General features: G+C 35.6%; 2 protein-coding genes and 1 pseudogene across 3 annotated transcripts; 2 read left to right on the top strand and 1 right to left on the bottom strand.

The window, feature by feature from the left end:
- The first annotated feature begins 26,539 nt into the window (after positions 1 to 26,539).
- Positions 26,540 to 50,823, top strand: LOC142533563 (DNA mismatch repair protein MSH3-like). Its single transcript, XM_075640379.1, is given in 15 exon segments — positions 26,540 to 27,597; positions 27,923 to 27,941; positions 29,352 to 29,546; positions 29,723 to 29,887; positions 29,973 to 30,071; positions 30,180 to 30,410; positions 30,920 to 31,174; positions 31,276 to 31,407; positions 31,869 to 31,931; positions 31,933 to 31,941; positions 32,188 to 32,337; positions 44,516 to 44,928; positions 49,660 to 49,700; positions 49,703 to 49,743; positions 50,261 to 50,823. Coding segments are annotated over 15 exon segments (3,048 nt in total). The 5' UTR covers positions 26,540 to 26,686; the 3' UTR covers positions 50,585 to 50,823.
- On the bottom strand, positions 33,335 to 37,902 carry LOC142533359 (uncharacterized). 2 transcript variants are annotated; one of them, XM_075640104.1, is made up of 5 exons: positions 37,486 to 37,561; positions 35,943 to 37,369; positions 35,016 to 35,842; positions 34,816 to 34,934; positions 33,335 to 34,732 (listed from the first exon to the last, which is right to left on the bottom strand). In XM_075640104.1, exons 3-5 carry the CDS (start codon positions 35,557 to 35,559, stop codon positions 34,217 to 34,219), a joined length of 1,179 nt encoding a protein of 392 aa, XP_075496219.1. In that variant the 5' UTR covers positions 35,560 to 35,842; positions 35,943 to 37,369; positions 37,486 to 37,561; the 3' UTR covers positions 33,335 to 34,216. The 2 variants fall into 2 exon arrangements, with proteins under 2 accessions (XP_075496219.1, XP_075496218.1); XM_075640103.1 differs by having other exon boundaries at positions 35,943 to 37,902.
- Positions 50,824 to 55,394: 4,571 nt separating the features above from the next.
- LOC142533562 (BTB/POZ and MATH domain-containing protein 3-like) lies at positions 55,395 to 60,670 on the top strand (annotated as a pseudogene).
- Positions 60,671 to 72,089: the final 11,419 nt, after the last annotated feature.

Below are 72,089 nucleotides of genomic sequence, written 5' to 3'. Positions count from 1 at the left end.
CCTAAACATAAATAAAAGTCATAAAATATCTTAAACATAACTTAAAATCATGAATCATAAACTAGTGCGGAAAACTAGTGTAGGTACTCGGGTTATGTGCACTTTCAGTCCAGCAAAGTCAACCATCAAGACCTCCATTAACATTATTATCACACTCACCTGCATCAATCACACCTAGTGAGTCTAAAGACTCAACACATCATATTCTTGATACCAAATAATACGTATAAAAAATCATATACAACAGTGAAAATACTTGTACTTAAAATATCATTTTCGTGAAGATGCATAAACTTATAACATAACATTTTCGTAAACATTTTCATGATGCATAAACTTTAAATAAAAACATTTTCATAATCTTATGCATAAATATTTTCATACACATTTTCATATAAACATATTCATATTCATATCCATATTCATATCAACATATTCATGTCATCATATTCATATTCATCTTAACATATTCATATTCATATTATCATATTAATATTCATGTTCATGTTTGTTGAATTCAGATCGTGATTGTGACTCGCATTCTTAATCGTATTGGGCTATGGATCCATCTAAAGAAAACCACAGTACTGGGCGGCGGGAGACACCAGCAACACTCTCACCGGTCAACTGGGCCCTGGCCAACGTATTAACATATTCGTGCTCGTATCACGTATTTGTATCCGTATTCCTATCAGTGAAAACACGATCGTCGGGCACCAACTGGGACCATAACCCTCACGATAATTCCAATATATTTAGTCACAATCTCTTCACGTCCTTCAACATTTTGTATTTCCATCACTTAATAAAAACATGCATATAATATCATTTTTATTTTAAACCAAGCATGCAACATATCTTTTAAATGTCCAAATCAAATAATAAAATTCATAAACATTTAAAAATCATAATTTAACATATTAAAATCATAAAACATTTAAACATATTAACATCTTAAAAATCCATAAACATTTAAAATTGACATATTAACATATAAAAATTCCATAAACATCCATAACAATTGAAAATAATCATATTAGCACAAAAAACAGCATTCAGGACACTGCCATGATGTTTACTGATTTCTAGGTGTAAAAAGATCGTTTTACCCCTAGACGTAAAATTTCACGTTTTTGACTTTTTCTTAATTCCATTGACTCTAACATGTCCCAAATAATTATTTAAGCCAACATGAATTTCCTCATATTTTTATTTAGCTTAAATCGAGAACTTTTAATTTAATCTTTAAACGTGACATATTAATGCGTTTTAATCACAAATTAAACCAAACCTTAATATAAAATTCTCAAATTCAAAACTTAGAATTTTAATAATTATTTGAGCTTAAACATAATTTTCCATATTTTATAAAGCTTAAATGAGGCGTTTCAATTAATTCGTTAATTAGTGCGGCGATTAAATCACGGATAAATCCAAAACTCGTTATTTTGTTCCCAAACTTTAAACATAGCATTTTTAAGATTTATTCTACCCTTCCAAGTCATGAGCCACCACCGTGGACTCATGGATTCAATTTTAGCCTTTTAATTTTTGTTTTTGACACCTTATCGAACACACCGAGCCATCTACTAAAATAATCGAGCCACGCCCAAGCCACCTTAAGCCAAAACCTATCCAACCCACCTAGGGACCCTACTGACCAAGCCCAGCCCAAAGAACCAGCCCTGGCCCGCTCAAAACCCTCCTGGAACTTGCCTCAAAATCCTGCACGTGAGTGTGTGAGTCTCCCATGAACAATAGGACTCCTACCTAGTCTAGGACTCTTCCAGCCCTTAACCATTTGACCCCTCATGAACCTAACCACCCTGGACCATGATCCGACCAAGCCCAGATCAACCACAAGCTCCAAAACCGAAGCCACATCTCAACAACTTGTCATGGTCGAGAAACCCATCTAAACATGCACTCTTGTTTCTGTTGCTAGGACCTAGCCAACCCAACCAGGCCTTGAACCAACCCCTCTAGCACCCTTTTAGGACCCTAAGAACCTAACCTAGCCTAGCCCTAAGCCCCAAGCTAGGACTCCTCCCAAGCCCTGGTCTCGAGTCCTAGCATGGCTAGGACTCTCTCCCTGACTCACCCATGACCTTAGCTAGCCCTGGACCCAGCCGAGCTGGGCCACACCCCAAGTTCACCTTGACATAAAATTGATTCCAGCTTGATCGTTTCTGATTGTATACAGTGTTTTGATTGATTTTTATGGACCTAAAGCCTTGTGTAAACGCCCTGAATTATACTCCTAACATGGCAGCCCTCTTAACCACATAATAACATGAATTTGGAATCAAAAAACACAAGTTTAGAACATGTATGCATATAGTTACAAAAATAACAACTTATGTGCCATGTTTTTCTTCAAAATATGCTTAGATAATTAATATGGTGTGATAGATAAGTAAAAGAAGAATATGGCGTGCATTTGCGTATTAAACGCACGAATATACAACGACGAAGAACGATGAAGAGGAGGGCCTATGCTTGAAATTCCTTGAAGCTTTCCCAATTTTTCTTCAAATTCACCTAAGTTGTCGTGTGTTTGGAAGAGTTTTTGGGGAGAGAAAATTCAGAAAGAGGCGTGGGAATTTTTGGGGATAATGGGGAGGGTTTTAAGTATTATATACTAATTTATTTACTAATCAAGGCTTAGGCCTATTAAGCACCAAATTTAGGCCCATTAGTCTTTAATTAGAATTTAATTAAAATCTTAAAATATTTTTGTTAAAATAAGTTGTTGAATTTATTAGCCGGGTTGCAAAAAAGTTCGTATTTTTGTTGAAAAACCAACATCGATAAAATTCACGTCCCGACGTATAAAATCACCTCAAAATCCCTCATTTTCACAAATAGGAAAAAGCATCACTCATATTTTAAATAATTAAAAACAATTATTTAATAAAAATATTTTCTATTTTTCAGTCATCGGTCTCCGTTCCTCCATCGCAACTCTAATATCCTTTAAAAATACATTTTAATGCAACCATGTAGAAAAGTATGTTTTAAACATGTCAAAAATGCACAATATAATTAATTTATGCAATTAAAATAATTAATTGAAATACACAAGGAATTTAATAAATCGTATGCATGTGGTTCGCGTGTACTTTTAAATTTTCGGGGCGTTACACTATGTACCCATCCTAGGACCTAGAGTTAACTCTTAGAACTCTATTGGACCTACCTCTATAGCCCTATCACTTGAAACCTTAAACCCGCTCCCCTACAAGCCTTAAGCGACCCAAAGCGATGTGCACCATTTATCCTCCTCTTCCAGCCCTTGCACAGCCCATCTAGGACCATAACTAGACCCTATTAAGACTCATGAACATGTCCCTACAGCAACTAGCATCATGGTTCTTCCTAGGACCAAAAACACAAAACCCTAGTTCCTAAAAACCCAATTTTCGGTCAGCTTTGCATCCCTATTGTCCAGCCCTTAAACAAACATCTATGGACCCTTAAACATGTTGAAAATTTTACCTTCCCATAGTCCTATCATGACAGCCCCTTTGTGCATCATAAAAATGAGTTTCGATGCATGAAAATCAAAGTTTTAAGATGTACAAGCCATAAAAAAGAACATAAGAGGGTTTCATATTTTTCATTCAAACATGATTAAACACACATAATATGATTTGAATGGTACAAAAAGAAGGTTTAGAAACGTGCCTTTGCATTTAAAACGCTCGAAATACGAATACCGAAGCGATGGAAGTTGGTGACGAACGGAGGACGGTTTCTATTTTTTTATCCTTTATTTCTTGTCAAAAGCCCACCAAAAACCCACATTGGGATGCAAGGGAGTCGAATGATCGTTGTTGGAAGGAATAACGAGGAAGAAAATCGAAGAACGATGGAGCAAAAAATTGAAATCTTCCCCCTTGACAATTCTCATAGTTTCGGCCGTTTGTTTTTCACTTTGAGTTTACATGGATTTGTGTGTGTGTGTTTCGGGGTGTGTGTAGGTATTTAGGGGTTTGTGTGTAGGACTAGGACGATCTTATTTATTTATTATTTTCTTTTTTAAAAAAAATAAATAAATAATAAAAGGATTCTTTAATCACTTAATTAATGGACTTAATCAATCCTAATATTTAATTAATAAATTAGGTCCATTAAGATTAAAAAAAATTAGGCTTAAATTAGAAAGGTTGAAAAATACATATTTCCAAAAATTCCCTTATAAAATACATAAAATTTTTACTCCCTCTAATTAATTTAAATTTGACATTAAAAATGCAATAATTCTTAAAATATTTAAAATAAATATTTTCTCAACTAAAAATAAAAAGTTTGGTTTTAAATCTTTAACACCTTAATCGGCTTTGGTCATTCGTTCCGGCCAACCACCAATTTCGTCTGAAAATCTTTAAATCATGAAATCAAACAAAATTACACAATTAATCATTTATTCACTCAAAATATAGCATTCATGCATCCAAAATCATTTAATTAAACGATTTAATAAATTTCATGCACGCGGTCTAAGTGAACTGATTTTCAGGCGTTACAAATTCTCCCCCTTTAAATAAAATTTCGTCCTAGAAATTTGTCTAGTCTTGATTATTGAAAAGCTTAGGCTCCTTCATTCACTTCATACTTAATCTGATTGGCTTAAATTTTGCATTCTTTCACGCTTTCGCTGCGTACTCTAATGTGACATCTTCCTTTTTTTGTGTACCTTATACCAAATTTCTTGATCTCAAAGAAATCAAAGATTTGACTCACTCTACATCCTCTATCAATTATAAGTCCTAAGTTAACTTAAGTTATTTTATCTTCCCAAGGATTAATTAACCTGATTCGACATTGTTGTTTACTCTGATCTGGTCGAGCCCTCCATCTTGGGTGAGACGGTTGAACATGAGGTTGAGTTCTCGCTATCGCAACCAGGGCCCTGGCGCCCAGCTCAGCTGGAGAGGGGGCAGAAGATTGGTCCGCTCCGAAAAGCTGAGTTGACTTTACATTAAGTAATCATGATCGTATAATTTAATTTCTCCAAAATATATTCCTATTGTCAAACCCAGTTTCGATCCATAGTCATCCTATAGTATACATAATTATAAAACACCTTAATGACTGGTACTTACTAAAACCTCATTCTTGTATATGCCTAACATATTGTCCTTAAAACCATCATCGATATATATTCGTTTACTTAAATCCCATGCATTCCAAGTACTTAAACGGTTCAAGCCTATCGAGTTACCACTACAAATTATGATTCAATTCTAAATCCCACCATAACATCGCACACTTATATATAACCTCGTTTACTCCCCAAATAATATTTTTCTCAAATCCTATAAACTGAAGCTTACAAAAATTATACGAACTCTGATATTCTTAGTTTGTATTTCTCGACTCCTTCGTAACCTTACTTTAATAGTTTTATGCCTAATACCCTAATATAAACCGAAATCCAATTATTGATTTTCTCCTTCCGTTATTTGACCCCTTAAATATCTTACTAAAATTCTAAAACCCAAAATACAAACTCCCCAAACTTTCCGATACAATAGCCATTGTTGATTAAATCTTATTTTTAATATTTATATCCTTTGTGTTTAACGACATACATTTATAACACCTATGATACAATTGTAATTCTCTATAATCCACTATGATATCCAAAAATTATTAATTTGACGAATCTTACTTTCTTATTAAAATCGCCAAGTACCAATATTTCTCATTCCTCCTAGGACATCCCTATATTTACATATCTATCTAACTTTCTCAATCACAATTCTTTATGTAACCCTTAATTGGTAATTTACCTGTCGAATATATTCAATGAGAACTTTTTATTTTTTTTCCTGAAAATTGCAATATAAATCCCAAAGTTATCGTATTATTCGATTAAATCTAAATTATGGCATTCCAGTCCCCTCAAACTATCGAATTTAATGCAAACGGCTCCCATAACTTTCAAAAATTGTTAAAATTACCCAATAATTCTCTTTAAATTTGCAATCAGGACCCAAAAATTATCGAATTCTCCAATTTAGCCCCGAAATTTTCGCATTTTAACCTTTCAATTTTTGGATTCATACACTAAGTACCCTGGATTTTCGAATTATAGTAAAATCACCCTCAACATTTTCGAAAACTTGCAATTAATTCCCTCAAATTATTCTAATTTAGTCCTTAAGTTCATGATTCCTTAAAATTTGACCCATAACTATCAAGTTCGAAAGTCACTTCCTACATAGTATAAAGTCTAAAACGTGATGTCCTAAATCATCAAGTTCAATTCGCCTCAACTTAATCTTGGGTAGTGCAAAATTTCGAGATGCACAAAAACCAAATTCTTCTCACGTCTCGGAAGCATAACTGCACACACCGTCCAAATCACGTAACCAACATGCATTTAAATTTTAAAATACGTCTAACCTCCTAATTTCTATATCATAAAAACATTAAAATTTTTCAGCATGTAAATTTCAAAGCAATAAATACTCACAGACTTGAGACGTGACTTCTCGAGCTTCACAAAGTGACAGTATCACAACCCTTTCAAGATCCTTCGCTTTGATACCAACTGAAACGTTCACTATTTTTTAACTTTAAAATCCTACTAAATTTTTTTTGAACATAAATTTCGAAAATCACATTTAAATTAACTCAATACTTCCATAACCAAAAACTTAATTTAACATTTAAAATCTCAAGTGCATAAAATCCCTAAATTAACGATTAACAAAAATCCAATTTCAACCTTTAACGTGACCAATCTAACATCGGAATAAAGTATAAAAGTCTATAATTAAATGATTAGCAAAATCTTTATTTAAAAAATTCCATTATCAAGCTAATGCAGAAAATAATGGTGCCTCAGGAATGTACTGCCGGACTCGATCCACTCAAGCGTCAGCGCCTCCCTCAAAATCATTCTCGCCTGCAACCATCCAAATCTAGTGAGTCTAATGAACCAACATGTTCTAACCATACGTAAAAAATAATATATATACAACCATATAAAGCCTTAAAATAATCTTTAATAAAATAAGCTCGCGTAAAAGCTCGTAATCATATATCATATCATAAATTATTAAATCGTAAAACTTTCCTTAATCATATATCATTTTGGGTGAAGTTTGATTCTTGGAAGTGACTAGCTGTATCCTCTGGTTGACTGATCAGTCTTAGCTCACCAGCGCATGGGGACGGGCACTAGGCACCGACGTAAAATAGAAATACGATCGTTGGGCTCCCTCTGAGACCTTCTCCCGTAAACTGGCTCTCTCTAGGGCCTTCTCCCTCACGATATTATCAAAAATCATATATTATATCTTTTTTATCACAGTCAATTCACATCCTTCAAAATATATTTTTTTTTTAAATCAAAAAATACCGTGTCCTTTTCACATTTGTGAAATAACATTTTTAACAGAAAAAATTGCACAACTTTGCCATAAAACATAAAATCTCTTATTTTCATCATAAACATTTTAAATATCATTTAGCATGCGTTATGATCCATCGGGACGCTGCCAACCCTTTTCGTACTACTCATGTGTAAAATGACCGTTTTGCCCTTAGACCCTAAAATTCCCGATTTTGGCTTTTTCTTACTTTAATTTACTCGAGCCTATCCCAAATAACTGTATAAGCTTAAACTTGTCCTCTATTATTTTTCTTAAACGTAAACCTGAGCCTTTCGATTTAATAACTTAATGACTAAACCATGAAGCGTTTTTAACCCGAATAAATTCAAAAATTAATATTTTCTTACCAAATTTTAAACATAAACTTTTAATCCCAAAACTTAACATAACACCTTAAAATACACCCATAAATATTTCTTAGATGTAAAATTAAGCTCCTCAACTAATTTCTCAATTCGTTTTAAAACTTAACCGTACGCCCCAGTTTTAACCCGAATTGACTCAAAACTTAACTAAACTTTTTCAAACTTGAACCATAGTTTATTAACACCTAACCATACCTCATGCAACCCAAATCAAACAATTTAAGACCATCGGAAAATCTTAGAACGCCTATTGAATTTTCTGCACAATTGATCAAACCCTAGCCCAAGCCAACTTTCAATCCATCGAGCCTAACCCTTAACCATCATGTACAGACCCTATGTACCCATCTAGGACCTAGAGTGAACCCTTAGAACTCTACAGGACCAGTCTCTACAGCCCTAGCACTTGCAACCTTAAACCCGCGCCCCCTACAAGCATTAAGCAACCCAAAGCGACGTGCACCTTTTACCCTCCCTTTCCATCCCTTGCACAGCCTATCTAGGACCATGACTAGACCCTATTAGGACCCATGAACATGTCCCTATAGCAACTAATAGCCGCTTCTTCTTGGGACCAGAAACGCAAACCCTATTTCCTAAAAACCCAATTTTCGTTCAGCTCTTGCATCCCTATTGTCCAGCCCTTAAACAAGCATCTATGGACCCTTAAACATGTTGGAAATCGTCCCTTCCATAGCCCTATCATGGCAGCCCCTTTGTACATCATAAGCATGAGTTTCAATGCCTGAAAATCAAAGTTTTAAGATGTACAAGCCATAAAAACGAAAATGAAAGGAGGGTTTCATATTTTCATGCAAACATGATTAAACACACATAATATGATTTGAATGGTGCAAAAAGAAGGTTTAGAAATGTGCCTTTGCGTTTAAAACGCTCGAAATACGAATACCGAAGCGGTGGAAATCGGTGACGAACGGAGGACGATTTCTATTTTTTTCTATCCTTTTTTTTTGTCAAAACCCCACCAAAAACACACATTGGGATGCAAGGGATTCGAATGATCGTTGTTGGGAGGAATAACGATGGAAGAAAATGAAGAATGATGGAGGAAAAAATCGAAATCTCCCCCCTTTATAATCCTCATAGTTTCGGCCGTTTGTTTTTCACTTTGAGTACGTGAATTTGTGTGTGTGCAGGTGTTAAGGGGTGTGTGTGTAGGACTAGGACTCTTATTTATTTATTTATTTATTATATTCTTTTTTTAAAAAAATAAATAATAAAAGGCTTCTTTAATCACTTAATTAATGGACTTAATCAACCATAATCTTTAATTAATAAATTAGGCCCATTAAGATTAAACAATGATTAGGCTTAAATTAAAAAGGTTTAAAACTATATATTTCCAAAAATGCCCTTATGAAATACATAAAATTCCTTAATCGTCTTCAGTCCTTCGTTCCGGCCAACGACCGAATTTTGTCTGAAAATTTTTAAATCATGAAATCAAACAAAATTACAATATTAATCATTTATTCACTCAAAATATATCATTCATACATCCAAAATCATTTAATTAAAATATTTTTAACGATTTAATAATTTTCATGCATGCGGTCTACGTGAACTGATTTTCATGCGTTATATGAAGGATGACCAGGGATCTTGGATAGGGTCTATGTGGGGTCTTAGGGTCCCAGGGAAAGCTTGGTACGGGTCGGTTAAGGTCTGGTTGGTTGGAATATCGGCTAGAATTGGAAACACACATATAAAGGAGCACGACTAGGGCCATGTTTTTGGGTTGTTTAAGGTGTGTTAATGGCTGGATCGGGTTGGACCAGGGTCATAATCTATGTCTAAGGGTTGAGTCTAGGGCTTGGTTCGAGTTACAGCGTCGCTCTTTGGGCATCTTGTGTCTATATGGTTCGTTGTGCATGGTACGAGATTCACGCATGGTTCGGGGCTGGTTTAGAGTTTTGGATAGTAAGTTGGGATGAATTTTATGTGTAGGTCGAGTCCTAAGTCGATTGGTATGTCCTAAGTGGTTTTATTTAATTTGGGAGTCGTACGTGTCCGAATGAACTTTAGGGGCTGTTTTTTGTATAAATTTCAGTATGTTATGGCAGCATCTCCTGGGACGATCCAATGAGGTTCACGATATTCGTAAGTACGTATAACGTGCAAAATAATTATTTATGAGATATGCGATTTGTCTTGTGGAAAAATTATGTTACGGGTTTGGAAGCGGGAGAACGTGTCTGAAGACCTCTCCAACCTCTTCGCAAGAATTATGTTATGTTAGGGAGGGGACATCCAGTCCAAGGACTGTGGTGATCTCTGTAGGCCCAGTACCATTGTTTAGTTTGATCAAACGATTTATGTTATGGGATACTTGCATTGAACAGAACTCTATGAAAAATTATTTACAATTGCGATTACTATGACAAGCATGAAAATATGATTTTATGAAATTGTTTATGCAGGAAAGTCGTGTTATATATATTTATGTTTATATTATGCTATGTACGATATATATATTTAAATCGCATGGAATTTTTATTACGTATTACTTGTTATTCAATATTTTTGCATGCTGAGTCATTAGGCTCATTAGACCTGATCGATGCAGATGATGTAGTTGAGGAGACAGGAGTCGGTGAATAGTGAACAGGCTCATATTAGTGGCAATGAAAACTTGAGGACCTTGTAGTTCATGAGAGTTTTAATTATGCACGTTAAACTATTTTCTCTAATTTTATGTCGTAGTATTAGTAACTAGTAAGTCGAGATTTTGTTATTATATTGGATTTTTCGAATTATGGTGGATGTTTCAACTTGGATTTTATGGTTGTAATACTTAAAATGGTGGAGCCTAGCATCCTCTCCTTGCGGTTTGCGGCGGCCCCTCTCATCTATCCCCAAGTCCAGCCACCTATAACTCCTTTTATCCTCACGGCGTAGCCAGCACCAGGCTGGGACCAAGCCTTGGTCGAGCCACCTCCCCTAGCCGATCGCACCATCCCAAAACCGTGCAAGAAAACCTTAAGTTCTAGCCTCACCCAAGCACGGCCTGTTTTGCATATGAACAACCATCATCCTACCCTTAATCGACACTTTACCTGTCACTTAAATGTCTCCTATTGGTAGCGTACCCTTTAGGAATCATAACACGACTCAAACAACATAAAAACGCCAAAAACTTTGAAAATAATAGCCAAAACGTTAAATAATTTGATCAATATAATTTTAATGCTTCAAAACTTAAAACACACATATTATTATTTGAATGGTGCAAAAAGAAGGATTTAAAACGTGTCTTTGCATTAAAAACGCTCGAAATACAAATACCAAAGCGGTGGAACGTCGGTGACGAACGGAGGACGATTTCTACCATTTTTCTACCCTTTTTCTCGTCAAAACCCCATGGAAAACCCACCTTGGGATGCAAGGAGTCAGATGATCATTGTTGGGAGGAAGAACGAAGAAAAAAAAATCAAAGAACGGATAAGAAAAAATACAAAACTTTCCCTTGGAAGTTCCTTGGAATGGGCGTTGTTCTCCTATTTGAATTCACGTGAATTGTGTGTGTGTTTAGTGTGTGCGTGTAGGTGTGTTTAGGAGTGTGTGTGTTAGGGTTTAGGGTTAGTTATTTAAAAAAACAAAAAGGCTCGTTAATTACATTATTAAGGGGCTTAATCAACCCTAGTTTTTATCTAATAAATTAGGCCCATTAAGATTTATAAAATCATTAGCCCTCAAATTAAAAGATTTAAAAATATCTATTTCCGAAAAAATCCTAAAGTACATAAATTCTTTCCTCCCACTATTTAATTTGAATTTGACTTTAAATAGGCCATAATTCTTAAATTATTAAAAATAAATATTTTCTTAACTAAAATAAAAATTTAGCTTTTAAATTTTTAACACCTTAATCGTCACCGGTTCTCCGTCCCCGGCCAACCACTGATATTCACCTGAAAATATTTAAATCATGCAATCGAGCAAAATTACATAATTAATCATTTAGTCATTAAAAATATAGCATTCATGCATCAAAAACCATTTAAATAAAATATTTTAGCAATTTAATAATTTTCACGCATGCGGTCTATGTGGACTAATTTTCGGGTGTTACAAATCCTCCCCTCCTTAAAAAAATTTCGTCCTCATCTAGTCTTGATTATTGAAAAGCTTGGGCTCCCTCATTCACTTCATACTTAATCTGATTGGCTTAAATTTTGCATTCTATCATGCTTTCGCTGCGTACTCTGATAATATATCTTCCATTTTTATACATCATCTGAGGTGGTGGTCTTTCTGTCTGAATCATCCCACTTGCTCTTGCTTTCTTCTGTCATCACCTCTTTTTGTTCTATTTTCTTCCTGAAAGATCCCTTTTCTTCTTTGGTTATTGTCTTGTCGGATGACTTATTTTCATTTGTCTTTGGTCTAGTACATTCAACAATGAAGTGGTATGTTCTGCCACAATTAAAACAAGCTTGATCAGATGAGTTTGGTTCTTTCTTATATTTATTATTTTTATAATAATTTTGAAAGTTAGAATGATTCTTTATCATGAATTTTCTAAAATTTCTGACGAATAATGACACGAAATCATCTCTCAGCTGTTCTACTGACTTTGATGGAGGCTCTTTTGTTGTAGCGAGGGCTTTCGTAACTGGTGGAATAGATTTACCTTCATTTCTTGTTCCTAGATCGAACTTGTATGCTTTCAGATCATCAAATAGATAGTGCAACTCGAGCTTTTTCAGGTATGGTCTTGACGTTCCATTGTCTTGGTAGGGCTCTGATCACTTTAAGTGCAACATCTATATTTCTGTATTCTTTCCCAAGTGCTTCCAACATCACTATTGTGGGGACCCGGATGCTAATTCATTTCTTAATCGTCTGTGGGATTAATTAAATCAATTATAATAAACAAGGTCTAAATTTTTTTTTAACATACAAGTACCAAATGCGGAACGTAATGGAATTCATTCGAATGTATACATTGAAAACAAAGTACAAGTCTTGTACCGTATACAATCATTTAAAACTAAGGTTTAACGACTACATATCAAGTGTTCAAACCCTATCTAACATCCAAGTCCGTAGTCTCCACTCTAATCACGATCTCTCTTCATCTTCTTGACCCTGATCCTGTCCCACCTGTTGCATGCACACATACAAACACGACAACAGTCGGATAACTCCGGTGAGAAATATATCCCAGTATAAATCAACGATACATGCAATCATATAATCAATGTAAAGCATGAAACAGATATCAGTAATATGTATCAAAATCTGAAAACATAATTCAATATAAATCTGTTAATCAACTCATGACTCCATATCTCAGACTAGACTCATTCCTAGTCTAGGGATCCCAGTTTCCAGATGTTGGCATACTATATCGAATTTCAGTAAAATAAGTAAATCCACCTCTAATCAAACATCGATATAAACCAAACATCCAGTGTCTTGACCTATCTGTCACAGACTTTGGCAACCTCCGCCAATCACTATTTGGTGACAATGTGCAATGGGTCAGTGACGATTCCATCACCATCAGGCCCGTCTGTCACAAGACCAATCGTCTAATACATGCTTTCTATAAATCAATAGACAAGCAAATCAATCCAATCAATGCACACAATAACAATAAGTATGTGGTTTAGGGAAACTCAAGTATTTCACACTCGAGTCATTCTCCCGATTCGACATTGACTTATACCTTTCTTTAGTTGTAGTTCTGACAACATTCAAGTCTGAAATTCGAAGTCTGTCAATTCTGGCAATGACAATATCAAGAAATACAATATCAATATACTGCTCAACTCAATACCGAATCTGATCAATCTGAATCTAACTCAAGATCAACGGCATAACAGAACAATCCCGATATCCTCGTCAATACAATATCAACCGATATCAATTACTACAATTCACAATCGATAACAACACAATCTGATATCAATCTCAATCATATCTAATCTGAAATTCATAACAATTTCATACGATATCCGTTCTTCAATCTGGTTTCAATTATACGATGTTTAGCATATCAAAAACACCATATATAAATCATATCCGATTATGGTAATACCATAATTTCAAATCATATCAAAACTTAAGAAAACTTACGTCCAGTTTTAGCCTGTGTCGATAGGAACACAGTACTGAAGTCGGATTCAAATTCTGATGGGCGGATCTTTCACAAACTTCAAATTCATAAAATAAAAGGCGTAAAGATTTTTCATAATTCTCTGAAGCCTTCTCTCGATTTCCCTCTTGCCGTCCAACTGAATGAAGGAGTTATATATATATCTTGCATGTTAAGGGGCAAATGGCTTCCTCTTTGCCCAACACGTCTCGCGCATATGCGAGACCTCAACCGGCGCATATGCGCGAGACCTACTGGTCTCGGCAATGATCTTCTCGGCAGCTCACGCATATGCGCGCACTTACTCGGCGCATATGCGCGAGGTCCTTCACAACTCTTGGGTACCCTCGCGCACATGCGCGGATCCATGTCGCGCATATGCACGAGGTTCTCTGCCTGCCTCGCGCATATGCACCCGGCGGGGTCGCGCATATGCGCGAGGGCTTATCCTCGCACATAGATCAATCTTATTTTCGGCTATCCCGATCTGATCCATTCCGTCTATAATCACATCAATTTGTCAACAAATCATATCAGATTACCGTAATCAAAATTCTCGGGCATTACAACTATGCTGTTGAACCTCTCATCAAACTCATTCATCGTTTTTGTGACCTTCAACTTTTTGTCAGTTAAATTTTGAATGACCATCATAGCTTGTTCTCTTTAGTAATGTCATTCCCTTCACAAAGTTGGTTTAGTTTTTCTCAAATTTATTCATTTGTTGAACATGTTTTAATTTTACTAAATATATTTTTATCTAATTTTTTATGAAGAATATCTTATGCAACGTTTTCAAAATTCGTTTTCTTTTTGTCCTCGCGGTTCATTCCATTCTAAGTTTTCTACCATTCGAGGAGCATTTTTTGTTACAACAACAATTGTGTTTGCTTTCATGATCTTCACCTGTCCATCAGTGATGAAATATCACATGTCATCGTCTTAAGCAGATAGATGTGTCAGCATTAGGGTTTTCCATTCATCATATTAATCTTTTGAAAACATGAAGATTTTGTTAAAAGAGATCATTTAATATATCATATATTCAGATATCAGAATAAACCTCTTTGATAGCACTTGTTATGATCGAAGACAACAAGTTTAGAAGGGAGATAAATGAACCATTATAAAAGTATGAAAAATATGTGAAACTTCAGTTGTGTCAAGTTAATATTCCAATAAAACTCAGTAAATTAAGCTACTGAAATATTTAAATACGAAAATAGCTCAAGTTATTAAGTGAATATGATATATGCTTGTGGAACATATAAGTTCAAGTTAGAAAGTCAACAGCACATTAAATGACAAATAAGATAAGTAAAATGACTGAAAGTAAAGGAGAGAAGAAGTTTGTTTATGAAAATTCGTAGGTTAATCTTCTAAATCTACACTTCTTCTGTTTCCCCAAGGATTCACTAGAACATTTGATAGCTACATCCTCTTGTATAAACCCACTATGAATTAGGACATATCTCTTATTTAATCAAAACTCCTAACACAATCTTTTCCTTAACTTGATATGTTTAGAAATATGCTTCTGACAGTTGCAGTGATTCTCACAATACTATGAAACTCATGTAACAAAAAAATAAATGAGAATACAAAGTGTACAATATGATCTTTAATCGATCTGATAGAAATTTGTGTGTATGTAAAGACAACTTTAAAAAAAATCTTGTAAGAGGTGTGCGATTTGAGAATGCTTGATAAATATCAATGTAACAGTAAACTTTTATTCCTGATGCAAGCTCTCTTTTATATGTGTTGGTTCTCAAAGATAATATATAGATAGGGTAGATACAGATGTACTGGTCAGCTGAAAGGGGTAACTTTTATTTTGTCTCTGCTGATCTTAAAATAATGTTGTCAGATTAATCTAATAGCTGATATGTTGTGCTCATAGAATAAATGCGGACAACTTAGTTCCACTTGAGTTGTTGTAGATGCTTATCATATCAGTAGAGTTGTACGACATGATTTGTCTATATAAGTTTGTTCGTCTCATCTTGTGTCAGCGTAGTTGAACAACACAAATGAAGTTCTTTCATCGATAGTCTTATCAGTTTAGTTAATTGATTCTTGTATTTAGTAATTTATCTTAAGTCGGTATCAGTTTAAGTTGTGATAATAACAACTTAGATTCAAATTTTATCTTAACAGATTTGTCGACGAAATATAATAATTTCTTTTTTCTCAAGTTCTGTTTAATGTCGCAATTCTTGAAAACTTAAGCGTTCCTCGGGTTAGGCCTCCGCACATTCCGAGACAAACTCACTGGTCCCCACCTTTCGCCTTCTCGTACTTGTTTGTCCTCACCTGCATCGATCAAGTCTAGTGAGTCTAAATACTCAATATATATAAACTGAGAATAGCAAGTAATACATAATAAAACCACATATATTTTAAAGTAGCATATATACACTTAAATTCTGAACATACTTATATAAACATAGACGTGCCATCATTTCATAAAAATGCTGCATCATACATACTTAAACATGCATAATCATCATCATTTTGCGTAGAGATATGTTTCAAAGCAAGTGACCCATAACATAATGCTCCTGATCAGACTAAACCACAGTACTGGGCTGGCAGAGATCATCACAGCCTTTCGACCAAACGTCCACTCTCACATACATAAGATCCCTGGTCATGCTTTACCAGGTGGATTGGTCTCTGGTCTTGCTTTATTACTTCTCAATCCTGATCAAAAACCTGATCATGCTTTACCAGGGTGGAGAGGTCCTCAGACACGTTCTCCGGCTTCCAAATTCGTAACCTAATTGGTCACAAGACAATCGCATACCTCAAAAACATAAAACATTTTCTTTTTGCACGTCGAACATGCTTACATAGCGTTGAGGGCTTCATTGGATCTCGCTTGGGTTACTGCTGCACATGCTAACACATTATTCATAAATCTTAAATTCCATAACTTAACCGTACCAATCGTACTCACTACCGAAGTAATTAAATAACTTATGACTTTGTAGACTACTCGGGACTTCAGTATGTTTAATCATCATACTAAACCATGACATCGAATCCCGAAACAATCCTGATATGGAGTATGAACATTTCCCAAGCAATGGAAGACACGGACCCCGCTTAAACCACAATTCAACGATTCCTTTTCAAGCTTCATATCAGCTAATCTAACATTCCCCAAACTTGGTCATAACGACGTATTAATACCCAAACGAGGCAATACACTTAAACCTAAAGCTCCTCAATCCATGGACCAGCGCCTAGGTGCCTATAGTGTAGCGCTGTAGCGTTGGTTAAGCTCGTAGGCGCTACCACCCAGCGCCGCGGCGCTACCAGTGGAAAAAACAGGCGCTGCAGTGCTCCAAATACAGCGCTTTGGTGCTAATAGGTACGAAACATAGGCGTTGCGGTGCTCCAAATACAGTTCTGCTGCACTAACCCTACGCGACCCAAACCCAAAATTTGGCATAATTCGCTTCCCTACAACTTCTATTGCAACCAAACCCTTACCGACCCGAAACGAAACACCAAATAGTGTCTGATCACAACACACGACATACCTAAATGCAGCAGTGACCACCCAGCGGTTCCCAACGAAGTCTGCAACCAATAAACCTCAAGAAAACATGAAGAACACATTTTGATAGCATCACAATTTGACCAGTTACACGAGAATGATCATTTCTCACTCGTATCTAGTCTGAAAATTACGAATTTATTGTCAAATCGAAGATATCTAAAAGTACTACATTTTATATGTTGAAACTTTTTCCAGAAAACCGATCGAAAATTCACAGGATTCGAAATGACAACAGATTCGGTTTATGAGATCTAAAAGTTGTTCCAAAATTGTTCCAAGCATCATCGCTCAAACTTTGCATAACATAAACGGATTTTTACACACAATATGCATCAAAATATTTACTATGACAAGATCGATGCGGAAAAATGAAAGATTATACATGCCTTGATTATTTATACTCACGATACGACGAATATCGAAGCGAGGAGATGCGAGAACCGATCCGAGACGACTTGTGGCACGTTTCTTGCTAGAAAAAGAACCTGAATCTTCAAAAAATTTCAAGGAAGAGACTGAGATGGTGGCTGTTGAAAGAAAAACTTAGAACCCTAGTTTTTTTCACGTTTTTTAGTGTGTGTAAAAGTGTGAGTGTGTGTGTTGGTGTGTGTGCGCGAGTTTAAAGGTCTTCTTCCTTTTTTTTAACTTTTAATTGAATTAATTAGATGGTTAAACTGCTAATTAGGTAAAATAATTAAGCCCACAAAATTTTTAAAATAATAAACCAAAAGTTAAAGAATTAACTCCTAATTTTCGAAAATTCAAAATAAAATGCTTAAAATATTTTAATTCATCTAATAAATTAAATTTGACCTTAAAATACAAAAATTTATAAATCATTTAAAATAACAAATTTTCTTGACTTAAAATAAAATACCAAATTATTCATAAATCTCCTAAATCGTCATCAGTCTCTTTTCCTCGATCCCGCATCGAATATTCACCTGAAACATAAAAATAAAGAAAAAGTTTTAACGTGCATCAAATAAACATGTAATAATTTAAAATAATGCAAATCATAAATCATGCATCGTTAAAAATCATTTTAAAATTAAATAAATAATTTGACAATTTAATAAATGCATGAGTTTACGTGTATTGATTTTGAGTTCTCAATACATCTACACATCTCAAATCGATCGGCCCCTTGTCTAAACATGAACCGACACACTCTCAGCCTTAGTCACCTTCGATATCGATGTGTATAGCCCCTTGGAACCTAGATCTAGCAGCCCCTTGCACATAAGCCATGGAAAACGTGAGTACGTGCCAAAACGTATGCATATTTTGTGTCAAAATCGTGCAAATCCAATGCAACATGATAGATCTAGGAATGTCTCATGTAAAAACATACAAATCAGCATATAATGATGAGAATGATGAGAAAAACGATATATATGGCGTGCCTTTGCGTATTTACGCTCGAAAACTTAGAGATAATCGCGTAGAACGTGCACCGAACAGACGTGGAAGAGATCTTTTGAAAAACTTTGAGAAAACCTAAGGAGGTAGGCTGCTGAATTTCAAAGAGAGCTGCTGCTGAAATGGGGAGTGGCGGCTGAATGCTTTGGGTAGGGAGATTAGGGTTTAGATGGTAGGTTAAATATAATAATTAATGTATAATGGGCTCATAATTAAAAATAATGAGGTTAAAAAGGATTTTAGTCCCGTTAGGCGATAAAATAGTCTCATCGAGCCCAAAAACACTCGTGTAAAATATTTCATTTAGTTACGCTTTTGAAAACCTTGTCTGAAACCTCAAAAAGTCCCATGACTAGCTAAACTTTACGTACTGGTTTAAAATATGACCCGACGAGTAAAAATATCCTACAAAGTCCATTTTCGAAAATCACCCTTAATTACACCATATATTAAATAATTAAAAATAATAATTTAATAAAAATATTTTTTCTTAACTGTTTCAGATCATCGTTCTTCGTTCGAGCGCGAAATACTGCTAAAAGTCCTAGTACATGAAATCTTAACAACCATGAAATAAAACACATATCCATGTCATGATCATGCATTTAATGCAGTAAAAATAATTAAACACATATTTTAGAAAAACCCTAGATTGCATGCAGTCAGGTTACGTAGTTCGAATTTTCTAGACCTTACATTCTAAACGGCTTGATCTGGGTTGCATAAGGTATGGTTAGGTGTGATTAAGCTATGGTTCAAGTTTGGTTAAGTTTCGAGTCGATTCGGGATGAAACCGAGACGTAAGTTCAAGTTTTGAAACGAATTACGAAATTAGTTAGGAAGCTTAAGTTTACGTCTAAGAAATATTTATGGGTGTATTTTAAGGTGTTATGATGTAATGCCCGGTTACTCGTACAAATGATAATAATGCGTTTATGTTATTTATTATGTAGTTATTTGGCTCATTGTGTTTCATGTGTTGATTGAGGTATCGATAGAGAAATTGAATATAATGATTATATTGAATAGTGACAGTAAGATGTGTAAATGAAATGGTGTCATGAACGTAGATATTGAAATGCATGAAACGAGAATGAAAACTATGACACTTCTTACGGTTTTTAACATAAGTATTTGAATATGAATCATATTGATATGAGGCCAATTTCATTACAAATCTAATAAGTAGGACTACAACTTTTATGTTCAGGGTTTTGTCCAAATCATTGTAGAAGACAAGCCAAAAGCTCCCCGAAGTGTGTCGTATGTATCGTCATTCCTTAACTGACACATTTTGGTAGAATGAGCATAACAATTTACTCAAACCTTCAAATGACATGATGCCAATTGGAAATGAAAGCCAAGACATAGGCTACAACTTTCATGTTTACCACTTTTTCAAATTATGAAGGGAAGAGACGTTTCTAGAGCACTCTTTGATGAAACTTGTGCAGGGACAGAATGTTTGACGCCCGAGCGGTAAGATGTTGCCGCCCGAGCGCCCCTACACCAAAAATTCAGTACTTGGGCAGAATGTTCCGCGCTCGAGCGGTAAGATCTTACCACCTGAGCGCCGTTTTGTATATGAAATGATACGTTTCGAATTTTCTAAGCGTCTCCACCATTCCATCAACTTCTTCCACATCAAAAACTCGAAAGAAAACCAAAATACTCTTCCTCTAAGTGATATTTTCTTCCTCTTCTTCATCATTTTGAAGTTAGAATTTAGTTCTCCATCACAAGAACATCCTAGGTGTGTAAGTTTTCATCTTTTTTGATTGTTATATATGTAGGGGTGACTTTCACCTAGTATAAACATAGTGATTGGATTATTGATATATTTGACAGTATAGGAGCGAGAAACATCGTCTCAAACCAGTATTCGTACAATTGGACTGTAAGTTGGTATGTTCTTGAAGTAATAAATGAGTAATATTATGAATTTCAAATGCTTTCCATTGATTGTTGCTATATGTACATTGCTAATATGTTTATTGATGAAAATATAACACCATATTCCATTGTTATGTATTAAATATGAAATAAATTCATGAATATTGAAGATAGGTGCTATGTCATGAACATGAACATGAAGGAAAGGAAAAATGACTAATTTTTATATGATATATGAGATTGTTGACATCATGGGTGATTTTAAGTCCACAAAACCTATTGGCCAATATATATTCATGGGACGTGGGGTTGTCATAGGGTACCCTGACGTCCAACACAGTAGTAGCTATATAATAAAGCAAGCACAGTAGTAAAGGTCAACTAATGAGGTTCAAGTATAGAAATGAACATGAATATATGCTATGGTATGACATGGTTTAAAGATTTATTGTTGATCACGACTTGATATGTATAATCCTTCGATGCATATTGATACGTATAAGTGCCAACTTATTGAGTTTTATAAACTCACGTAGCTCATGTATTACAGGATTAGGTAATGAAGATGCATAGGATGCCGGTTCGCCAATGAATGCTTGTGACATGCCTTACCTCGACAAGAACCTGGACGTCTTACTGTATAGCTTCCGCATATATATTATAGTGGATTTTATGTCAGGGTTTGAAACAAGTTTCACGACGTTTATGACTATATGTATAACGATACGGTGTATGTTTGTATATGAAAATATGATTATACGTACGTATAGATGTTGTTGCTTGAGATTTGACTTATACAAAATGTAGAGACATCATGCCAAAATTTTTATAAACCGTCAAATTGATACCCCTTGTTTGAATAGCTTCATAATATAAGTATATCATTCAAACCCTATTGTGATTAAGAGTATATGTATCATTAATCATGTCAAGTATAGAAGAAGGGTGTTACATATGATAAGTTTGGATGGATTCAGATCGTCGTTTTAAGGTACGAGGGTAAATTGGGAAAGTTAGGGTTTCAGGGACAAAACAGTCATTTTACACCTGAAAAATGTTAGACGTCCTGGCAGTGCCTTGAATGCTGTAATAAAGGTTAAAATGTTTATTTTGAAAGATTATGGGATTTTATGATGGAAAACGATAATGCTAAAAGACGTGTTGCATGCTTGGTTTAAAAGAAAAATGTTATATGCATGAATTTTTATGAGTGATGGATACAATAAAAGGATTTGAAGGAGGTGATTTGATTGTGACTAATACGAATACGAATACGAATATGAATACGAAAGGATATGATGATATGTAAGACCAGGGCTCAGTTGACTGGTGAGAGTGTCACTGATGTCCCCGCCGCCTCGTACCATGGTTATGCGTAAGATTGATCAATCGACCAACAACTAATACGAAAGTCACAATTATTGATCTGATTTCAATAAAAGGAAAAAATATACATATATGATGAAAGAAAAAGGATACGATGAAAGGAAAAAAGTTTAAAGTTTATGCATGTTCATTATAAAGCTATTTTATTAAAAGTACTTTTCACTGTTGCATGTGAATGTATACGTACTACTTGTTATAATGGTTAAGGTTTGCTGAATCAATAAACTCACTAGATGTGAATGATGCAGATGATGATGTTTATGATGATATATACGAGCACTTGATAGTTGAATTGGCTGGACTGATGGTGCACATAACCCGAAGACTAATATTAATTTTCCGTACTATTATGATTTAAGAGTACTTTAAAAATTTTATGACTTTCATGCTTTTGAATATATATGTATGTATATGTATAAGTTTATTTCGGCCGAGAAGTTTAAAAGAAAGAAAAAAAATTTTAGTATATTTTAAAGAAAAACGAGTTGTAGACATTTTATTTACCATGCCACTACTTTTTTTTAAAATCATAAACTCTAAAATACTAAACAAAAACTTAACATATCATAAATCATAATAATTTTAACATTTGAAATCTCAAGTGCATAAAATAAATCATAAATCATCCACTAACCAAAAATTCCTAAATTGGCCTTTGAAAAGATCCACTAACAATAAAATAAAGCATAATAAATATCTCTAATAAAATCATTAACATAATCTTTACATCATTAATCTAACAAGCTAGTACGGAAACATAAAGGGCTTCGGGTGTGTACTGCTGCATTCGATCCACTCAAGCGTCAGCACCTCCCATAAATCATCAAATCCTGCATCATACAAATCTAGTGAGTCTAAAGACTCAGCACGTTCTGAACATGGATAGCAAATAATACATGTACATTCACATGCATTTAAAATCATACTTTTATTTAAAATAATCTTTTGAACATAAATAAATTATTTAAAATCATTTAAGCATAATTAAATTATTTAAAAATCTTGTAAGAATAAATCATATATCATAAAATCATTTTAGTCATAAGCTTTCAATCATATATCATTTTGGGTGAAATTTGATCCTTGAAATTGACTAGCTTTTATCCTCCTGTCGACTGATCAGTCTTCAGCTTCACATGGCCCATGGAGGTGTGCACTAGGCTCCACCATGAAAATATGATCGTCGGGGTTCTCTCGGGGGCCCTTCTCCCATAAATGGGCTCCTTCTAAGGCCTTCTCCCATAAATGGGCTCCTTCTAAGGCCTTCTCCCATAAATGGGCTCCTTCTGAGGCCTTTTTCCCTCACGACATCCTCACAAAATCATATATTATTTATTACAGTCAATTAACATTCCTCAAAAATATTTTTTTTCTTTTAAAAATCATAAAATAGCATAACTTTCCAAATATAGGATTTTTGACAGTAAAAATTGCACAGTTTTACCATAAATCGAATAAAAACATAGTATCATCAAAATCATTATTTTAAATCATAAAATAACATTTAACATGCGTTATGAAACCTTCGGGACGCTGCCAAACTTTTTCGTATTTTCCTAAATGTAAAATTACCGTTTTGCCCTAGGACGTAAAAATTCTCGATTTTTACCTTTTTCTCACTTTTAATGACATGGGCTTATCTTAAATAATTATTTAAGTTTAAATATAATTTTCATAATTTTATAAAGCTTAAAAATAGGCTTTTCAATTAATTCTTTAATTAACGTTTCGTGCGGCGATAAAATCTCGGATAGATCCAAAACTTAATATTTTGATTCCAAATTTTAAACATAATATTTTTATTATTTATTCTACCCTTGTGAGCCATGAACCACACTCGTGGACCCATGGTTCCAATTTTTAGTCTCATTATTTTCGTTTTTGACCCTTCGAGGAACACACCGAGCCATCTTCTAATCTACTCGAGCCACGCCCGAGCCACCCCGAGCCAAACCCCAGCCATCTTGTTTAGAAACCCTACTGTCCAAGCCCAAGCCCGTGACCAGCCCCTTAGACCCTCGAAAAGCCCACTGCCCTTGACCCCTTTTGTGCGTGCGTGAGGTTTAGTTGCCTTAGGACTCCCAGTTGCCTTAGGACTCATCAAGCCATCTAACCACTGACCAACCATGACCTTTACTGACCCTAGACCAGTCCTAGACCCGAGCCATCCCCAGCCCGAGCCCCTAAGCCACGCAGTAAGACTCTGCGCAAGCAATCTCCTAGCCGCAGCCCTTTCCTTGCGTGATTTAGGAGTTTTGCCATGCTAGGACTCCTCCATCCTCTAGACCCTGACTCCCTCAACCTAGCCATCCTTGCACCACCCTCTAGACCTTCCTGCACCATGCAAGGACCCGCGCACCAGCCTAGGCGCTTGCAGCAGCCGCGCGCCACTTTCTACTTCAAGTGGGACTCGCGCGTTCCCTTCCTCCCTATGTGCAGCAGTGCCCAGCCGCCCTAGGACTCCTCCTAGCCCCTCAACATGACCCTAGCCAAGCCCCTACCAGCTCTGGCCGAGCCCCCAATACCCCATGCAAGCTAGCTGACCACTTACCCAAGTAGAAGGCCAAAACTCTTAACAAAAAAACCCATGCGAGAACCCTTCTGCCAACCACATATTTTCAGCCTTAATTTTATTCAATTTAATCATATTTCATTCATGGTTCATCTTATATTGGCAGCGTACTCGTTGGATTCAAAACTTTTTTCATAAAATCGTAGAAACGTCGTATAAATGTTCCGCCGTAAAAATTATCGAATACCCATTTTATTCATGCATAAACAATAAAAACACACATATTATGATTTGTATGATGTTTAAAAGGGTTTAAGAAACGTGTCCTTTGCGTTTATAATGCTCGAATATACGATCTTCGTGAGGGTGCGACGTTGGACGACCGGACGACGAAGAACACAAGCTTTCTTCTTCCCCAATATTTTCGAAATTATTGTAGGTGTGTGCAAGGTGTTTTTCGGCTGAATGGAGGGTTTAACTGTGGTGTTTTGAAAGCCTAGGATACTTATTTATAATTAATTAACATGCCAATGGGCTTTGGTTTTTGGCTTGCAAGTTTAAGAGTAATTGAGCCTATTTAAATTAATTAAATTGGGCCCAATAACACTTAATTAATTAAATAATAAAGGTTTATAAAATTAGTTTCCATAAAATAATATTTTTGATCTTTTAAAAGCCCAAAACCGGCTTCCCAGGAAAAATCGAGCTCGACTCGTAAAATAATTCGAACTCTCACATTTTTAGGAAATTAAATCATTTTTTAATCATATTAGGAAGCCTTGCCATTATTATTGAATGAAAATTACATATTCTTGTCTTGGTCGTCCCCGGTCTCCTTTCCCTTGCCTATTATCGAATATTCGAGTAAAATCCTTAATTTTCATGTAATCATGTCATATTATCATTTAATGATGCAATTATACATTTAATCATATAATAAATATCATGCTAGCATTTAAAATCGATTAAATAAAACAATTAAGCAATTAAAATAATTTTGCATGCATGTGGTTTACGTAGATTGTTTTTTCGGACGTTATATTTCATTTATCATGTTACTCAAAAAAAAAAACTGTATTCTACCTTAAACAAAAAAAAAATTGGAGAAATTTAATCAACATCACCCGCTACAAACGTTTATTTAATTTACTGCTTAATTGTTTCACAAAAATTTAAATTATAAAAAAGACCCTACTTGACATAATTGAAACCCTAATTCAAAAAAAAAAAAAAAAACTCAATGTCAAGGTAAAAAAAACATAATCAATGAGCAAGAACATAAAATCTAACCAAATAACAACACATTTCCGAATAAAAAGTCGTTTTTTTAATCTTAAATCTAAATTTCTACAGAAATGTCGGAATCCGAGAAGAAGAAAATGTAATTTATCGTGCGAGAGATAAAGTCGGAGTTACATGCTAGAGATTAATTGTTTGCAGCAGCCTTGATTTCATTCTCAAAGTTAATTTCCGAGTGTGTTGATAGCGAGAAAAAAAAATTTGTCCCTGCTCCAATTGGAGAGAAAATTAGGGCATATGATTTGGCTTTTGGGGATTTTGTTGGCATGACTGTCATATTGTAAGGTCTATCGTTAATTTTAACCTTTAAATCGAAGAGAGGATTAACTCAATCAAAATTTATAAAACGTTAAGGACTAAGTTGGGATACCGAAATATTTGGGACCAAACGAGGAAATGTGCCATATGAGGCTGAATTGATTTTTTTCTAGTCATTTGACATGTCTAACGTCATTATTTTGAACCATGAAATTGATAAAATGACCAAAAAATTTAAATATTTAAGACTAAACAGAAAATGCGAAAACGCCTTTGTATTGAAGATTTATTAAGTTTGATCAAACATTTTGCAAGACAAAGCCGAAATATAACCCAACGCTGAGGAGCGGCCCAAAACAGTGTTCTCCATCATATTTTATGTTTACATGATTGGCGCGGAGGAACAACGGAACGCCGTCTCCCGTGTACAGAACCGCCGCTTCGGTTATGGAAAAGCAGAAGCAGCAAGTGATTTCCCGTTTCTTCGCACCGAAACCCAAATCCCACACAACCACTTCTTCCTCTGCCGCCTCATCTACACCAAAAATCACCGCCTCTGTCTCATTTTCACCCGCCAAACGCCTCAGGACCGCCCAGCTCACCCCTTCCCACTCCAAAATCTCCAAGCTCACTCACCCCAAACCCGATGAAGGCCTCCCCTTCTTACCTCTGCCAGACCCGACCCTCCACCAGAAATTCCTCCGCAAGCTTCTAGAGCCTTCCCGAGACCACCTCGAACCGTCCGGAGCTAACAATTCACAATCTTCAAAACTTAACTACACGCCTTTGGAAACACAAGTGGTTGAACTGAAGAGAAGGTATCCTGATGTTCTCTTGATGATTGAGGTTGGCTATAAGTACAGATTTTTCGGTGAGGATGCCGAAAGTGCTGCCAGAGTGCTGGGTATATATGCACATATGGATCATAATTTTTTAACTGCAAGTGTGCCCACTTTTAGATTAAATTTTCATTTGAGGAGGCTTGTAAGTGCAGGATATAAAGTGGGTGTAGTGAAACAAACTGAGACTGCGTCCATTAAAGCGCACGGGCTCAATAGGTCGGGACCTTTTTGCCGTGGATTATCGTCATCATACACCAAGGCTACCATAGAGGCTGCCGAGGATATGGGTGGCGCCGGGGAAGGATGTGGGCCTTGCACTAGCTATCTACTCTGTGTTGTGGAGAAGGAAGTTGGAAATGTGGAGGGTGGCGTGGACTTGAGGATTGGGGCTGTGGGGATGGAAATTTCTACTGGAGATGTTGTTTATGGAGAGTTTGATGACAACTTTATGAGGGATGGCTTGGAGGCCATGGTTTTAAACTTGTCTCCTGCTGAATTACTTCTGGGGATGCCACTGTCTAAATGGTTCGCCGAAACGGGAACGGACCGGAACGTCAGCAACCTTGAGAAATTCGCGACGGTTTTGTTTTAAACTGTCGCTATTAGCGACGAAAAGCGACGGTTTTTTAATCGGCGACGGTTGAATCCCAACCGTCGCTATATTTAGCGACGAATTTTCATATAACCGTCGCAAATTTTCACAAAACCATCGCTGGATTATCATAAATATTATATATTTATAATATTTTTTTTAAATACCCGTTCCGTGAAATTTCATTGTAACTGGAACGGTAGCATCCGTTCCGATCTCCGCGACGGCGACGGCGACAGCGAACCATGACTCTAAACAGACAGAGAAAGTTGTTTTAAGAGGAAATTTGGTTTATTATGATTAAAATGATTATCTCATGTAATGTGCAAATTGAGTTTATTTTCTTACCTGAGTGGCACAACAAATCATTATCGTGACTCTGATATATTGTTGTAGAAAATGCTCTGTGAAATTTGCGGATTGATTAGTGTAATTGCTTGCTTGTCAATAATTAAGCATGCCTTATTTTTGTTATTGCTTGAAGATAAGATATTTAATTGATTAAAACAATAATTTTTTAATTTAAAAATTATATTAAATTATAAATAATATAAAATTATAGAAAAGCAAAAGTTTTTTTGTTTTTAAATAACGGAGATAAAAGTGGGAACATGTTTAGTTGAAAAAGTTGTTGAGGCAATGGTATGAAGTTTTTTTGAAAGTCTATACCCATAGAACAATTGTGTCTCGATATTTGTCTTTTCAAGGAAATGGAGAATTTAGTAGTTAATCAAGTTACTTATTGATGCCAATTTGGTAAAACCATCTCTATAGTGTTATCCTAGAAAGTGATAGCAATTTTTTGAAAATTGCACAATTATTACTGATGAAGTAAATGTAATTGGAATTTGATTGACTGATTATTTGATTGTGGCCTGCAGTTTCACTCTTCACTTCATTTCATTTCATCCATGAAAGTAGAGTAGGTAAGACATTTCATCATAGTTGTGAAATAAAAAATTAAAAATATTAGAAAAGTAGATTTGATGTGTCCACTGCAGTATCATGGAGATTAATGTTCTCAACTTATGCATGCAGAAAAAAATTTGAGACAATTGACGCAGAAGCACTTAATATATGTTTTTTAAATCCCGTCCGCTTCTGCCATTTTGTTGTGAAAGATTTATTTGAGCAATACTTGACAAAAACACTATCAGCTATCAGCTTCTGTGATAATGCAAATACACAATTATCTATGCCTAGAAAGTCTTGATTGACCTCAACCTCTGTAATATGTCTTGGAAAAGATCCATCGTCATCCTTTTGCTGGATTCTTGGGATGACTTCTTCCCCTGGTGATGATTAAATAATGCGCGTGTAGTTTGCTTTGAAAGTAGTTGAGATTTATGTCAAATTCTGAAGCCCTTCCATCCACGAATAAGCTCGATGTTTCTGTATTTTTTGTCATGAAAAAGAGTATTTGTATATGTACCATGACATGGTTTGTGTTTTCTTGGTGAACCTTCCAGGAGGTCTGTTAAAAATGATGAATGTCTTGAACTTTGCGTCAACCTTAATGTGATGTAATTGTATCTGGTGGTCTTTAGGTGCTCTATTCACTCGCTTTGTTCATTGGCTTATTGTTGTTGATTGTATTTCTATATATAAATTTTTTGTGTGTTCGATCTTTATTGGCATCATTCAATTTGTTTGCTGAAAATGGTTTTTGCCCTTGTAGTTACTATTAGCATTTGCTGGACCTGCCTCAAATGTTCGCGTTGACCGTGTGTCAAACAATTACCTTCATGAAGGTGGTGCTTTAGCTGAAGTTATGTCACTACATGAAGACTTTATTGAGAATATCTTGCTAACTAATTTTCAAGAGAGCATTGTGGAGGCAGAACCCCAAGGGAATAGCGCCTTTGCAATTGAGGTGTGATAACTTGTATTTCCTTCGAAATAATTAATTTATTTTGAACCTGGAAAATCTTGTAATTATTTTGAACCTGGAAAATCTTGTAATTTGGTTTGTTCACTTATCTAGGCAGTCTGTGATAAAATGGCTGATAAATTCTTCATTTGCCATTCTCTGAAATGATCACTTTGAAGGGAATTATGGCTATGCCTGACTTGGCTGTTCAAGCATTAGCTTTAACCATTCAGCATTTGAAACAATTTGGTTTAGAAAGGATTTTGTGTTTGCAAGATTCGTTCCGACCTTTCTCTTGCAGCAGGGAAATCATACTCTCCGCCAATGCACTGCAACAACTAGAGGTGATTAGTTTTCTGCTTTTTGACCATGTTATCTAACAACATATAGAATGGAAGAATGCCATCCACAAATGACACTCGTGTGTAGGTTCTGAAGAATAATTCTGATGGTTCGGAGTGTGGCTCCTTATTGCAATGTATGAATCATACTCTGACCATATTTGGTTCAAGGCTATTAAGACACTGGGTATGGAATGTCTCAGACCCTGATATACGGTCTCTGGCTTATATTCCATCTCCTTCTTGTCGTACGTCTAATATAATATTAAACATGATATTTTTCTATTTCCTACAGGTGACTCATCCTCTATGCCATAGAAATATGATTTATGCCCGCTTAGATGCTGTTTCTGAAATTTTGGAATCCATGGGTATTGTGGATTTTAATTCTGAATATTTGGGCACTGCTATATTGAAACTTGAGCTTCATCATATAATATCATCAGCATTAATTGGTTTGGGAAGGTCCCCTGATATTCAGCGTGGGATCACCAGGATTTTTCATAGAACCGCTACCACATCCGAGGTACGTACCATGTTTTTTCTCTTTCAATAACCAAAATTTAAATTGTTATAATCCATTTACATTTTCTTCGTGTTGGAGTTTCCTTTGACAGCTTGATTGATCCGTAAATGTTTAACGGCCTTGGCTATTTTGCCTCCTCCCACCCCATTTGTCCATTTATATTATCTTGGTGGCATCAGCTGGTAGGAATTCGTATATTTTACTGCCCTTTGCTAATTGTCACCTCCTTGTTTGTTTTTCTATGGCTACTTGTTGATTTTTGATAAAATATTGCTGGATCTTTATCGTTCCAAATGTGATGATAAAAACTTATAGTTGACATTCTATATTTGGAAAAATCACTTGCTGAAGTAAACCACTCTTCATTGAGTTGCCTCAGTTTCCAGCCTGAATGTATATCATATGCAATTAACGAGGATATATTTGAAACATAGTATCGTTTTTCTTTTGCGGCCATCATATCTCTATCTATTGATCCATTACAAATGCCCTTTTTGGTCATTTTACAGTTTATAACAGTTATTCAAGCTATTGTAGCTGCTGGAAAACTTCTTCTGCAACTCCATGTCGAAGAAGAGGATGAAATAAAAAATGTAGAAGTGAGAACTGTGCAATCTGTTCTGTTGAGAAAGTTGATATCAACAGCTTCATCTTCAAGTGTAATCAGGACAGCGGAAAAGCTTTTGTCAACTCTCAACAAAGAAGCTGCTGATCAACGGGATCTTCATAATCTCTTTATCATTACTGATGGGAAATTCCCAGAGGTTCAATTGAAGAGTTCATCCATATCCTAATTACTTTGAATTTTTAAATTGTCTTCATTAATTACTGCTAAATATGCTAGACCCTTTAATTTCTTTCCAAGGTCAGTGCCGCAACCACCAACATTCAGTTGGCAAATGAGAAGCTAGATGAATTGAAGCGCCAGTATCGCAAACAGCTGCGCATGAGCAATCTTGAATTCTCATGTGTTTCTGGAATCACCCATTTGATAGAGGTAAGTTGACCATATTTGATCTTTGCATTGCATCCTATCATAAATTTATTTATCTCATATGATGTAACTTTATTTGGATCGTAGTTTCTTGTTTGATCAGTAATTCAATGTAATGTTTTGACTATCTCAGATAAACACAGGCAAGATGTGTTCGTTGCTTATTGAAAACTCCTTTTGAAGAAGTCGAGGTGTTTCTTGATTTTTCTTAACCACTTGTATCGAATAAATGATTAAGTGCGAGTGCCGTACCTTAGAATATCGAGTCCATGAGAATTTTATCAAAAGTGATCCTTTCTTCTTTTTTCAGATAGACCAATTTTTTTAGCTGACATTCTAGTTAAAAATTTCCTCCAGGCATATTCTTTGCATGCAGGTACCTGCCTTCAGATGCCAAGGTGCCTTCTGACTGGATCAAAGTAAACAATAATATCATAATGCTAATGTCTGGTTTTGTTTTGCAGAATTACATACGCCCTATTTTCGTAGATGATGATGAGCCTGTTCAGATGCAAATCTCTTCTGGCCAGACATCCAGTATGTAGTCTAAAATTTACTTGTATGAACATTAATATTTTTATATAAGATGTATGTTTTAACTCTTTAAGATGAATGTTCATGATTATGCTTCCAATCACTGTTGCATAAAAAACTTTATTTTCGTTGAAGCTAGAACTTTTACACTTATGTTGTCTTCTCTTGTATGCATCTTACTGGCTCCTTTTTCATAATTGTAACCCATATAATCCTAATGTACGCTGCTCAAGATTTTTATTTTTGCAGGTTATGGAGAATATGCTACAGGATTATTTTGTTCCAAGTGATACAAATTTGCATGCAGATGGACAGTACTGTCAGATTGTTACTGGACCTAACATGGGTGGAAAGAGTTGTTACATCCGCCAAGTTGCTCTAATAGCCCTGATGGCTCAGGTAAGCGTAACTTGTTGCATATGCATTTTGAAATATTATCACAGGAATCCTCTCAAACCGAGGCAGAAAATCAAATTTGGGGTGGGTGGCGAAATTATTATTTTTTTAAAAATTAATTATTAAAAGAATATAAAGACAAATATAAAAATTGACTCGGAGTCTTGGACGTACAAAATAATAACAATTATTATGTTTGCAAACATTTTCTAACAGAAAGATGATTATAAAAAACAATCATAATTTATTGTTTTAAAAAATAAAAAAATTAGTAAGTATGATTTTAAAATTAATAGTCTAAAGATAGGAGCGATAAAGTACAACACCAAGCTTCGGCCATAACATGTTTTATAAACAATGAAGTTTACAAAAAAATAATTTAATCATTCTAATCGAATTAGTAATATAAAAATTAGAGTAAGAAATGATAGATTAAAAATCTCTATTTGTTAACTTACTTAGCATGAGTAACTGTTTTAAGTTTGTCTCGACGTTTCGTCACAACTTCAAAAAATTGACAATATCTTTCCAATTCAGTTCGACTGAACATACTTCTATGTTTTAAGTTGACCCTAACTCCATCTCTGCACATACTTCGCTATATCTATCCATTTCCGTTCAACTGTACCTTGGTCTCATGCATGTCGGTATTCCTTTGTTAGGACTCAATATGTTCTCCCATTATTCTTTGTCTTATGTTGATAGGTTTTTCAGTAATCCCGTTATCTCATATATTTTGTCATCTCTTTTATATTTTCACTCATAAGACTTCTGTTCGACCCATAATGAGACATGCCTTCACATTTCAAAAGAAGACACAGAATGGGTGGTAGATACTGCAGCTTCCTACCACGTGACTTCGCACAAGAAATACTTCATGACATACAAAGCTGGTGACTTTGGAGCAGTGAAGATGGGAAATTCCAGTTCCTCTGGGATTGTAGGAATTGGAGATATCCAAATAAAGACAAGTGTTGGAAGTACAATCATTTTGAAGGATGTCAGACATGTGCCAGATCTTCGGCTCAATCTTCTTTCTGGAATAGCCCTTGACAACCAGGGCTATGATAATCATTTCAGCAATGGCACATGGAAGATGTCAAAGGGTGCTTTGATAGTCGCTCGAGGACACATTTGTGGCACACTGTACGAGACTCACATGAAGATATGTACAGACACCCTCAACGTAGCTGAGAAGGAGGGTTCTCAAAATTTGTGGCACCAGAGACTCGGCCATATGAGTGAGAAAGGGTTGTCTACCCTAATAAAGAAAAAGCTTATCATCGTTGACAAAGATGCTGCGCCAGATCCTTGCATTCATTGTCTATTTGGTAAGCAGCACAGAGTCTCATTCAGTTCCTATTCAACGAGAAGATCAGAGTTGCTCAGTCTGGTACACTCTGACGTTTGCGGTCCCCTGGAGGATGAATCACTAGGCGGAAATAAATATTTTCTGACTTTCATTGATGATGTTTCTCGAAAGGTGTGGGTCTATTTCCTGAAAACGAAGGACCAGGTATTCGAATACTTCAAAATGTTTCATGTCATGGTAGAACGTGAGACTGGGAAGAAATTGAAGTGTCTCCGGTCCATAGTTGTCAAGGCGCTAGGTGACGTCATGGCGACGAGCCACTGCCTAGCGCCCGAACGCCTAGGCGACAAAAGGCGATCGCCTAGCCACGAGGCGATAATATAGAGAGAATGTATTATATATTTATGTTATACTAAAAATCAACTATTAATAATAATGAACTATATGAAAACCTAAATATATAAAGCTTCAAGTAATAAAAACCAAAAATATCTCAATATTGTCGATAAATCAACACATTCAAATCTTATGCTAGACAATTTAATTTTTCCAAAACAATCTAGACTCAGATCAATCACTTTCTAATTCAATCATTTCATCCACATCACCATCCTCCACATTTTCATCAATGTCTGAATAATCATCTTTCAACACATCATCATCAAACTCTCCCTCGTCAGTAGATTCTTCATCTACATCCATTGGTGATTGTAGAGCATGAGTAGTTTGGCTTGTCATCCGACCTCTTCGTCCTCCCCTACCTTTGCCTCTAGAAGTTGAAGCTCCCCTATAAATAGGGTTTGAGGTCCGTTGTTGTCTAGTATATCTGGTTTCTTCTTCTACTCCAGCAGCCTCTGCTACAACGTTCCATGTCAAAGTATCATCATCATCATCAAAAACAGGTTCCTCTCCAGCTTCCATCATTCCAATCAACCGCTCATTATTACAATCATCAATATTCCTCAAAACTATAGGATCTCTTTTATCCTTCTTAGCCGCACGAGCCTTGAGTGTTTGATTGTACTTCACATATACCAAATCTCTTAGTTTCTTGTGATCGAGTCTATTCCTTTTCTTTGAATGTATCTGTGACACGAAACCATCATAAACTATAAATTGAAAAAAAAAAGTGAAAGAAGTCATGTAATACCGTAATAGTATTTACTCACATGCTCAAATATGCTCCAATTCCTTTCACAACCCGAAGCACTACATGTGAGGCTAAGAACTTTGATAGCAAATTCTTTCAAATTTGGAGTACCATTGCCAAACATTTTCCACCAATCCGCTGAAAAAAAAATGTATCTCATCATTTTCATTTGATATTTAAGTATTTAACTATTTAACTTCTTGCAAAAAAAACACATACCAGGCGCCATTGGTTGGTCTTTATTATTCCTTGCTCTAATGGCAAATTCGTTGCCGAACAATGACTCCGAGTTCTTATATACCGGCAACTCCTCCATAATAATCTTATCCCTCACGTCATGGCTTGGCATCAATCTTTGTATGCATGCAAACAACCCATTTGTGACTTCTGCATCCGTCTCAACTTTTGGATTGTGATAGTAAAAATATGGGTTTAAGTAGTATCCTGCCGCGTGCAAAGGATGATGAAGCTGATTATCCCATCTAGCATCAATAAATTCCAACACTTTTTTACATTTCTCTCTGTTGTTATCAAAGGACTTGAGAATTGTTTCTTTTGCTCTGTCCATAGCTTCATAGATATAACCCATCGCTGGCCTTGTTTCATTGTCGGCAATGCGAAGAACCATCACTAGAGGACACATCACTTTAAGGGTGTATGTCACATTATTCCAAAATGAAGGCTTGAAAACAGTATCATTTGCCTTCTTACCCTTTATATCATTTGACCATTTACTTTCTATCCACTGTGTTGATATGAACATTTTCTTCAAAGCCTTTTGTCGTTTGTGGAGGCTTTGCAAAGTGAGAAAAATGTAGTAGCAAAACGGGTGACTCCATGTCTTGCCAGCTCTTTGTTTCCAGTAAATTCTCTCATCATCTGCAAAACACCTCCATGATTGTAAATGTAACCAACAAGAGCAATTGCTCTAGAAATAGTCTTCCGAACCACCTCAATTTTGCCAATATCCTCTAACATCAAATCAATGCAATGAGCAGCACATGGAGTCCAAAACAAATTCGGTCTTTTTGCTTGTAGAAGTTTACCTACAAAAAAAAAATGTACAAAACAAAAAAGAATCAAATTATGTTATAACTTATATGTAATATAATATCCAAGGAAATAAAATTTCAATACTTCACTTACCAGCTAAAACATAATTGCTGCCATTGTCTGTAATCACTTGCACGACATTTTTCTCTCCCACACGCTCTACAAATCTATCAAGCAACTCAAATAACAGGGTTCCAGTCTTGACATGGGCGGATGCATCCACAGATTCCAAGAACATTGTTCCTTTGGGTGAATTAACCAAAAAGTTGATCAATGTTCTATGCTTCCTATCAGTCCACCCATCAGACATAATTGAGCAACCATATTTCTCACATTCATCTCTGTTTTCTTTCAACAACTCATTTGTGTAGGCAATTTCTTTCTGTAAAAGTGGTACCCTCAATTCATGATAACTTGGTGGTTTCAAATTCGGCCCGTACTGACTATGGCTTCAATCATTTCCTTGAAGCTATCTAAATGGGCAGCATTGAAAGAAATCGCAGCTTGATACATGAAACGAGCTATCTTTTGAACTGTTCGATCTCTAAGCTCTTTATCACAAGCATCGTTTATGTTTGTTTGCCTCAATTTCCCCCCTTTGGTTTTCTTCTTCGTGATAAAGAGATCCATCGGCCCTTTGCCACTGCCACTTCCACTTCCACTTCCAGTCTCGTGTATGGAAGTCAAACTTCTCTTTTTGCTTGGTTGTACATCTTCTTCATCGTCTTCATCTTCATCGATATCAAGAAAGCAAAAATCTTGCTTCATTCCACCGCAAGCTCTCAATGTTTGCTTCTTCTTTTCATTCATATAATTCAAAAGCTCATCACGGACACTTTGAGGACACTCTTTGCATTTTCTTACATTTTTTGAATTTCCAGCAATATGTTGTTTGGCTCGAAAAATTCCTCCATTGGACGTGAAGCCACAAAACCTACACGTCACACTATTAGTATCATTTGGATTTTTCAAATAACAATGCTTCCAACCGGGGTCTTTCTTATTATCCCCATATGGTTGTGTGTTTTCTGATTGAGGATGAGAAGCCATAATTAGATATCTGCTGCAGAAAAGAACAACTCCAAGTTACTTGAAAGTTGAAACTTGAAACATAAGAACAACTACATGTATTGAGGCTCGAAAGCAGTACATAAGAACAACTACAGTACATAAGTTGAAACATAAGAACAACTACAGTACATGCCCCATTTCACAATGCCACTCAAATATAATCATACTTCACAATCATGATATTGTATTCCCATGTATTAAGGCTCGAAAGCAATACACCCAACAGTGAATCCCCATTACCACACCAAGATATTGCAATAATTAAACAACAATAAATTAAATAGAATATAACAAAATAGAATAAAATAAAATATGAACCCATCATTGCCGGGACCTACACCCTTACTACAAAATTTTGGGTTGTCAAAACCCATACTACTGCAACAACCACCACCATATAATCGTTAATCTCCAAATAAGATTGAGGCAGTACATGCCCCATTTCATCACTCTGAAGTCTGAACCTCTTATATTCATTGTTCATGAAAATAAATAAATAAATATTCATCAAAACAGCCCCATTGTAGTCAACAATTAAACTTCCCCTACCAATACCCAGCTCCACAACTATTTACTGCAGAAGTTTACTGTCATTGGTGCGCAAACAAAAAACCAGAAACTATAATGAACAAGACCTATAGCTAGAGTGGATTGACTCGATGACAAACAAAAAACCAGAGAGAAAGAGATGGTGCGCACTGCGCAGAAGCTTCAATCGGCAGAAAGAGATTGGTGCGCAGCGTGAAGCTTCAATCGGCGGGCCTTTGGACTATTGTAGGAATACGTATCGACATGCAAACTAGGCTATTTTTTTAAAATAAATTAGTTATGGGCTTATTTAATTGGGCTTTGGGTCATTATAAAATAAAAGAGAAGCCTGCTGCAAAGAGGCGGAACGCCTGGACCGCCAGTCGCCTGGAGAAAGGCGCGCCTCAGGCGCTAAAGGCGCTCGCCCAACCATGCACGTCGCCTGGTGGTCATCTGAGGCGCTGAAGCGCCGCCTAGCGCAGAGCGCGCCTCAGGCGCGCCTTTAACAACTATGCTCCGGTCAGATAATGGAGGCGAATACACTTCCAAGGTGTTCGATGCGTATTGCAAAACATACGGCATTCGACATGAGAAGACGGTCCCTCGCACCCCTCAACACAACGGTGTAGCCGAAAGAATGAACCGAACAATCATGGAACGTGTTCGGAGTATGCTCAGTATGGCTAAACTGCCAAAGTCATTCTGGGGAGAAGCAGTCAGAACCGCATGTTACCTGATCAACAGATCACCATCAGTACCACTGAATTTTGAAGTTCCGGAGAAACTGTGGTCTGGAAAGGATCCATTATACTCACACTTAAGAGTATTTGGATGTTTGGCGTACGCACATGTATCCAAGGAGCTCAGACAAAAGCTTGATGCAAGGACCACTCCATGCATTTTCATTGGCTATGGAGATGAAGAATTTGGATACAGACTATGGGATCCAAAGGTGAAAAAGGTGATCAGAAGCAGGGACATTGTGTTCCATGAAAGCCAGACAATAGAAGACATTGAAAAACCTACAATGTCTCAGAAGTCAAATGTTGGTGCTCTAAATTCAGATGCAGCACTAAACCCGTTCAATATAGTGACAGAATACATGCCAAAAGCAGAAGCTGAGGAAGAAAGGGGTGTTGAGCAGGGGGAGCCACAACCCACTCCACCAGATGTTCCAGGATCATCACAAGGCCCAGATGATGGTGAATCTTCTCAGACTATTCCAGAAGTTCGTAGGTCTGAACGAGGACGGATTCCATCTAGAAGATATACGGAATCCGAGTACCTTCTGCTTACTGAAGATGGAGAACCAGAGAGTTTCCAAGAAGCACTATCTCATAAGGACAAAGAAACATGGTTGTCAGCAATGCAAGATGAGATGGAATCTCTGCAGAAGAATCACACTTATGAGATCGTAGAACTTCCAAAAAGGAAGAAGGCACTAAGAAACAAATGGGTGTTCAAGATGAAGAAAGATGGCAGCTGACAAGTGGTGAAATACAAAGCACGATTGGTAGTCAAAGCATTCCAACAGAAGAAAGGAATTGACTTTGATGAGATATTTTCACCAGTAGTCAAGATGACGTCAATCCAAGTTATACTTGGCTTGGTAGCAAGTATGAACTTGGAGCTTGAACAGATGGACGTGAAGACAGCTTTTCTTCACGGAGATTTAAAAGAAGAAATCTATATGGAGCAGCCAGAAGGTTTTGAGGTTTCAGGTGATAACCTCGTTTGCAAGCTTAAGAAAAGCTTGTACGGTCTAAAGCAGGCACCAAGGCAGTGGTACAAGAAGTTTGACTCATGCATGGCAAGTCAAGGCTATAAGAAAACTGCTGCAGATGAGTGCGTTTACATTCAGAAATTTTCAGACGGGAGTTTCGTTGCTCTTCTACTTTATGTAGACGATATTATGATCGTCGGAAAGGATGCAACGAAGATTAGTCAGTTGAAGAATGAACTCTCTAAGTTTTTTGAAATGAAGGACTTAGGACCAGCTCAACAGATTTTGGGAATGCAGATTGTTCGAGACAGAAACAACCAACGGTTATGGTTATCTCAGGAGAAGTACATTGAACGTGTGCTCGAGAGGTTCAACATGAACAACGCCAAACCAGTCAGCATTCCACTTGCCAATCATTTCAAGATGAGCAAGAGTGCATGTCCTTTATCCAAGAAAGAGATCGGGGAAATGTCATCAATACCATATTCTTCAGCTGTTGGAAGTTTGATGTATGCAATGGTATGCACAAGGCCAGATATTGCTCATGCAGTGGGAAAGGTGAGTCGTTTTCTCTCCAACCCTGGGAAGCAGCATTGGGAGGCAGTAAAGTGGATTCTCAGGTATCTAAAGGGTACTACTAAATTATGTCTTTGTTACGGGGGAGCTGATCCAATATTGGAGGGCTATACGGATGCAGATATGGCCGGAGATATTGATAGTAGCAAATCTACTTCAGGATATATCTACACTTTCCCGGGGGGAGCTGTCTCATGGCAGTCACGACTGCAGAAGTGTGTTGCTTTATCCACAACAGAAGCAGAGTATATTGTTGTCGCTGAAGCTGGGAAAGAAATGTTGTGGCTAAAGCGATATCTTCAAGAACTTGGAATCAAGCAGAAAGAGTACAAGGTACATTGTGACAGTCAAAGTGCTCTCGACTTAAGCAAGAACTCCATGTACCATTCCCGTACAAAGCATATTGATATTCGATATCATTGGATACGTGAAGTTATGGATCGACAACTGTTGAGACTAGTTAAGATTCATACGAAGGAGAATCCAGCAGATATGTTGACAAAAATGGTAACGCGAGAAAAGTTAGAGCTATGCAGAGACATAGCTGGAATGCTTGTTTTGGATATGGCTGGAGGGGGAGAATTGAAGAACTCAAATTGGAAATCTCCAGCCACCATCTAGAAAGTCCACGGTAGGTGCAGCTATTGTTGATTCTCCAATGGCTGCCATCGTCCATTCACACCAATTAACATGTGCAGAATATCCTCTATAAATAGAGGCTACAGCTCGTTGTTAAATTATCACATTCCCAGTTGAGGAATCCTAATCCCAAGTAGAGGAGAGCCTTGAGAGTGCTGTGAGATCTGAGAGTTTTTATTTTTTTCTGTAAATTAAATCTATGAATTGAATAGATTGATTTTTCTCTCAAATTAGTTGGATCTTTGATAGTTTAATTCTTAACAATAAGGTCCATGCCAAACTCTTCACTCCCATTGGTGCGGCTTTTCTTTTAAAAAAAGAAATTTAAATCTCAGAGCATGTGTCTGCTCTGAGACTCTGTTTTAATGCCTATCATTTTCCCTTCCCTTTCAAATTTTTTTATACATCCCATGGGCCTCAAATGTTGTGGCAAGCTCTAAAATCCTGGTCAACAAATGTTCACGTACGGATGCCATGAAATGTTTTAGAATGTAATTTTTGTTATGCAATTACTTTTTTCCTATCTAAAATGTTGTATTGGATTATGGGAATGTCTCGAAGCTTTAAATATTTCCATGAACTGAGGGTTGGCAGTATTTTCAAAAATCCTGACACAAACGAGTACCTGCACACGGAAATTTGGTCCTGGATCTTTTTATTCTTTGATTCAGATCTTAGTGCTCATATTTGATTAATTTATTGCTTTTTTAAATTGTAATTGTTTGTAGAGTTGACCACAAGAGTGTTTGCAAACTCTGAGAAAAAGTTATTTTTTGTCTGAGAAAAAGTTATTTTAGAGTTTACCCTTTGGGGCTCTTCAAAACATAACCTTTAGTTTAATTTTTTTGTCATTTCTTACTTTTACATGCACTAGCATAAAAGAACGTGCATCCGTACTTGAACACATATTCTAAATAACTAAAAATTAAATTATTAATAATAATATTTTTTACTTTTTGTTTAACGTGATCTAATCCATCAAACAACATTTCGTTCGAAAAAAGAGACCAAAACAAATTATAAGAATTTGAAATAATGATTTATCAGATTAAGTACTAAATTGAACTAACATAACAATACAAATGAAATGATTTGAATTGATTAAGTAATATAAGAGTGTAAATAGAATTATTTGAATGTATTTTAATTAATTAAGCAATATAAAAGTGGAAGAAAACATTTTAGTATATGATGTTGATATTTATCTACTCATTACATCAATTAATTGATAAATATGTTCCTAAAATTAAAAAATTACATCTTGAAAATCTAAAATAGTACTTACTTATAATTTTGGAATAATTAAGAACATGTGACAACAATTTTTCATTTTAAGTTATATTCTAAACTATAATCACGTAAATATCGTAAATTCGAAATCTTTCAAAAGCCTACATTTTGTTGGTTAATGAGTTATATATAAAAAAATAATAAAACATTATATTAGCTAAAGAGAGTCTATAGACACAAATTGTATTTCCAGAAAAAAATTAATATATTTAAACAAAAGAATTGAAAATAAAGTAAATAAATACTCCATTCACCCCTTCTAGGGATGACAATGGGGCGGGACGGGTTCGGAGATGGGAATAGTAAGCTCATATCCTCCTCGAATTATTTCGGAAATTTTAAAAAATACCCGAACCCGAACTCAAAAAAATCGGGGATCCCATCCCCGTTTCGGGTTTGGGAAATTTGTCATCCTTAACCCCTTCTATGCCCAAGATATATTTGTTTAAAGTAGTGAACTAAGAAAACTTCATTTACAACAATTTTATTAAATGGAGATTCATTTCCTTAAATTAATAATTAAAATACCACTATTCTATATCAGAAAAAGGAAAAAACTAAATTAATCTTCAGTATCATGTATCATCATGATCATTATCCCCTCATTTTTTTAGAATTACATTTGCTAATGTTCGAAGCTATTAACAGAAAATTTGAATTTAAGTGATATAATTGTCATAACGTAATTGTTTTACAATTGTAAATATATAAAATCATCTATTCCTCTGTACAAATTCAAATGCCTCACAAAGATAGAAATTTAGAATTTTAACATAAAATATAGAAAATTGATTTTAGACTATTTTCTCACTCACTTAAATTCTAATAATTTGTATATATTATTTGCACAACTGGTGATTCTCATTACACCAATATAACTTCCAATTTAGTGATGGTAACGTTATACTAAGAATTATTTGTGGGAATATCTTGCTCTTACTTCTTTTTGACTCATTTGTGTCATTTTTTCAAATAATTTCATAATAATTTTATCTATATACTATTTGACTCTATATATATATATTTTTTGATATGATAGATGCCGTCATTGATTTTTTTTAGAAAAATAAGCCGAAAAAGTATCAGTTATGATAACATATGTAAATAAGCTCAAAAAATATATATATATTTTGTTCAAATTAAGTGTTTATTGATTTTTTTATTTAATGTTTGATCACCTTTTTGTTAATATAATTGTCATTATATATATGTATGTAAATAACTCTACAAATGTAAATAAATCGCCATTGCATTATTGTTATAATTGTGTACTATTTGATAATACATAATATTTATGGGGAGACTTAAATAAAATAGAATCTATGAGAATAATTAAAACAATTAATCATTCAATTTATTTTATTTTTTATAAAAATTAGTGGGAAAAAACTAATGAAAAAATTGATTGATTTTCTACATATTTTTTTCTCATTTTAGAAACTGTACAACAATATTTTTCTACTATCATATCATCCAATGTATGTGGATGAACGATTCATTTGTCCACACTTTTATAGGTGGTTTTGATTCAAATGTATTAATTTTTTATTAATATTATTTAAATTCACAATTAAATTTTTGTTTCTAAAATATTATATTTGTTCATGCATTTAGAAATTAATAGTTTGACAAAATAAATTTAATAATAAATTTAAAATTAATTTTATTTTCAATTCAATTCGTTTTATTTAATTTAAAAGTAATAATGATTATTTTAAATTTTTTGTTTTTCATTTGTCAATATATCATTCAAAGCACTCAGATACTTTATCATGGGTCCTTCATATATATAATTTTTTGAAGTTTTTTTTTAAATCTAATCACATTAAAATTTATTTTTAATACTTCATTGAATGTATTCAAATGACAGTGAAATAGCACAATAAATAACGTAATTAACCTAATTTAGAATTTAAATGAAAGTGCAAGAAAATTATTATTAAAAATGAAAAAATAATTAATATTAATATTAAGTAAATTTAAAAGTATGTTTTTTTAAAAATTAGTTCAAACATTTAAGAACATGGAGATGACTTATTTGCTACATACAAACTAAAATATAAATAGAACTCAACTTTATTTCTCACGCTTATTTACCATTAGAAAACTTTTCTATCATCCACACATTTATATGTATATATAGAATGAAATAATTTTTAAAAAATGAAATATGACTTAATTAAATATTATAATGAAAGATAATTATTAATTAATAAACTAAATGTGAAATTACCACATACGTTATTTAATAATGTAAATAAGTAAATATGTGAAGGGTAATTATGTCCGTTCACAATTGAAAAAAATTTCCATTATCCATACTTTTATAGGTATAATATAATATATAGATATATATAGGCATATAGATATACATAATATAAATATATAGATTATCATGTTATTCTACTATTGCACATATAGTTAAATTTTTCATATATCTTCTTGTGATATTATAATTTATTACAAAATGTAGAGAAAAAATTAAAATGATAAAACATTTAAACGTGGTGTAAAGATGAGTTATTTGATAAAATTAATATATGAGTTACATTATATTCTTAAAATGTGTATAGAAGGTTAATTTTGTCATTGCACAATTGGAAAACAATGTCTTTTATCCACACTTTTATAGGTATATATAATATTCTTAAAATGTGTATAGAAGGTTAATTTTGTCATTGCACAATTGGAAAACAATGTCTTTTATCAACACTTTTATAGGTATATATATATATATTGATTTAACTCTTTTAGTGGAGAGATCTCTTTTTGAAACGTTGCTGAGAGAAATAAAATGTCCTTGGTAGAACTTCATTGAAATGTGTGTATCTATTCCTAGGTTGGTTCCTTCGTACCGGCATCATCAGCAAAATTGCACGTGCTGGATGGGATTTACACTCGAATGGGAGCTTCTGATAGCTTGCAACTAGGAAAAAGCACGTTCTTAGAAGAACTGAGTGAAGCATCTCACGTTCTTCAGCATTGCACATCCTGCTCATTGGTTATAATTGATGAACTTGGTAGAGGCACAAGTACACATGATGGTGTTGCCATTGCTTATGCCACATTGCATCATCTTTTAGAGCACAAAAGATGCATGCTACTTTTTGTCACCCATTATCCTAAAATAGTCGACATAAGAAAAGAATTTCCGGGCTCTGTGGGAGCATATTATGTTTCATATCTGACACCAATGAAAGAGTCTGACTTGGACGCCAATTTGGACCAAGCAGTTGATGATGCGAATCACGTGTTGGAGATTTAATAAAATATTAAATCTATAAATCATGTGATTAAATCCATATATCACAACACGCCAAGAATTCATGTCGAATTATCAGAAAAATATAAATAGCAGTAAACACGTACCAGAATCCATTTTTCGATGTAGCATCGGAGTTATGGATCTTCCAAGACAACAGAGAATCGACCACCTTATTCTTGCCTTTGATGGGAGAAGGAGAGAGATCTAGAATACGTGTGCCGTATGTATTCTGTGTTATTTTTTCGGTGCCTTGGGGACCATAACCTTATATAACCTTAGCAGTCTCCAACCCATCATAGAAGACCTAATTGGGCTGGGCTTCTACACATAAGGTGGACCATACCAATTTATTTAATACTTTGGAAACCCATAATTAATTAGATCACTTTATTGGGTCCTTTATTAGGTAGATTGTCCATGTACAATTAATTAAATTATGTGAGCCCACAAAATAATTCCAACAATCTCCCACTTGGGCCTACATAAGTTATCCGGATATTGTACATGCAAAAACTGGATTGAGCTCTTGCTATCTAAACCAAAATATTCCTTAACAATCTGGTCTATCAATTATACCAATATCGAACCAAAGCAGTCATCGCTACATTTAAAATCACTAGACCCATCAATGATCACAATATTAGCATTATCAACAACATAGATCAAGTATGGATGTGTAGCATGGAAATACATAAATGTGATCCCAGAGTAAAACCTGTATTTCCAACTGGTCCTCCTAATGACTCAAAGAGTCAAATAACAGACTTTCAACCAAATGCTAAACCGCTATGAAAGGCATCACTTTATTTCAGAGTAATTCAAATAAACCTTAGCCTGTACGGAAACTTAAATCATGTCAAATGAGTCAATGCCCAAACCGAATACAAACTCCCACTGTACAAGCATATCAACTATATGGACAACACCAATGTGTGTCACATGCCTATAAACATCTTGGGTGGCCAACCCATAACCGCATCCGCAATTATAGAGTTTTCAATAACATGCTCAATTGACACATAATCACTCTGAATTATTTCCTTCCAACTGGAAACTTCATGTCAATATATTTTGACTTTGACAAGTTTCAGTTGTTCTTTAAGTATAATATAGCGGCTTTATTATCACAATTGATCCTCAATGGTTTCTTAGACCAATGATCATTACCGGTGATAAAATTCCGCAACTTTATTTGGATTCCAAATATCCAACTATTTCCAAATGTCAGATTTCTGATGTGTGAGCATAAAATCCTTAGTTCACTTTATGTACCGCATAACCCGATTAATAATCCAATGTCGGGTTTCTTAAATATTTTTCCAATATTCTAATGATGTTCACAATATCTAAACAATTTTCTCTATAAATCCGAATGAGATTACCACATGATAAAATTTATACCACCACATATGTACACATAAACATCAATATATTCTTCTCAATGTTGACTTTCCAATTTACTCACTCCCACTAAAGTCAACATACGAAATTAATTTACATTTAATTTCAAAATTTCATGCATGCATAATGTCAATGTCATTTAAAATATTGATGTTCAATTTATCAAGCTTGTCAATCAAAGAACTCATACCAAACATATTTGAATTTCGAAAAACTGAAAATACCACATAGATAAAGGAAAAACTTGATTTGTCTAAACATGAAAAATCAAATTTCGTTTTTCAAATTCAAATACCAGAAAATAAAAATCTCAGTTCCTAAATAAAGCTTTTAAAAAAAACCAACAGTTTTATTGTCATTTTCCATAAGATGTATCTTTCAACATCAGTTGGCAACCGGCTCCTTAGGCAACCCTTTCTTTGCACGCCAATTGGCGTATTTGGGACAATCCTTCTTCACATGCCCATCAGTCCTTTTGCAAAAGAAACAAGTGATCACTTTATCTTGTTTCTGTTGCTCCATATGATGTGAAGTCCCAGAGATTCCTTCCTTATTGCTCCATTTTCTTTTCTTATTGATGCAATTACCTTGATAGTTAGATGCCAAGTGAGAACTTTCAATCATATCTTGTTTCAATCTCTCCTCCTCCTGAACGCACTGCGCGATAAGCTCATTCAAAGTCCACTTTTCCTTCTGGGTATTATAACTTATTTTGAATTGATTAAATTGCGCAGGCAGAGAGATCAAGACTAAATGCACGACTATGTCTTCCGACAATTCCAACTTGAATGCTTTTAGTCGAGTCACAAGATTTGACATTTCCATTATGTACTCCCTTATGTTTCTTTTCTCTTTGTACCGCATTGAGACAAGTTTATTCAGAATAGTACTTGTCTCGACCTTTTCGTTTGTAGCGAAACGATCTGCTATTTGAGTAAAGAACTTTTTGGCATCATTTTCTTCAGGAATTGCACCCCTTATAGTATCTGGAATGGAATGTTTTATAATCATCAGACTCATGCGATTTGATCGCTCTCATTTTTCCAAAGAACCCTTTTGATCAGCAGTTCCTGAACCGGTCAAAAGTGCGAGGCGATCTTCCCTTAGCGCATAGTCCAAATCCATGCAGCCGAGCACTATCATAATATGCTCTTTCCATTTCTTGAAGTTTGAGCCATTAAGTACTGGAATGTTGTTCAGATTGGCAGATATAGAAGATGTTATAACAAAATAGAACAAAAAAAAAAACTCACAGTAAAATATAGTCCATGCATATATTTAAATTAAATAAATCACAAAATATAAGCATGCTGGTGGTGGGCCCATAAAAAAAGGAGATACCTAGCACAACATTGATATTTAATATTTGAAGAAAATAACAATTTGTAAGTAGTACACTCAACCATCATGATTATTAAATATTGATAATAAATCCGGCCAACAATATGCCTTTCTTTGGATCGACAATTGCATGCATGGATAAATCCTAAATTATCACATATTTAGTACCACATATTGCGCTAAAATTTGGCCAGAAAATGAACTTCCTTTGGGCCGATCATTTTCCGCATAAATTTAACACAATTTAATATCATATAATGTGTCTACAATCTGGCAAGAAAATAATCTTCCTTTGGGCCGATTAATTTCTGCATAGTTTTGACACGCTTTAAGATAACATAATTATGTGCTTATAATCTGGCCAAAAAATAACATTCCTTTGGGCCGATTATTTTCTGCATAGATATAAACACATTTTTTTTAAAGTCTGCAATCTGGCCAAAAAATAGTCTTCCTTTGGGCCGGCTATTTTTCGCATAGATATAAATGCACTTGAAAAAGATATATTGAATCTAAAATCTGGCCAGAAAATAATCTTCCTTTGGGCCGATTATTTTCTGCATAGATCTAGATACACTTTAAAATCTATTGTATTTGGAATTTGGCCAAATAAAGCATAGAGACCAAACATGCAAGAAATAAAATATTTGCACCTTATAATTATTCATCAACAAATATTTTATCGAAATAAACAAAGACGATAAAATAACGAATAATTTCATTTTAATTTTATTTCATGCAATTAAATTTTGAAATGGTCTAATTTAGTTTCACAAGTCAGAATTGCGGAAGTCAAAATTTAATAAATGATCAAAATCCATGATTTCAAAATCTGGTTCAAAATTAAATAACCAAACAAGGCCTTAAATCATAAAAAAATAAACCCAAATCTCGAAACAAACCCTAACCCTAATCCCGATGACCGCGCCGCCACCTCCTCCGGCGATATCAGTCGGCGGCGACCGTGACCCAGTATCGCCTTAACATCGCCGATCACTGCCTTACCATATTAGTCAACGAAGATGCCAGAATTCAATCTAAATATTCAAAAAAAATGGACGGAATTCGCGCGTGTATAGTGTCGAGATTCAGTCGAAAATTCGATCATGTTGCCGGGGTTTTCGATCAATAAATGGTTCTAATATGGGCGCCAGATGATGGGTAACAAAACGCCTAAGCATTCGCCGCCGGAAAGTGGCCGGAGAACGTCCGATTTTTCCTGAATCCGGTGGCCTATCCATTTTTTTTTCGAAAAATTCGATTTTCCGATTTTCCATTTTTTTAATTCGAAAATAAATCTGCGTTTTGGATGAAAAATCCGAAAATTCTAGATCAAAAGAGTGAATTTATTCAGATCCAAATTCAGAAAATTTTAAGAAAAATCATATCTGAGTCCAAAAAATTTATAGACAAGAAAATCGTCTCAGATCTGAGAATAAAACATACTTTTCTGTTTTGATCCATCAATAAAAAATTCTCATAATTCAACATGAACGTGGCTCTGATACCACTTGTTGGAGATTTAATAAAATATTAAATCTATAAATCATGTGATTAAATCCATATATCACATCATGTCGAATTATCAGAAAAATATAAATAGCAGTAAACACGTACCAGAATCCATTGTTCGATGTAGCGTCGGAGTTATGGATCTTCCAAGACAACAGAGAATCGACCACCTTATTCTTGCCTTTGATAGGAAAAGGAGAGAGATCTAGAATACGTGTGCCGTATGTATTCTGTGTTATTTTCTCTGTGCCTTGGGGACCATAACCTTATATAACCTTAGCAGTCTTCAACCCATCATAGAAGACCTAATTGGGCTTGGCTTCTACACATAAGGTGGACCATACCAATTTATTTAATACTTTGGAAACCCATAATTAATTAGATCACTTTATTGGGTCCTTTATTAGATAGATTGTCCATGTACAATTAATTAAATTATGTGAGCCCACAAAATAATTCCAACATCACGATGATGTAACTTATCTATACAAACTTGTGCCTGGGTTTCTGAAAGAAGTTTTGGGTTTAAGGTTGCTCAGCTTGCACAAGTTAGCTAGCCAAATTTTTCCTTCTCATGGAACTCATTGCTTCAAATGGACATGATTCTCCATTATTTGAAAATTTTATTTATTTTTTTCGTGTTCTTATTTTTTTTGTCACCACATTTCTGTCGGTTAGGTTCTTGCATTTTGTGACCCAAGCTTTTGTTTATTTTGCTTTTCTCTTACATTCTTTTCGTGAAATTCATGGTAGAGAAAATACGATACAATATAGATTCACATGATTTGTCCACGGTGGATAATATCTAAAGCTGAGTGTCGGGGGGCTATTATTAATCACTTTTAGTTTATATTAAATCATAATTTTAGTGTAGATGAAAATAGAATGTGAGAAATATAATAGGGTATTTTAGTTATGGTTAAATTACCATAAAAACATATCCTAGATATCTTATTTTTATTAAGATTAAATATAATTTATAACATAATATTTGATTTTTAATCTTGAATGTAGATTTTAATCTTCCCTTGATTTTCTTATTTTGCATTCCTCCGCTGATTGCAGTTACCTTCCTCGTGTATTAGACGAGCCACTTTTATGGCCGCAAGATTGAAACAGGAAATTTGCAGAAGAGAGAATAACAAGTTGTTAATGAGTTGTTCAAGAACGTTGCTGCCCAGTGATAAAATGGAGTATACGGGTGATGATTTGCAAACAACAAAAATCACGAACTTGCTAGAAATCGAGAATGCTTGCCGAGACATATTATTTAAACTAAGGATTACCCTCTCCAAAGAAGAAGATGCTGCAACGAAATTCGGTCTTCTGAAGCATGCTCAAGGCCTTGCAAAGGATTTGGTAAATCTTCAATTGTTTTGTTTGTCCTAATTGCTAGTTAAAACAAATGGGATAAAATAATCAGCCAACACTTGGTGCTTCTTTATCTTTCGTCTGTACTTTGCCATGTAAACGAGTGCGGGGAAAAATGAGGGGCAAGCAGGCGTATACCATGCTGTATGTATATTTGCTGAGGAAATGCAATGCCATAGTTGAGAAACTTGTATTGTATGGATCTCTCCTCTTCTTGTGACGTATTTCCGAGAACTCATTAATATTTTGTTTCGTAATGTACCTGGTCTATCCTCGTGTACTCCATATAATTTTTTCCTTTTCTAATTCTTCGTGTCTAGATTACAGTTTTGAAAGTTAGCATCAGAAAAGGTTACTATGCCTTCGGCAAAAACTTGGGATCTATTGGGTTGTGGTGATCGAACCGGAAGATTCTTTCATCTTCGTTTCCTCCATTTTATCTTCCAGTCCTTATAGTTGGGTTTGCATCAGTTGGGACTATATATGTGTGGCCTTTGAAGTAGAGATCTGCACATAGTTGTGTCTTTGGGGCTTGGATTGGTAATTGAGAAAAATTTATGGGCAAGCTGTTAATAGCTCATCATCCTCAAATATAACTTTCTCATCATAGCTATATAAAAAAAGATCCAATAGTAGAGGGATATAACTTTCTCATCACCGCTTAATTGAAACATTGATTTTGTCCATCTCTCGTGCACTACTTCCTTAATCCACTTAAGTAATTCTGAAATTTTTGGGAGTTGGGTGATGTGGTTTATACAGTGAGGCAAGAACCTCGATATGAATTTTGTTTCATCAATACTTTATGATATTTTCCTGCTAAATCAACCCGCATTGTGGCTGTGTTATAATGTATATTTTTGTTTTCAATTTCTCCTAGTTCTGTTGATATATACCTGAAATGGAGAATGTACTATTGATCTATTAGTAACAACCTTAGATTTACCCTTGTCTATATGAAACGTCTCATGCTAAAATACTACTGGAATATTTTTTTTTAAAAGTTTTGATCGAAAATACTCAAACACATGCATGAAATAAAAAATTTAAAAAGTCGCCCAGCCATTGAATAAAAATATGATAGGATCGGTTGGGTGAATGAAAGTGTTTAGAATGAGATTGAATAAACACTTGAAGATTTTCGAAACTTTTCGATGGAGAGAATCAGTTTAATGACAAGCTATGAAGATTTTTGAAACTTTTCGACGGAGATAATCAGTTTAATGACAAACTAATCAGTTAACTGAAATAGTGCGGAAATAAACTGAAGGACATATTGAATACTTGAAGAATAGAAAACACAAGATTTATGGATGTTCGGAGACTTCAAATGCTCCTACGTCACCTCTTCTATATCGAGGATATGATATTCACTAAAAGACTTTGATTAATTACAGCAACTGTAATAACCCATTTCAGTTTGGATTTAACACTGCCAAACTGAAACTCTTAGTATCTATACAATTTTATCAGTACGTAACTGATGTATTTTCTAAGCACAACTGATCTCTAAAAAGATCGACAATGAATGTTTGTTGTAAAGCTCGAATATAGCCTTAATGCTATGATTAAATATGATAAGTGTGAGCATCTGTAACTGACTTGCTGAGAATGATTTGCTTGTTCAAAATAACTTGATTCATGTAACTGGGTTGGTAACTTCTTCTCAGCTGATCTTCTCGGCTATTTATAGGCTTTGATCTTCAACGGTAACATTGAATGCATTCAAATGACATATATCCATTGAGTTGTCCTGTCTAGACACGTCATCATTCTTCTGACTTCCCACTGCTTCTCAGGATCAGAATGTGATCCATATTTTGACTGACCGACTGAGAGTGATGGATGAGCAACTTCTTGCTCAAGAACAGACATTTCCCGAGCCTGTGCAGTATTCAGTAGGCTTCATTCCAGACTTTACTCAGACTAAGCCATTTGAGGAAAGGACTATAGCTCCCTCAGAAGCTAAGGTTTCCAGTACTCCTGCATCTCTGAAGCAGCCTACTCAATCATCCTCACTTCTCTCTGTTCGCGAATTGGCTTCAGTGGATGAAGTCATTCAATCTATCGTTCTTAATGTCTCTACTGCACCAGAAGCAACTCAAGCTGATGATGTGGTTCAACCAGAAGCTCGACCAGTAGACCAACCCTTGGCAGAATCAGAAGCTGCCCCATCACTGCCGAATTTGGAGGTTTTCTCTGCTAAACATCAAGCGGCAATGGAAGCTATTCTAAATGACCAACCGCTGAGCAACTGGAAACCACGGAAGCTGCCCAACCATATGAAAGTGCTGCTACTGAACCAACTTCTGCTGGAGGCACTTCTGTAGAACAGACTACTGCTCTTTCTACTACTCAAACAGAAGAAGCTCCCTCTACTGCCTTCATTATTCCTCCCTCAATATCTCCTGCTCATACTGCTCAACTTGAAGCGATCAGAAAACGTATGCTCGAAAGAACACCTTCCCCAACAGAAGCACCGTTTGATCTTGAATTCTAGATAGACATTCTGAGGAGAAATCTTGACAATCTGTCCGAAATTGTTAAACATTTGTCTTTTGAACGTTCTGGTGAGGTTAGTGCCACCAGATTCTTCCGTGACCGCATCTCAAAAGAAGTCACTCGCACGGCAGAATCTTTGGTCAAATTTCATGTCGAAACCAGCCTGTTCAGACAAATGTTGTCTCTAGCCACGCCAGTATCTTGACTGGTCATTTAGATATCATTTCGACGGTCTCTGGACATGATTAGGCTATTCAATCAGTCTCCACCACAGTACAGACCTTGGACTCGAAACTTGTATCTATTGACGCCAAGATTGAGTCTCAATCTCAATCTATTCTTGATCTAAATGAACGAGTTTCGAATCAGGCACCATTTCTGGAGATACTGAATAATGACATCCTTACTCTTACTGGCCGAGTGGACGACTTGCTCACTCGTATTCAGGCCAATAATGCCAAAAAGGAGGAAGCAAGAGGCAGATCTGGAGGTCATCATGAAGAATCCTCCTTCAGAAACCAAGATCCTCAGGATGAGGATACAATGTTTAGAGACATTGGAACCGATGATTAAATTCTTTTGAACTATGTTTTACTATTTGCTTGTTTATCGATTATCTTATTTGCTATCTGCTTTTATATTCATGGTTACTAACATCTAGGTTTTGGCATCACCGCAAAGGAGGAAATTGTTAGACTTTATTTGATTGTGGTGATGAGAGCCAAAACCAATAGGTCGCGTTAGCTAAAATCAGAAGACTACATAAAAGCAGAAGCTCTAATATCACAAAAGCAGTACTCTTCGAGTACTTATCGGCTTAGAAAAACCAGAAGCAGAACGTATCTTTATAAGCAAACTTAGTTTAAGCAGAAGTAGCTTAACGCCCTTTACTTGATCGTTGCTATCTTAAATGTTACCGTTACTTTATCTAATACAAGTATTAACTGCACCATTAATGTTGTACGAAGTTATTTAATACGCCTTACCAATTTTGGTATAAAGCAAAGACTGATTATTCTGAAAGCTTTCTGCATTAACCTTTTTTGGTAATAAAACTGATTTTATAAGAAGTCAAAAGAAGCTGTTTTTGTTTACGTTGGACTCAAGCTTTCTATATAAAAAAGATCAATTCTTTATAGAAAACAACGTTATTATCTTTATCATCACAACGATTATTCCAACGTGAGTTTGAGCTATCATCAACTACTATTTATCTTCAGAGCTCAACATACAGAAAACAGCACATACCTTATTATCAATATTTGATCTCCTAAGATCATTTTGTGATGTTACCGTCTCATAACTCTCTTCAAGCTAAAACACTTTACTTTATCATCTAGAAGAGTTTGTAAACTGAAAAAGAGTCTTTTCCAGAACTTTGTTGTATTTGTTTTTATGGAGTTGTGTAACTAAGAGTTTTAGTAGGCTAAAGGTAAGTCCTACTGAAGTGGGTGTGTACAAGTGTTGTACTTAAAATCCAAAGTCTTTTAGTGATACCTTCTGGAAACAGAAGAAGGGGAGACGTAGAAGATTTTATCTTCGAACTTCCAGAAACAACCACTGTTCTACTGCCTACTGTTTTATTATTTTTCATCGTACTCCATTGGATCGTTTTCCGCACTTATTGTGATCTATTGGACTTACATTCGAACAAGACCAGCTATAATCTCTAACAGAATTCTAGCACCCTTTGCAAAATCGTCAAACAAAGGAAAGAGTTTATTCACCCCCCTCTAAACTCCTTATCGATCCCCAGCATATGTAGAAAAATATATTTTAAACATGCAAATATGCACAACATATTTAATATATGCAATTAAAACATTTAATTAAAATACAAGAGAATTTAATAACTTGCGTGCATGTGGTTCGTTTGGACTTTAAATTTTCGAGACGTTACACAAACCGTGGCTAGGAAGAGATCTTCGAAGGTTAAGAACATATCGGTGTTGGTTGGGTGAAGGTGCGATCGGATCTCCTAGGTTTAGGATTTATGATGTCTCGGTCGCTTGTTAAGTGAGGTGCAGTCGTGCAAGGACTGATCAAGGCCGTGGATCTGACTCTGGTAAGTCTGAGAAGTGGCCTAGTGTGGCTTAAACAAGGCTGGTCGCAGGTTGGGAGTAGATCGAACGGGTTTGAGTATAGGTGGAACTCGGATTTGGTTGTTTCGGGCAATGCCGCGTTCTTGCAAGCATGGCTGGTGGTAAATGGTCCAGGCTAGTTCACGTAGGTGTGGTCTTGGTCCTAGAACATCTGGCTAGGGGCTGGACGTGTGAGGTTTGAGGCTAGGGCTGTAAATTTGAGGCTCGCATGTAGTAGGGTTCGAATGGTTCTTGGGCAAAAAATTCCAGCGGCTTGCAAGGGGTTTTTGAGGGCTTCGTGTGGTCTGAACTTGGGTGTTCGAGGCCTGGTTAGGTTTTGTTAAGTCATGGTTTAAGTTTGGAAAGTTTTGGTTGAGTTTCGGGTTAAAACAGGGACCCCGGTTCAAGTTTTAAAACGGATTATATAAGTTCTTGTATGGGCTCGAGTTTACGTCTAAGAAATGGATATAAATATGTTTTGAGGTGTTTTAATAAGTTTGGTTGGCTTCAGGTCGAAAATTTGAAGTCCAAGGGTAAATTGGTCAATTAGGGTTTCCATGGACAAAATGGTCATTTTGCATTCGAGTCGAGTTAGCAGTCCTGACAACACCCTGATCACCAAAATTGCATGTTTAAAATATATATGTTAATATGAATTTTTATGAAAATACAAAAATACGTTGCATGCTTGGTTTTAAGAAAATGTACGTGTATGCATGATATTTATAAGTGTTGAATACGATGACATGTTTTTAAAGGAGGGGAGTTGGTTGTGACTAATACGAACACGAACATGAACATGTAAGGTCAAGACTCACTGGATGGGTAAAACTGTCACTGATGTCCCCGTCTCCGGGTACCGCGGTTATACGTAGATGGATCCATCGAATTAGGACTGATACGAAAGTCACAACTAATTATCTGAATTAAATAAAGGAAAACGAACATGTATTTGATTACATAATAAGATATGGTTTGAATATGTTTATGTTACGATATGTTTAAGTTCATGCTTTTAAGATCATGAAGATTATTATAATTACAATACTTTTCACTGTTGCATGATATGTATATGTATCTGCTATAACGGTTCAGGTATGCTGAGTCTTTAGACTCACTAGATATGATTGATGCAAGTGAGCAAGATGAGGTAGAGACTGGAGGCGCCGAAGACTAAGTAGGCGGAGCTGAGAATGTGCACGATAACCCGATGACTTTGCATTTTTCCGCACTTTATGTTTAAGAGTCAAGAGAGATACATTATGTTTTATATGTTTCGCTTCTTTCCATATGTTGATGTTCCGGCAGGCTTTTGAATATTGCAATCGAGTTCTTTTAAAACAATAGTTTAGAATTGAGTTGATATTTAGTTTTTTATTTATCTGCATTATTTTTTATTCAGTAGTTGAATGACTTTTTAAAATGCTAGATCGACAGCTTTTATTGTATGCATGTGTTTGAATATATGTTCGAAAAAATTTATCCGATATTTCAGTCGGGATCTGATCCTTAACATTTAGTAAACTTAATAATTTCAAGGAATGTATGTTGATATAGACTGACTGATCATTTGAGAAAAACTACTCAATATGTTATTCTTTGATGAGTTCGGCTATCAGTGACCTTTTTTCTTTCGAATAATAAATTATCGGTTTTGGTCTTAGCAATGGGTAGGGCTACTACATATACGCCTAAATATTCAGTATTCTTTTAGACTAAGTTGGATAAATATTTTTGGCACAAGTGGGCTTTAAAAGTGCCCCACATGAATGATATGGACTAAGTTGCATTTTAGGGGAAAGAACAAATGATTCTGTTGGATTCTTTCGTTGCACCCCCAAATTACAATCTTGATGATTCCCTTCAACTCACAGATATACTCGATCAATTCCTCGAAATCTACCCAATTCGCCGGTGAATCTCACCTGAGATTCCAATAAACTCGCTTTCTAGGGTTTCCGATTTCCATGTCCCCCTCTTTCAATTTTTGAGAGGATTGTCAATCTCTAGAACTCCCTCGACTCCAGCTCAAAATCCGTAAATGAGACGGTGGATGGCTCGCACCACTTCACCATCCGTGGGTACTCCTTGGCTAAGGGTATGGGCCCGGGAAAATACATTTCGTCCGAAACTTTCTGAGTCGGTGGCTACGAATGGGCTATCTACTTTTACCCCGACGGGAAGAACGTTGAGGATTCGTCGCTGTATGTGTCGGTTTTCATTGCGTTGGCGAGCGAGGGCACGGATGTGAGGGCGCTCTTTGAATTGACTCTTTTGGACCAGAGTAGTAAAGGGTAGCATAAGGTGCACAGTCATTTGATCAGGCGCTGGAGAGTGGCCCTTACTCTCTTAAATACAGGGGAAGCATGTGGTATGCGTCTTCTTGTTGTGCTTGATTTTGTATTTAAGAGATGCGATTGAGATTTTCTTTAAATCTTGAATTGGTACTTTGATCAATGCTTTGAGAACGTGTGGTGGTTTTAGATGATCAATTGAATAACCGATTTTATCAAATTATCCTACACGAAATTGAGTTCTTTGTTTATTCATAATTTGGCTAGGTAGAAGAATATTTGAGGCTGACCCAGAGAATTCTGAGCTTAACAGAACCCACAAAATACCCGTGTCTGTTAGTAGCGTTGAAATCATCACTCATTCAGGGGCCATGCTTTGCCATCAGATTACTGTTTTTAATAAAACAAAGAAAGCTCGGATTATTTGATTGCGCTAAAGAAGTATTATTTTTCATGGGAGGGTGTTTTCTGTAATTTCTGGTTATTCTCTTGTAATTTTTTGTTGTTCTTTAAAAAATAAAGAGAGTGCATTTATGATGTGTGGAAATGGTGATCAGGGGAATTGAATAAAAATCATCTGATTCTCCTTATACCTATTGCTCCAAATTATTAGTTAGCTAGTCTGATTTCTCCTTGCTTTCTTCGCAGGGGATATAAACGGTTTTTCAGGAGGGCTTCTTTAGAAGCTTCTGATTTTCTGAAGGATGATTTTCTTTCTATGCACTGTACATGTGGGAGTTGTTAGAACTCGCGTGGAAGGACCAAAATCTTACAATGTTCTCGTCCCACCGTCAGACATGGGACAGAGTTTCAAGTATTTGCTGGATACTGAACTTAACTGTGATGTTGTTTTCCATGTTGGGGTAGAGACATTCAAGGCCCATAAGTTGATACTTGCTGCTCGTTCTCCTGTATTTAGGGCACAATTTTTTGGTCATATTGGAAATCCTAGTAGTGGCAGAGTAGAACTCAAAGGTATTGAACCTTCTATTTTCAAGGTAATATATTTGTTTGTCTCCCCTATCTCAATCTGTTTTGTCGCGTGAAATACCAGATCTTTCTTGATGAACTACATTGAATTGTGATGCCCTAATTCTGTGCAGGCACTGCTACACTTAATCTACTCTGACAGTCTTCCCAATTTTCATGAAATAATTGACTCCCCGTCTATGTCCACCTACGCAATCATGATGCAGCATCTACTAGCTGCTGCAGACCGCTTTGGGTTAGAAAGATTGAAACAGCTCTGTGAAGCAAAATTGTGTGAAGATGTTAGTGCTGATACAGTAGCGACAACTCTTTCTCTAGCAGAGCAGCATCGCTGCCCGCAGCTGAAGTCCATATGTTTGAAATTTGCAGCAACAAACTTGGGAGGTGCATGTAGTCCGTAGATTTGAGCGGTCCAATGTTTCAGATTATGTGGCTCCTCTTTTAGAAGAAACATATTTTCTTAAAATCTAGAGGCTTCATAGAGTTTTTCTGTATTGATGGTTTCTTATATAACACAAGCATGTTTTATTGGCGACTTTACCATTCAAACCTAGAATTTCCGTGTCCAGCTTTGAGAATGATGTCTTACTCGACACAAACATAAGCACGTGAAGTATGATTTAGAATCTTATGTAGAGCCATATGATGGTAATCTATCCTGCGCAATGTCACTGTTGTTTTATTGCTGACAGAAGCAGCATTTGTCTTATAGGTCCTTCGAAAAACAGAAAATGGTTTAGTTATTTCTTATTCTACATATGAAGAAGTTTATCTTTAAAACATTGATTTTGGGCTTGGCATGACGCATGCTAATGATTTTGTGTTAGCTATAAGCTATCTAAATAAGTTCCTGTATAAACAGTTTCGGAAAATTGTTAGTTACCATTGCAGCATGCAAGTTCTGCTTCGTCATAATCCTAGGGATTTTTTGATATATTACATAGTGTTAGAAATGCAAACTTTTTCAGTTTTATCTATTTGCAAAAAATTGTCTTTATAAACCTGTTATTTTGAATTTTCCACGCCAGAGTTTGAGGGCGGTTATGAATAATTTCTCTTTCATTTGTTGTGAACTTATCATGAAACAGAAATCTATACTTTGGTGTAGATTAAATCTTTGCGCGGCAGCAGCTGTTATCTTTTTAAATCTTAGATATGAGTAATAGCATATGTCTCCTTGCTGAAGACTTCATATGTATCCAATCTAGAAATTTTTTCTAGTTGAGAAAATGTTTACTATTATTGTCAATAAGAAAAAGATGCCTGGTGTTGGTTTGTATGATGGACAGTAAAATAATCAAAGTTTCTGACTCTCTACTAGTTTTTGCTTTAGTGTGACTTTAATTGCAAGATTCGTTAGCATACAGATAGATGATTGGATAAATATCACAAGAGAGTGTTTCCTCTCTTGGAAAGGTTTGATCAAACATACTATTTCTTTTGTTTAGTTGCTATTTTTTTAATGATTTTTTCTTTTGCTTTTTTTTTTTGGGTGAGTTGTGTTATGATTGTGAATTGTTGTGTGTAGAGAAGCGAAGCATCCAATTGATGTGAATATAGTTATAATATTACGTATATACAGAATCTTCTTCAAGCTTCAAAGTAGAGTTATAAAGAATACTCTCTGCAGTATAATCCCGTGGCTTTTTTCCCTTTGTCCTGATTGTTAAAAATTTGATGAATTATAATTTCTTGGTTCTCAGAATTGCTAAAACCTTGCCTATTTGTAATAGTGGTCATGGAATCCGAAGGATTCAAAGACTTAGAAGAGAGCTGCCCCTCGCTCTTATCCGAACTGCTTGAAACGGTTGCATTAGTCGATGAGAAGTCAAATCTTGTATCAGGTGAGAAACGTAGCGGTAGCAGTATATTCGGGTTAGATTTGGCTGCCGATGGTGGTGGTGGTGGTGGTGGTGTAGCAGAATCTGGTAATACTAGTGGAAGGCGGCTGTGTAGGCGGATCTAATGTTGCAAAACAAGCATATTGATATAGCTTACTAAAATCTATTTCTATTGTATCGTGTTTGTAGTAGTAAATTTTTGCATGTTTCCAAACATTAGAATTTTGTTTCTTGTGGTATGCATGGTATTGTTGGGGTTGTAACCGATGTTCATCGTGCTTTGGCTAAGTGCCACTTGATTTGTCTGTCAATTTAATGAATACGCTTTGGCCTCGGTACTCCAGGCCGATCGAAACAAATTTTTAAGTGTTCATCTGTGCAAGTGAGATGGAAGATGGCACACAACGCCAATATCCATTGAAATATTTAGTATTAATTTGCTTGGTAATCTGGGTTGGACAGGCAAAAGGCGGGCTGCTTTCAAGGGAGCTCCATCCATATAAGAAGCCGTAGGCCATTTTGCTCTGTCCCGACAAGCCAAGTGAGTTGTTCAGTAATTTAATATAAGAGAATATGGATAAGGATACCGACATATAACCATTCGAAATTCTGGAAGCGTGAAATCATTAGTTATTTATTGCATAAAAATTCACAAGAAAATTTAGTGTGTGGAAGGATCATATCCCTTCATGACTTCCATTGTTGTTAATACTAAAATTAAAATAAACCATTGGAGCCCAAAGTCTTTGAATTTTCTAAGCCAGGGAAGAGCCCCAAATAAATTCACGTGGTAAGAACTCCGACTACATCGAGATTAACACTTTAGATACAAAATTTCATGAATCAACATTTTCATGAATCAACATTTTCTCTTATCTTGCGTGTTGTTTGTGTTACAGTAGATATCCTGTAAGCCTACGGTTGACTAAGGAATTTATCGACTCAGTTATAAATAACAATCTTTATTTTAATATAATTTAACTTTTTATGATTTCATTCACTTTGTCGGTATATCCATACATTCAGTATATATAAAGTCTTTGATTATATTTTAATACAAACGCATCGTAATTCGATCGTGAAACTCATTTGTAAACAAGGTAGATTCTAAATTTGTTTACAGTCGATTCAGCCGCCTGAAAACAAGGATAAAGGCCGTTTGAGCTTGAGACTAGCATATGTGATGTTATGTATCGTGTTTCATGGTAATGACATAGAGATGTCCAATCATGCAGATGTGTAATCATGCGATGAATGTACCGAACAGCCCTCCCTCGAACTTTCCAAGTGGTTATCATTCAGTCGAGAGGAAAAATCCGTGGTTATGATTGTATATGATTATTCCTTACGATCCGGGACAAAACAGAGGCTCTACATACTAGGATTGTATTTTGACTCGTTTACCGATTCCGGGAGGGTCACAAGGTGGCGAGGTTTGATGCAATTGCAAAGTGTGTAGGAGCCAATGCATTGTAGTCGAGAATTCACCGCTCACCTACGGGTGTGGATATCCTATGTGATCTAACGAAATAATAGTGCATGAAATCTCTGGCCAGAGTGTGAGATGTACATTGGGGAAATAGTTCTCTAGTTGTGCATGCGATGACACTATGAATATTTCATGAATGTGTCACATAGCCATCGAATCTAATATGCAACCCTCGATGAACCAATGGTTGCAGATTCGATCTGGATATATGAGATGAAGTGACCGTAATGTACGTTAATCATAACCGATTGGTTCTTGCATGTACTATCAATGATACATAGGGAATCATGGGGCGATGCTACTCGACGCTCTTACCATGATTCGATGGGTTTAATCAGAAAATGATTTCTAACATTCTCATGATTAAATGTTGGTGCATGGAATGAGGCAAATTAGGGTAAGCCCGCATAAAGGACAATGTCCTGAATCACAAAGGGTTGTGAACCCTCAACTAGCTGTATCTCTGAACCATTGAGGGTCACACAAGCACTGATTTACTTGTTCGTTGGGATAATAAATTCAATAAGCTGAATTTATAAAAAATAAGTTTGATATGATCAATCGATAAGCTCATAAATAAAGTTTATAAAGTTTATAAAAATTTTGAGAGCATGACTGCTAAAAACAGTCAAAGTGATGGATCGTGTGCGGGCACCATAAAAGTACTTCAAACACAATAAAAGTACTTCAAAAACAATATTCTCCGTGATCTGCAATAGCTCGTGTTCTAAGAATGTAAACACCAATGAATTAAATCGAGTTTGGTTTTAAACCAAGCGGAAAATACTCGAAGCAATCATTCGTTAAGAAAGCTGTTATATTTGAAAGTCTTTTAACTTATGTGAACTGAATAACTGAAATAAGGGGGATTACTTCTCGCATATATCAGTTCAGTTATGATGAGAACTGAACTAAAGACAGCTCGAACTGACCAAATCAGTTTGAAAACGATAGTTAAACAGTTAAGCACACAAGATATGTTTATGGATGTTGGGAGACTTCAATTGCTCCTGCATCACCCCTTCTATCTCCTTGGGTAGGATCCACTAGAAGAATTTGATTTATACAACACCTTGTACAAACCCACTCAGCTTAGGACTTACGTTACTGCCTAATCGGAACTCCTAGCCTAGACTTGTTTAACGTCTATGTGTTAAAGACTACATACACAAGTTTATCGAAACTCGTAGGCTTTTAGATCAGCAAATAAATCATGAATTTCGACCTTATTCAGGTCCTTTAATTCTCTCATGGCCATGTTCTTAACATCCCGCTCCTTGGGAAGACCTCGAACCACCTTCAGCGTAACTTCTTTGTTTGAATACACTTTTACAAGTGCATTCAGTTCATTTATAATGCCGCTGACTCTTTCGTCATATTCATTCATAGACTCTCCTGTCTTCTTTGATATTATTAAACTTTTGAACATCATCAGAAAGTTTGTTTTATTTAATCTGTTCATTGCCCTCGCACAACTGGATTAATTTCTCCCAAATTTTCTTTGCTGTCTTGCAGAGCTTGATCTTACTGAATGTCATCTTATCCAAGGTTTTATACAGAATATCTTTAGTCACATTGTCTAGGTTTGCTTTTCTCTTATCTTCTGCAGACCATTTGTAACGTCCCGAAAATTTGAAGGTCCACATGAACCACGTGCATGCAAGTTATTAAATTGCTTACGTATTTTAATTAAATGTTTTAATTGCTAAATTGATTATGTGATATGTTTATGTGACGTTTTAGTAGTTTTTCTACTTAAATGCATTAAAATATATTTTTAAGGGTTATTCGAGTTGCGATCGAGGAACGGAGACCGATAGCTGAAAAATGGAAAATGTTTTTATTAAATAATTGTTTTTAATTATTTAAAATATAGGTGATGCTTTTTCTTATTTTTGAAAATAAAGAGTTTTGAGGTGATTTTATACGCCGTGACGTAATTTTTATCGGTGTTGGATTTTCAACAAAAATACTAATGTTTTGGCAACCCGGTTAATAATTTCACAAACTTTACTAAACAAAATATTTTAATTAAGCACTAATGGGCTAAGTGGACCTAATTAACCTTGTTAATGTGTCTAAGCTATTGTTAGTGTGTTAATTAATATTTAAGGTGCAAAACCTACCCCATAACCTCATTAGTTACACGCTCCTTCCCCTAATCAATTAACAAGGACTCTTGTTCTCCAATCATCACACGACACACACCAGTAACAAGAGGTAAAGTTTCAAAATTCATCAAGGAGGCTTCGAAAATTTCAAGTAAATTCACTCAAGGTTTCTCGTCGTCGTTCTTCGATTCGTCAACGTTTATTCGCGCGTTTTACACGCAAAGGCACGTCATATTCTTCCCTTTACTCATCCATCACACTATAGTATTTGTTTAAATATGTTTTGCATGGAAAAAACAAGATGCACTTTTATTATTTTCGTTTTTGTGCATCAACATGAATTTGAAAGCTTGTTTTTTATCCCAAAATTATGTTTAATATGTTCCTAAGGGGCTGCCATGATTAGGAAGTGTTATGGGATTGTTTTACACGAGTTTAAGGGTCCTAGAATGCACACAACACGCTGCACCACACGAAGAACAAAGCTGGAACCAACCGCGTGTGTTTGGTGATCAAGGGCTCGGGTTCAAGGTTTTGTGCCTTGGCACGGCTGGGACCAGGGCTGGCTAGGGTCACGTAAGAGTCAGGGAAGGAGTCTTAGCCATGCTAGGACTCAAGGGTCACAGCTAGGGAGGAGTCCTAGCTTAGCAAGCTAGGACTCTACCCGAGAAGCGCCGAGAGGTGTTGCGCGAAGTGCAGTAGTGCGTAGGGCAGATGGCTCGGCCAGGGGGCTTTGCGCTGGGCTAGGTTAGGTCCTTAGGGTCCTAAGATGGTGCACAAGAGTCTGGGTCAGGGACTGGCTCGGTTGGTTAGAGTACTAGCAAGTTTGAAGAGTCCTATGTCAAGTAGAGTTCTCGGCCATGGCATGCCACTGATTTGTGGCTTTGGTTTTTAGGCTAGGGTCAAGTCCTAAGGGTTCTAAGGGTGCTTAGTTGGTTCGACTAGGGTTTTTCTTTGGGTTCAAAATTCGAAACATGGCTCACGGGAGTTGAGTCGTGGTTCACAAGGGCTAAATTAATATAAAAAGTCTAAGTTTTTAATTTGAGAATTTTATATTAAAGTTGGAATTAATTCGGGATTAAAACGCTTTAAAAATAAATAATTAAAGAATAATTGAAAAGTCTAGAATTTATGCTAAATAAAATTGTGGTAAATTTAATTTAGGATTAAATAATTATTTGGGATATTCTAGAGTCAACGGAATTAAGAAAAAGTCAAATTCGAGGATTTTTACGTCTAGGGGTAAAACGGAAATTTTACACCTAGAAAATAGTATACGTCATGGCAGTGCTCTGATTGCTTTTTTATATGTTAAAATGTTTATTTCCAATGTTTATGGATTTTTATGATTTATCATGGACATTTAAAAGAAATGTTGCATGCTTGGTTTCAAAATAAAAATGATATGTATATGCATGATTTTTATAAAGTGATGGAAACATGAAATGTTGAAGGAAGTGAAGGGATTGTGACTAATACGAACACGTGATACGATGATATGTTAATACATAAGGTCAAGGCTTAGTTGACGGGTGAGAGTGTCGCAGATGTTCCCGGCGCCCAGTATTGTGGTTACATGTAGATGGATCCACCGCCCCAATACGAAAGTCACAATCAACGATCTGAATTCAACGAAACAAATACGTATATTTTTATGATGAATATGTATATGTTGGATATGAATATGTTGACGATAATATGAAAATGTTTATGTTTATGCATGTCACGAAAATGTTATTTTACGTAAAAGTATTTTCAATGTTGCATGTGATTTTATATGTATTATTTGTTATCAAGAATATGTTGTGTTGAGTCTTTATACTCACTAGGTGTGATTGATGCATGTGAGTATGATAATAATGTTGAGGGAGGCTTGGATGGTTGATCTGACTTGACTGAAGGTGCACATGACCCGAGGACCAGCGCTAGTTTTCGCATATACGTTTATGATTTATGTTAAAGATATTTTTACGACTTTTTTATTTATGATTTCGAGTAGTTTTTGAGAGGTTGATAGAGTTGGATTTATTTTAAATATTGCTAAGTTTAGGTTTGGTAAAACGATTGACGATTTTATTATTTAAAACTATTTCCTTTGATTTTCAAATATATAGTTAGTTGTTTTATTTTAAAATATTGTCAAAAATGATTTATATATTTTGTGTGTATTTTCGGCCAAAATGAATTAGTGTGAGGTACTAAAAAAAATTTCTAGTACTTTTAAGAAAACGAGTAGTGGACGTCTCACCATTCTTCTCTGGCTTTTCAATACGATGGAGTGCATCATCAGTTATTGCCACTGCAGTATTTGCTTTCATTATTTTCATGGGTCCGTCAGTGATAACGTACTATATGTCATCATCTTGTGCAGTTAGATGAGCCTGCATTCTAATCTTTCAGTCATCAAACTCTTCTCTCGATAACATTGGAATTTTGTTGAAGGAATACATGATAATCATATTTTGTAGATGAGAAATATTCAGAAACAAGATTCAAACGCTCTGATACCACTTGTTAGGATCGGTTGAGTGTGAAAAAGTGTTTAGAATGAGGGTTGAATAAATACTTGACAAATTTCACAACTTCTTCGATGGTTGAATCAGTTTAATGATAAACTGAGTTCACGAATCTCGTTGTAAATGTCAATTAGTTATCTTAATAAAAGTGCGAAAATAACTGAAGGACATATAGAATATAACTGATATGAAAGAACACAAGATTTTGTGGATGTTCGAAGATTTCAAATACTCCTACGTCATTCTTGCTATCTCGAAGATAGGATATTCACTAAAAAACTTTGATCTATACAAAGATTTGTACAAACCCACTTAAGTTTGTACTTAACACTGTCAAGACTGAAACTCTAGTATCAATACTATTTATCAGTACTCAACTGATATGTAATTTCTTAGCACAACTGATCTCTACAAGATCGAATAATACAACAATAAGTGTTTTGTACTTTTAGCTCAATGTATAGCCTGAAAGCTATTGATGTGTATAATGAGCGTGAGATTTTTGAGAATAAAGCTTGAAAGAATATGTGTAGAGAACTTGTAATGAGGTTTCAGTAGAATGATAACTCGGTTCCCTCTTCTCAGCTGCTTTTCTCGGCTATTTATAGGTTTTGCTTCCAACGGTAACAATGAATGCATTTTGAATCTTTATATCCGTTGTTTGCCATGTCAACATTCTTCTGACAGTCGTACACTGTAGTATTTCTGAAATGCGGCGTTCCTGCTGCTCTTTGTACAATCTGTCGGTTGTTGGGCTACGTCCTCTTCACTGATGACGTGTAAAGCTGATGACTTAGTTTACTCTTTTTAGCCGATAGGATAAACTGATGATTGTGTAACTGATCAGTTCTCAACTGATTGTCCAGTTGACTGCACAGCTTCAGTTAGCTTATATCAGTTCAGTTTTCTTTGATCATATATGCATTAGTTTTCAGTTTGGGCAACTATCAGTTACGAAACTTTTAGTTCAGTTGCCTTTAGTTTCCTTGATCAGTTTGTTCAATCTTTTCACGATCAGTTTTTTCAAACTCCGAAATTAAGTTTCCAACACATATGCTTATGGCTTTAGCTTTAGAAGACGAGGAACTTCCTTAAACTGAGGGGATAGCTATGCTACACTCTGAAAAAGACCTAGATAAGTCGTATCTTGAGATATACAGCCTTGTCCATTCAATGGCCTGTCTATCTCTGGAACGAGTTCTCTTTAATAGGAACTCGGTTAAAACTCTAGAGATAGTTGATAAATAAGCTAAAACTTCATCTAGGGTATGGCTACAACCATAAATAAATAAAATCTAATTCTAATAATTTATTACGTGACAAAATTCCATAATTTCATCAAAATTTGTTTTCGAAGGTCAATTTGATTAATTTTCAAAAAATATCAATTTTGAACCAAAAATTTTGAAATTTTGAAAAAATGTGTCGGGATGTCCTAAAAAAGAGTCCATGTCGGGCAGGGGCTTATCGATCCCTGTTGCAATACTCGAATAGTTTGGGCAGGGCAATTGCCCTCACTTAAATTTTTTTTTTTTTGAAACTATGGCCAGATATCGCACTGTCTGCAGGGGCAGCGTGTAACGTCCCGAAAATTTAAAGGTCCACGCAAACCACGTGCATGCAATTATTAAATTTTATTGTATTTTAATTAAATGTTTTAATTGCATAAATTAATTATGTTGTGCATATTTGCATGTTTAAATTATATTTTCTATATGGTTGCATAAAACTGTATTTTTAAAGGATATTTAAGTTGCGATCGAAGAACGGAGACCGAGGGCTGAAAAACGTAAAATGTTTTTATTAAATAATTATTTTTAATTATTTAAAATATAGTTGATGGTTTTTCATATTTTTGAAAATAAAGGGTTTTGAGGTGATTTTATACGTCGGGACGTAAATTTTATCGGTGTTGGTTTTTCAACAAAAATACGAACTTATTGACAACCCGGCTAATAAATTCACAAACTAGTCTAAACAAAATAATTTTTGTTATTTAATTAAAAGTTTTTGGGTTTAATTAGGAGGCTTAATAGGCCTAAGCCATATTAGTAGAGTTATTTAATATATAATATGTTAAAACCCTTTCCCCCACCCACACAACACACGGCCACCCACTTTTAAACAACTCAAACTCTTTCAAATCATGGTACACGACACACACAAAATAATTTGAAGAAAAATCGATGAAGCTTCAAGGGTTCCAAGCCAAGGTCCCGTCGTCACCGTTCTTCGTCGTCAACGTATATTCGTGCGTTTAATACGCAAAGGCACGCCATAAATCTTTTTTTCTCATCTTTCACACCATATTATGTGTTTGGTACATGATTGCATGAAAAACATGATACACTTTTTTCATATTTTCGTTTTTATGGCTATACATGCACAAAACAAGAGTTTTTCTTTTTTTAAACTCCTCCTATTGTTGCACAAAGGGGCTGCCATGGTAGGAAAACTTGAAAGGATGTTTTTCCACATGTTTAAGAGTCCATAGATGCATGTTGGAGGGGCTGGACAGTAGGGGTGCAAGGTTGAACGAAAATTGCATGTTTTTGGGCACTAGGGTTTCGGTTAGGGAACTTAGGGGCTTGCGGCTCTTTGCTTCTGATAGGGCACGACCAGGGGACACTAGGGGGTTGCGTGAGTATCCTAGGGAGGCTGCACGATGCTGGTTTAAAGGGCTAGGTGTAATGCCTGAAGTAATATCACAAGTTATTGATTTAGTAATATGAGATTACTAAATAATTAATGATTTTTAAAGAATAAAATATGACATATGTTGGTCATATGAAGTCCAAATTATTTGAAATTTGGATATAACGTAGAAAACTCAAAGATATAGAAGTTTCATGTTTTGAGTTTTGGAAAATTTGATCGTTTGACTAGTCCAAAGAGATTTACCGGTGTTAAAATCTTAAATATATTATATTATATTATATTATTTTATTTTATTTTATTAATATAATATAATATAATATAATATAATATAATATAATATAATATTAAAAAAAAAAGAGAAAATTAAAAAATTTTGTGGCAATCAATTCCACCGCATAGAAGAAAACGAAGGAACAGCGCTACGATAGAGGAGAGAAAAAGAAAAATAGCATTTCAATTTTCTTTTCGATCGTACGATTTATCGGTTTATCCAATCGACAAACCGACTTCAGTTCTGGGATCGTTGACACGAGGTCTTCGATTTGAGGTATAAATTTTATATTTTTGGTGATATTTGAAATTCGTAGATTTCTGGATTAAATCCAATAAATTGTTAAATCATACTGAAATTGAAGATTTTTTAGTAGTGTATGATTTTAACGAAGTAGAGAAGATTATTGTGTTGTTGTTTTGAATTATTCCTAATTTATTATAATTAGGGATTTTTAATCATTGGACTGAGATTGGAGAGTTGTTTGTCAGTTGTTATTAATTCTGATTATATATTCGGAGTCTACGAAGTATAGGCTACACGTTGATATAAAGTTTTCGTAATTTGACGGATGTTGTAAAATAGCCTATTATTTGAAGTTAATTAATTAGGGTGTATTTGATGGTAGTATTGTGAATTAAATACACCAGATTCTTAAATTGTTCAACAATACGAATTTATAATCGAGTTTTATATTTTGTTGAATTAATTGTTGTTGGGCTATTTGATGTTATATATTGAGGCTGTTATAACTGTGTTAATACGGTGACAATGATCTGATAATTATTGTTGAATTATTTAGATATATCACAAGCCTCATGATCAAAGAAATAGCCAGATTGTATATATACTCGATTATCAGGTACGTATTGACGTACGAGCATATGTTGTTATTGTTTAGTATTGATGAATACTATTGTGTTGAACGACGATAAATCACTGGATTTGGGTGATTTGGTATTATATTTGTTGTTTATTATTGTTGATGTTGTTGGTTATCGTTGTTGGGAGACGTCTCGTTGATGTTGTCACGTTGATGTTGTTCGTTCAACGATATTGCTGTCGCCGGTGTTGAGGTGCGAGGTATCGTTGATGTTGTTATTCGTTCGACGATATTGCTGTCGCCGATGTTGGGGTGCGACATATCGTCCATGTTGTTGTTCGTTCGACGATATTGCTGTCGCCGGTGTTGGGGTGCGACGTATCGTCGATGTTGTTGCATTGTGATGTTGTTGAGGTTGTTGTTGGCTGATTGTCCAGAAACGGCAAAGGGGGTATTTCTATTATGATTTCAGTTATATTTTATGTTGTTAATATAACTGTTATGTATTACGATGATGATTGTTGTATATGCTCACCCTTTGAGGGCTGTTTCTGTTGGGCAGGTTACAGGACTATGCGTGAGACAGGATAGTGGTGAAGGACTAGGTGTGTCTAGTCAAACAGTCTTGTAGTTGATAGTAGATAGAGACAGTATAGTTCATTGTTTTATTTGAGTTGTATGTGTGTATTTATTATACTGTTTCTGCTACACTGACGTTGATAGTGTGGTGATTGCACTATTTTGTCGTATATGCATTATATTATTACGTCGTCGAAAAGAAAAAAATTTATGCATATGACGTCACATGTTGCATGATTACGTGGCGAGGTTTGGGACGCCACATTTGGCGGTATCAGAGCATATGTTAGATGTCTGGGATGGTTAAGAGTTGGGTTTGTGATGAGGGAGTTGGATGACGATATTATCTGCGTGTGTCTGTGCATTTGACTTGTTATTGATGATTTCTCGATATGATTGATTGTTCTTTAGTTGCGTGTACTTTCATGCGAAAGGTGTGATGATGATTACTGGATTGTAATTGTTAAATGTTATGATTAACAATTTGATTTCCAGTGATGACAGCTAGAGAACAGGTACATCCACACGAGGAAACAGACGAGGTTGACAGTGGATTTGGACAGATAAATCCATTGCCACCTCCTCCTATGGGACAGGCACCAGCAGATCAACCTTTATTGCCTGGTGAGTTGACTTTGGCACAGTTCAGCAGTTATCTTCCGCCGAGATTTGATAGTTCTGAGACCGGTGAGCGAGCAGAGGAGTGGATTGAGAGGATAGAGCAGATATTTGTGACTGCACCGTGTGCTAGGTCTGCTTGGTTACGATTGGCTACATTTCAGCTTTCGCGGAATGTACTATTGTGGTGGCAGACGACTGAGGCCGGATTGAGAGCTCAGGGCCGTACTGTTGATTGGGATGTGTTTCGGTCTCGTTTTCTTGATAAATATTTTTCTATAGCAGTCAGACAAAAGAAAGAGAAAGAATTTGAGGATTTGAGACATGGTAGTATGTCTGTTGCTGAGTATGAGACTCGATATTCTGCATTGTTGAAATATGTGCCACATATTGCTACGAATGTTCATGCTAAGATGAGGCATTTCTTGAAAGGGTTGAAGTTAGAGTTATTTGATCGTGTGCAATCAAACAACCCGGTATCATTTGAGGATGCAGTGACGAGGGCTGAGTTAGTTATGCAGGAGTATGGGGCTCAGTGACGATTATCAGAGCCGACTAGGGAGTCATTACGACCTCAGGGACAGTCTTTTAAATATCAGAAGGGTTCATCTTCTTCTTCAGCATCATCTGGGAAGCGTCGATTTGATTCACGACGTGTTGAGAGTCGTGGGGGCAGTTCTCAGTCTGTTCAGGGGCAGAGAGAAGAGTCCAGAGCAGTGAGATGTTATCGTTGTGGGGGACCTCATCTGA

The sequence above is a fragment of the Primulina tabacum genome, chromosome 18 (genome assembly GCF_025594145.1).
Source record: "Primulina tabacum isolate GXHZ01 chromosome 18, ASM2559414v2, whole genome shotgun sequence".
Lineage (NCBI taxonomy): Eukaryota > Viridiplantae > Streptophyta > Magnoliopsida > Lamiales > Gesneriaceae > Primulina > Primulina tabacum.
Note: the sequence above shows the minus strand (reverse complement) of the source record. Positions and strands in the feature narration are given on the sequence as shown.

Excerpts from the sequence above, each read along its gene's own strand:
- LOC142533359 (XM_075640103.1), bottom strand. The coding sequence starts at position 35,559 with ATGTTCATATCAACACAGTGGATAGAAAGTAAATGGTCAAATGATATA. Across the intron at positions 34,935-35,015 it reads AGACCAACCAATGGCGCCTG|CGGATTGGTGGAAAATGTTT; the intron begins GTATGTGTTTTT and ends TTTTTTTTTCAG. Across the intron at positions 34,733-34,815 it reads ATTGGAGCATATTTGAGCAT|ATACATTCAAAGAAAAGGAA; the intron begins GTGAGTAAATAC and ends TTCGTGTCACAG.